At 36.5% G+C, this 61,335-nt stretch overlaps 8 protein-coding genes across 11 annotated transcripts in view; all 8 read right to left on the reverse strand.

Annotated features, from left to right (window-relative positions):
* LOC129414284 (rano class II histocompatibility antigen, A beta chain) overlaps positions 1-1,817 on the reverse strand; it is a 4,931-nt gene extending 3,114 nt beyond the window's left edge. Inside the window, exons 1-3 of the mRNA XM_073867719.1 lie at positions 1,298-1,817; positions 884-1,153; positions 497-778 (exon numbers count right to left, since the gene is read on the reverse strand). Coding sequence (XP_073723820.1) covers positions 497-778; positions 884-1,153; positions 1,298-1,355 — 610 coding nt within the window. The 5' untranslated portion in view covers positions 1,356-1,817. The remainder of the gene's footprint in view (positions 1-496; positions 779-883; positions 1,154-1,297) is intronic.
* A 1,019-nt stretch (positions 1,818-2,836) lies between these two features.
* Positions 2,837-4,287, reverse strand: LOC129414285 (H-2 class II histocompatibility antigen, A-K alpha chain). The gene is made up of 4 exons (XM_073867720.1): positions 4,098-4,287; positions 3,489-3,740; positions 3,095-3,382; positions 2,837-3,015 (listed from the first exon to the last, which is right to left on the reverse strand). Exons 1-4 carry the CDS (start codon positions 4,150-4,152, stop codon positions 2,894-2,896), a joined length of 717 nt encoding a protein of 238 aa, XP_073723821.1. The 5' UTR covers positions 4,153-4,287; the 3' UTR covers positions 2,837-2,893.
* Positions 4,288-16,880: 12,593 nt separating this feature from the next.
* Positions 16,881-25,407, reverse strand: LOC129414283 (E3 SUMO-protein ligase ZBED1-like). 3 transcript variants are annotated; one of them, XM_073867716.1, is made up of 8 exons: positions 23,920-25,407; positions 22,875-23,489; positions 22,562-22,757; positions 20,777-20,933; positions 19,183-19,255; positions 18,246-18,444; positions 17,812-17,889; positions 16,881-17,637 (listed from the first exon to the last, which is right to left on the reverse strand). In XM_073867716.1, the coding sequence occupies exons 1-3, from the start codon at positions 24,065-24,067 to the stop codon at positions 22,738-22,740; spliced, it is 783 nt and encodes a 260-aa protein (XP_073723817.1). In that variant the 5' UTR covers positions 24,068-25,407; the 3' UTR covers positions 16,881-17,637; positions 17,812-17,889; positions 18,246-18,444; positions 19,183-19,255; positions 20,777-20,933; positions 22,562-22,737. The 3 variants fall into 3 exon arrangements, 2 of the variants coding, with proteins under 2 accessions (XP_073723817.1, XP_073723818.1); XM_073867717.1 differs by having other exon boundaries at positions 21,043-22,757; XR_012369651.1 differs by lacking the exons at positions 20,777-20,933; positions 22,562-22,757; positions 22,875-23,489; positions 23,920-25,407 and adding an exon at positions 19,465-20,735.
* An 8,804-nt stretch (positions 25,408-34,211) lies between these two features.
* LOC129414281 (DLA class II histocompatibility antigen, DR-1 beta chain-like) lies at positions 34,212-36,946 on the reverse strand. The gene is made up of 5 exons (XM_055168281.2): positions 36,706-36,946; positions 36,257-36,526; positions 35,577-35,858; positions 34,822-34,935; positions 34,212-34,541 (listed from the first exon to the last, which is right to left on the reverse strand). Exons 1-5 carry the CDS (start codon positions 36,761-36,763, stop codon positions 34,462-34,464), a joined length of 804 nt encoding a protein of 267 aa, XP_055024256.2. The 5' UTR covers positions 36,764-36,946; the 3' UTR covers positions 34,212-34,461.
* A 180-nt stretch (positions 36,947-37,126) lies between these two features.
* LOC129414280 (H-2 class II histocompatibility antigen, A-U alpha chain) lies at positions 37,127-39,075 on the reverse strand. The gene is made up of 4 exons (XM_055168280.2): positions 38,789-39,075; positions 38,384-38,635; positions 38,026-38,307; positions 37,127-37,942 (listed from the first exon to the last, which is right to left on the reverse strand). Exons 1-4 carry the CDS (start codon positions 38,847-38,849, stop codon positions 37,815-37,817), a joined length of 723 nt encoding a protein of 240 aa, XP_055024255.2. The 5' UTR covers positions 38,850-39,075; the 3' UTR covers positions 37,127-37,814.
* Positions 39,076-41,820: 2,745 nt separating this feature from the next.
* Positions 41,821-45,330, reverse strand: LOC129414279 (DLA class I histocompatibility antigen, A9/A9 alpha chain). 2 transcript variants are annotated; one of them, XM_055168279.2, is made up of 7 exons: positions 45,094-45,330; positions 44,385-44,642; positions 43,519-43,797; positions 43,054-43,335; positions 42,731-42,859; positions 42,572-42,616; positions 41,821-42,455 (listed from the first exon to the last, which is right to left on the reverse strand). In XM_055168279.2, exons 1-7 carry the CDS (start codon positions 45,140-45,142, stop codon positions 42,430-42,432), a joined length of 1,068 nt encoding a protein of 355 aa, XP_055024254.2. In that variant the 5' UTR covers positions 45,143-45,330; the 3' UTR covers positions 41,821-42,429. The 2 variants fall into 2 exon arrangements, with proteins under 2 accessions (XP_055024254.2, XP_073723822.1); XM_073867721.1 differs by lacking the exon at positions 44,385-44,642.
* A 3,836-nt stretch (positions 45,331-49,166) lies between these two features.
* Positions 49,167-51,346, reverse strand: LOC129414805 (uncharacterized). The gene is made up of 4 exons (XM_055168916.2): positions 51,035-51,346; positions 50,333-50,560; positions 50,103-50,198; positions 49,167-49,700 (listed from the first exon to the last, which is right to left on the reverse strand). Exons 1-4 carry the CDS (start codon positions 51,162-51,164, stop codon positions 49,408-49,410), a joined length of 747 nt encoding a protein of 248 aa, XP_055024891.2. The 5' UTR covers positions 51,165-51,346; the 3' UTR covers positions 49,167-49,407.
* A 2,090-nt stretch (positions 51,347-53,436) lies between these two features.
* Positions 53,437-60,327, reverse strand: LOC129414804 (uncharacterized). The gene is made up of 3 exons (XM_055168915.2): positions 59,971-60,327; positions 59,685-59,857; positions 53,437-54,569 (listed from the first exon to the last, which is right to left on the reverse strand). The coding sequence occupies exons 1-3, from the start codon at positions 60,206-60,208 to the stop codon at positions 53,475-53,477; spliced, it is 1,506 nt and encodes a 501-aa protein (XP_055024890.2). The 5' UTR covers positions 60,209-60,327; the 3' UTR covers positions 53,437-53,474.
* Between the last annotated feature and the right edge of the window lie 1,008 nt (positions 60,328-61,335).

The raw sequence follows: 61,335 nt of genomic DNA on the forward strand, positions 1-61,335 counted from the left end.
AGTCCTACAAAATATACATGAAATGTACATAAATGAATAGTCTTATTCTGTGTAATTACAAAGTTTTGTCAGTGAGCCTTCATTAAAAAACATCCATTAAGATGAGCCTTGTGTACAAAGGTGGGATAGTTTAATAATGTTAGGCAAGACAAACATATGTGTCAGGGAAAGCAATGTCTGGCCATATGCCAATGTCCACAGACTACTGGTTGTTTGGCAAGTTGTTAGGGTAACTATTAAGGCCAACTAATTTCAATTTAAGCTGATAATAGTCAGTTTACTGGTGCATTTCGCAGCAGCCGCTATGAAAACCAGCCATTTTGTTGAATCATTTGCCACTAGACAGACTATTAGATATTTGTATTCATGCAGAAAACAGGAGCACCACTGACTTTCACAGTACAAGAAAAAAATACTATGGAAGCCAATGGTGCTCAAACAGTTTGGTTGCAAACGTTGCTTAAAATATCTTAATGTATCAGATCCATGTTCTTACACCATGGGTAGATGATGGGTTTACTGGAGCTGGCGTGCTCCACTACACAGCTGATCTTCTCTCCAGGTTTTGGGAAATATTCCAGGCGGGAGTGGATCTGATAATACCAGTCTCCATCAGCCAGCTCTTCAGTCGAGGTCACATCTGATTTTATCACCTCACCGTCCCTCAACCAGGACATTTTAATCAGTTTTGGGTAAAACTCATAAGCGCTGCATATCAACATGGCTGGTTGTTTACCACTGGCCTGCCTTACTGATCGGATAGTGACTTCTGGTTTTACTATAGGCATGAAAAGATAAAATGTATGCATTTTATATCATGTTTGTCCCATTTTTGTGGTTTGTGGCTGATATCATAACAAAGCTCTGAAGTAGCCTATCTCACCTGTTTTATCTATCAAAGGGTGATACTGCGCTCCATAGTTCTTGCAGTTTGCCACAGTTTTTTCTCCCTCCTTTCTTAGCCACTCAGGTTTTGCATTCAAATCATCTGCCCATTTAATTCCATACTCAGTGTAACCAACAACCTTATTCTCGGTGCTGTTGAATCTTATCAGTTCAGCCTTGTTGTAGTATGCTGACAAGATAAACTCAACATTTTCCAGTGAGCCAAGTTCACGACAGAGAAATACAAAATATCCATAATGTCCATGAACTACAAAAAGCAATGATAAAGGCATTATGCAGTACAGGAACACGGCATAGCATTTCCTCTAACTTTAAAACCATCTTTTAAAATTTGAATATCCTGTTCCACTGTCTTTCTATTACTTAAAAATATAAAGGCACTTTGTCTTACCTGTTTCAAACAAAGCAGGCAAAACCATGGCAAAGTGTAGTACACGATTATACTGCATTTTTCATGAGCGATGTTGTCCTGGCATACAGAATAATGAGCACGAGTTCAGTTAAAACAAAAACCTGCCATCCCAGTGATGTCAGCCAAGTTTCACATTGCGACATATCAAACAGGAAAATCAGACTTACAACAAACCCACACAAACGTCACATGATTGAGTATTCGCACAACAGTTAAATAATGAAGTGAAAATTTTGTGGGTTTTTGCTGATATTTTTGGATATATGTCATTGTTAAAAATGAATTGTTCATTTATATTAGTAGTTTTGAGGTTTTCCCCCGTAATGTCCAATGAGTAAAATGCAAAATATTTCTGTTTTTGCCAAGAACTTCCCCACCACTGTCAGGATTATATTTAGTTTTCAAAGTTTCTTTCAGTTTTTTTGTTTATTGTTAAAGTCATTATCAGTTCTTGTTTAGTTTAATTAGTCTCTCGTCTGTTTCCTTAGTAACCCATTATGTTCACTTGTGTCTTGTGTAGTTCAGTTTCTTTTGAGTTCCTGTATTATTTAATAAAGCATTTAAAGACGTTTTCCTGTTTGTGGTTGTTGTTTATACTTGTGTTGTGACAGCCTCCAAACCCTAATTGTCTAATCTGATAGAGTTTTTTTAATGAGTTTTTATTAAATTCTGTGCAGGATTTATATAGTTTATTAAAAGTACACATACAAAAAATAACAAACAATTTACAAAAACAAGGGATAAAGAAACAGACTTTTTACAGCAATTATTTAAAGCTATACTTTATCATAATTCAAAACAGATTTTTAATTTTAAATTTAACTTTTGAGCTTATTGCATTTATTGCCATTTAAATGCATTGGCAATTTTAAGAGAAGTGATTTATTAGGATACATTCATCGGTTACACTGTAAAAAGTTGGAACAACTTAAAATATTACTTCAGTTGGTAACACCTAAAACGTTTTATGAAGTAAATTGTCCATAATGCACTATAAATGTCCATGTCTCCAATGTCCATAATAAACTGTAAAAAGTAAATGTTGTATAAACGTAAAAAAATACTTCAATTTTCAACATTTTCAACTTAAAGTTTTCACCTAAAGTGAGAGAAACGTCAAATTTTAGGCGATACCAGTTGAAGTAATTTTTTACATTTATCCAACTTTTACTTTTTAAAGTGTATTATGGACATTGGACATACTGACATATTTTATGTGGCAAGTTGAACGGCCTTGTATTGTCCCTACAAGTTGGTATGGTATTTCGCATTTCTATTTAAAGTCTAATCTGGACAGGGATTAGACTAGTCCTAGACTTAAACACTTTTAAGAGCTCTCCAAACTGAAAACAACTTGCACTTACATATCTTAAAATACATCAGGGCCCTTTGTTTTACCTCAAAATGCACACAGGTAAAGTTTTTAGTAAGGCATGTTAAAACTAGTTATATTTCCTAATTAAACTTAGGCCTAGTCCTGGATTAAGCTAATCCTGGTCTGGGAAAAATAAGCATGAATAAAAAATGTCATCTTTTATATAAGAATCAAACACCAGATGTCAGTTGTAGTTGTTGTCAGTATGAGTTGCAGTTGCTTCCTTTGACAATAAAGAAAATTCTAACAGCCAATCCTATCAGTCCAAGACCCAGTCCAACTCCACAGAACACTGATGGACCATAACTGGACTCCTTTATCTCTACTTCTGTAAAAGATCAACACACAGTTTGTGATATCGCGAAATCATAGTCAACATGTAATTTACTTTAAAGACACACCTACTTCCCATATTCTAGTTTGAGGTTCCTCGAGAGCTTTGTGCTCCACGGTGCAGCTGTATACGTCTCCTTCCACTGGAATAAAACTCAATCTAGAAAACACATTCATGGTCCCATCTTTGTTTGGATAATACCGGCTGAGAGCTGTACTGTCTGTCACATTCAAATTGTTTTTAGTCCATGTAATTGTGACGGGTGGAGGAAAAAACGCAGTAACGTGGCAGATCAGTGTGTTTTCAACGTTTAACACTGCATCTCGTTTGGTATAAACTGAACTCCATGGAGGTTCTGCAGAAGATAAGACAACCATCTTTTCCATGCAATTGTATTATTTACTATTTTAGTCCACAAATACAACTTTATTGTAATGTAAAGCGAGTGTGAAATTACTTACCGATTTGCTCTGATGAATTGACATACACCCCTTTTAACACTTCACCTTCTTCTTTGCAAATAGCTAAAGTTCTTAAGGCATCCTGATACAGTGAGGGATACTGAACAGGGCCAATGAAATCAGGTACTGTGTAAACATCCTTCTTTTTCTCCATGTCCACGTGTGCCACCAGTTCATCATCAAGTGTGACGAGAAAATCCTCTATATTTATATTGTCTGCACATGTTACAATCACTCCAAATTCATGATAACCTAAAGTTTATTATTTAGAGGGTGATTACAGCTTCAAGAAAAAATGGCTTGTTGTTAAATACTGAAAATACTGTAAATTATTTAGTCATTTTAAATGATATTAAATAATGACACGAAAGATGAAGCATTTAATAAATGCATTCATTATGTAGATGACTAATGTATATATAAAACAATCCCTACACCTTAGTTATATTTATGAATGCAACATGTAATGTGCAGCTAATTCTGACCTAAATTTTTTATTTGATTTACTGGCATCATAATAGATTGATTAAGTCATTTCACGTTTATCTACACCACCATATAAATGTAACCAAAGAATACATGATGAAACATGAATATGATTTGACTTACTTTGGGCCTCAATGTGGACACAGGTGATGATGAGTGTTATTATAAGTCCTTCCATTTTAAACTAGATCACCAAACACACCGGACATGGCTGGCTCCCAAACAGTATGTTAAAAGTTTTCATGAGAAGCTAAACCCTTCCGTACAGAAAGGTTGTTTTCCTTTTAAGCAGTCAACCAATAGGCTGTGCTGTAATCCTGTGACATGATAGTTTCTAGGTAAAGTACACAGATTTTTATATAAGTTTTAACTTAACTCAATTGTGGCTATTTGTTCCACATAAAAAAATGTTTTGTTAAGATAATTAAATTAACTCACCTACTATGTGTAATATAACCTTAAACTGAGAATTACAAAATATTAATAACATGGTTGAATTTGTAGTATTATTTACCCCCAGCGTGTTTTACAATAATAATATAACCTTTACATAATATAAAATGTCATGAACGTAGGCATTTTTCATTGAATTTGGAGTTTATAACAATTGTTAGCATACAGTATGTTATTTGTTAGCATAAAATAGCACAATGTTTCGAAGTTTGATGTATTTTTCCCTATTTTCAACCTATTCACAAGATCTACAAACACCTTTTACTTCTGATTAAATTGTTTGCATTAAATTTTTCAGATTTATATATAAGGTATATGGATTCAATTATTTTTTGTGAACTGTTTTAGTACAATATATTTACCACTAGATGGTACTGCTGGATAAACCAGGACAAGAAGTCTGCAAGCTATAATTAAAATTAGCCATTATAAGACTAACCTCTGTGGTGCTGATACACAGGCAAATCATGTTTAAAGGAGGTAGCAAGGGGATTGTATCTCAATTTCTAAATCAAAACCATAAAGACTAGTTGTGTGAGTTTAAAGCTTGTCACTAGGGATGCTCCGATCAGGATTTTTGCAGCAGATACCGGTTACTGATTGTTGTCTTCTTGATCAGCCGATATCGATTCTTCAAGCTGATATGCAAGCTCATTGTAACATTAAAGTAATACCACAGATGTTGCCTTTGTTATGTTGCTTACAGTAATTAGGTTTATTATTGTTTTAATAGAGAATCAAATAAATTAGCACAACAAATATTTTTTCTGCAAAGAGATATTTAATATGCTTTATTATTTAATAAGGTTGTTGATGTGGTCAAAAAAACCATGCAAATTGACTTACCATGGATGAGAATCAAGGGCATGGGAAAGATAGAATGGCTCCATGTGAAGTTTCTCTATGAACACGTTTATCATCCCGTTTGCATGAGAACTTTGAGGAAATACCTGGAAAAAGAAAAGAACACTGTGATTCGGCAAGGTAAGTGAGTCAGCTCATGTTACTTCAGTTTAAATAGATATCTTACACAAAAACTTCTGTTTCGTTTTTATTCCACGGTTAGTCAACTCTGGTCCTGGATGGCTGCTGTTCTGCAGATTTTAGTTACAAACAAATACATTTGTTTGCAATTTTTAAAGGTGCATTGTGTAACTTTTAGAAGGATCTCTTGACAGAAATGCAATATACTATGCATAACTATATTATCAGTGGTTTATAAAGACCTTACATAATGAACTGTATTGTTTTTATGACCTTTGAATGAGCTATTTTTATCTACATACAACTTACATGGAAGTTGCCATTTCATGTCCACCATGTTTCTAAAGAAGCCCTAACTGACAAATTGCTCGACAAAGAGCGCGCTTGGTCACTATGTTGTCTTAGACCAGGGCAGGGCCGGAGTGGGACTCATTTTTAGCCCTGGAGTTTGATGCCTTAGACCAGCCCACTTTAGTTCATGACGGACTATATTAAAGTAATATATTTAAATCCTCAGTAGTATATACTGTAGGTGTTATGAACGACACAACTCAAGGATCCCAATGCAGAGGGTTTTTAATGAAATGAATCAGTGGGTATGTATAATAAAATAATCAATGTCTTCATGTATAATTGTGTGTGTGTATGTGAAAAATGCAAAAGTCACAAAGTGGGAAACACTGTAGGACATCCGCTTAAAACTTGCTGAAATCCTCACAGGGCACAGAGAGGGAATCCTGGTGGGAGAGAGAGAGAGGCGGTCAATACATCAGCAGAATCCGTGCTGGACAGCGCACTGCAGAGGTCCGAAAGATGCGCAGAATTACGCGCCCGAAAGCGCACTGCGACTGGACAGCGCACGGTGTGAAGCAGCGCTCGAAGAGACCACAGACAGAGAGTTCTCAGCTGGATAATAGAGACACACCAATCGGGAGAGACTGACGGCAGGACGGGGAAATCTGGAGACAAGGCAGCAGAGAGCTCGGTGAATAAATCGAACGAGAAACAGATAACAGACTACACAGGACTAGAACTAGACAAGCTAGCGGGCAGGTACATACAAAGACGAACTTGCAATGAACAAAGGAAACGAGGGGAATTTAAATCAAACCGGATTGGACAATAATGAGAATCAGGTGCGGGTCGCAGGTGAGAGAAGTCAGAGGTAATGAGATCACCAGGTGGAAGACGCGCACGTGTGGAGCTGTCAAAACAAAAACACAACACATAGTGAAACAAAGACAAAGCAGCCAATAAGACCGAAATCATAACAGTAGGTATGCAACAGTGCACTGTTCTCTGAAGCCTTGCAATTCATTGTATTTTTCAAATATATAATTTACAATTCAGTGCAAAAAAATCAGTACAGTAGCCTTAACATGTTTGCCATGCATCCCGGACCCTACCAAAAGGTATTTTAATAATATTCAATTAAACTTATTCAAAAACTACTGAAAGGGAACAAATGTATTTGTGTTTTCTCCTAGATTTCTATTTTCTTAAAAAATTGTGGGTCTTGAGATTAACTGTTGGTTGAAAAAGCTTGGAAACCACTGATATACAACACACAAGCAAGATTTATCAAGTATGCAGGGAAAGAAGATAGAAAAATAAGATCTTTATCTTCATTTTTTAGTACTTAGATCACGTGAAACAATCGTGGATCGCGATTTCTGTGATCGTGGCTTTTCATTCGTGGTCCTATGTCGTACAATGAGAGAGGTTCAAAGACGGCCGGTTTCCCGGTCTTGTGTCCAAAGATAGCCTATATGATAGTTTTCTGACAGTTTTCAGAAGTTCAGCATGATCACCGCAAAGTGTGTTTGCTGCTACGACCTGCGCGCTGGTATTTGTTTACCACTAGCGCATGCTGGTGACTTTGCGCTAACGTGCGACGCAGCCGAAGCTTCCGCGTCATCATCGTACAGTCTACATGCCTCTCGTACGCGAGTTTAAACGATTCATGTCGCACAGTGTGATAAGGTAATGATCTTATAGGAGGGCAAAAATCCTGCAGTGTATTCCGGCCTTTAGACGATAATGTGTTTGTCCTGTGGCAGCTACTGTAGCTTCACTATGCATTCCGAAAGGGAGGGGTGAGCTGTGGACTGAGCCATTGGTTGCAATATACAGTCTCACCACTACATGCCCCTAAGAATCTACATAGTAAACCTTAAGTAATCCCGAAGACTCAAGATGTGTTTGTCTAGGAATGGAGCTAAACTCTACAAAGTATCCCTGATTTGTACTGATCTATGAACTTTAGGTAGCATGCACACCAGAGCATTTATGCCAGCGGCCGACATATGTTTTCAATTGTTTCCAATGGAAGTGCAGTGCTTTTTAAAAAAGCCAACAGCTGGCTTTTTTCACGCTGAAAGCCAGTGTTCATCTGAAAAAAAGCAGGCAGTCGGTGTCCGCCTGGCGACCCGCCGAACACATACGCAGCCCCGGTAAGGATGTCGGTTAGTAGACAAGCCACTTACCGCTGATTGGCTACAAGTGTGTTTTATTCAACCCAGTCTCACGGCATTTTGTGATTTGGTCACGTAATTTAATCTATTTATTCGTGGCAGGAAGTTCCAGGAACACGTTTATTTTGTTATTTTTGTAATTCCAGCACGTTTTTTTAAACTTATGTATTTCAATTGGATGCATCTTTCGATATAGCACGATTTTTTCTGCCAGTCGGGCTGCAGTAGGGAAGCTCAACATATTCACAAGATCTTATCAAGACTGCAATACATAAGAATAAATAGGAATCGGCAACAATTAACGATCTATGCCAGCGCAAGTCAATATTTATCTGGTCATTTTCAACTGGTTTTTAATGTTAAAAGTCCCTCGCAGTCAACAGCTGTTTCCGGTGAGTTCAACTGCAGGATCAATAGCATTCAGCGGTGAGTTTAACAACGCTCAAATGTGGGTAAAATAACATTCAGAGAGGAGTTTTATTAAAACAGCGTTCAACTGCATGTAAGACAACATTCAGAGGTGAGTTTAACAACGCTCCACGGCGCGTGAGATTAAGTATTTTAAGCGTTTTCTGATCATGTAGTGCTTTATTAGACGTGATTGCATGCTGGGTGTTAAATAATTTTTATCAAATGATCGTTGATGTTAATTAATATAGATCTAAATATACATTTTACTTGTGTTCGATTAATTAATAAGTTGTTTAAGTATTAATTTGTTTATTTAAAGTCCTGTAATAACTGTGACGTCATCGAATGAGACGAAGGTCCATGGCTATTTCAACTCGGAAGTTGAGATGAAGGTAATTCTTACATTTACACAGCAAAAAAAATGTTTAATCGTAACAATAAGTTGTGTTTGGAACATTATAATGTATACGGTAGCAATCTTAGGATGGTAAATAAAAGAAGTCATTAAAAATAACTTTGTTGCACCACATATGCAGTAGGCTAATAGCAAAATTAGCTTTAATTCATTCTGTCGCAAATAAGGTAACAAATCATGCAAGATTCAGGGAAATGCAAGATTTCAGTAGTGATATGTTACCTATATTACACTAGCTCGCAACTATTAAGCCAATTTTAGCCAACATGATCAGACGAAGAACAGTGTTGCCAGATTGGTTTGTTTTCCAGCCCAGTAATTATTTAAAATCCACACAAAATTATACAATAAACGGTCAGATATGATCTATAATAAAACAATACAACTTAATTCATAACAGCACCATTATTGGGAATCATGTTTTAATATGAAATTATGAATAATTTAATTGCTCTTTCAGAGATTACATAGGAGCCTACAATTTACATTGCAACTGTAAAATTATTTTCCATTTCTGTCCTTTCCCTAATATTTTAAAAATTCCACCTGCCCAAACCCTTTTTATTGCACATAGTAGCCTACAACCCAAAACCAACCAAATGGGTGCAAAACTTCCCGTTTTACAAGACTGATGAAGAATACTGGTGAAAATATAATATGTATTAATCTGAAATGTTTTTTTTCTCTCTCATCAGGTCCTTCAAATTTGCTTGCTCTTTATCTTCTACAATACACACACACGCGCACACACACACGCGCACACACACACACACACACACACACACACACACACACACACACACACACACACACACACACACACACACACACACACACACACACACACACACACACACACACACACACACACACACACACACACACACACACAATAAAGACACTTTTAAGAGCCATGTCTGTCTTTTTAACCTGTCTGTGCTCTAGTGTAGTGTACTTTTTGGTCTCTCTGTAGCTCCCTGTCTAATTCTCTTTTAGTATGTTTACCTTTGTATTTGTTTTGTCTGGTCATCTTTGTCTATCTGTTTGTATTTGTGCATATTTTTGTGCATATTTAGTCATGACAAGGCCCATATCTGGTAAGCAGGAAAACTTTCCATGTCTGCTTTGCAAGCTTGTCCACCAAAAAAAGTCAGGTCACTGGATAGCCAGTGGGGGAAATCTGTCCTTAAAAGCAGAAATGCTGGGCGTATAATTAATTCTGCCTGTATTGCAGTAAGTGAAAGTGTTCATATTTTAAATGAAGTGCGCATGTTTTTCACATAATATAAGACTAGCACTAGGGATGCACCGATACCACTTTTTAGGAATATGAGTACGAGTATTTGCATTTCAGTACTTGCTGATACCGATACCGAGTACTTAATAAAAAAAAACATGATTTAAATTTACAGGTAACAGCTGTAGTCATGTACTTTAACAAAAAAAACAAGGGACTAGTTTTACAGTTTGTTGTAAACTCTGCCTCTTTGGACAACACAAGAGGCATTAACCCCTTACACGCTGCTCAAACATAGACATTTCTCAGACCGTGGTATCGATCCATGGTATCGGGGGACTTTTAACGAGTACTTTAGAAAATGTGGTATCGAGGCCAATACCAGTATTGGTATCGGTGCATCCCTAACCAATATGGTCTGGCTTTTACAAACATAGGTTATTTCATACATGGAAGAATCCATATTTACCTAAATTGTGTTGAAGAGTATCAATAAGTTGTGTTGCCTGTCAAGTATTAAGAAAGTTATGATGTCAATGGTAGAATGAGTCTGGAATTAACCATTGATTGTATCCACCTTATTTTCGCGTCGGTTTAGGGTTAGATTACGCAAAATTAAACAGTGTACGCGAAATTAAACAGTTGTCACCTGGCGTTGGGGTTAGAGTTAGGTTTGGGTAGGGATGTCATTATGTAAATCTAACCCTAAACCGACGCGAAAATGGTAAGAAAATAGGAAAGAGAATGCAACGGACGTAATAGTATTGAAGTCCCCAGTTCGTCAAAAAATGACGCGAAAGGTATACCCTCCCCGTCACATATTGACGAATGGTCAAGTGTCGTCAAATATTGACGACATGGGGTGAGGATGGGTTGTACAAACACAGTAAATCTCTACAAAACATATTATGTTGTATGTGGCACACGTGCACTCATGATCTTTATCCACACATCCATCCAGTAAAACCTTTCATAGTGCTAGTGAACAATAAACACAATAATTGTTCAAAAACAACTTCGAAAATAAGGTTACAGTTCAAAAGTCATATGTTTTATAAAATAATCTTTTATGGTTACAGCTCATTTACTTTTTCATTTCAGGTGCGAAAACTTGAGGCTGTCGGATACAAGTCAATAGTATTTACTGGGAAATGGGATAAAAAGGACCTGCCAGAGAGCCTCGCCGTGGAGCTGCTGGAGAGCATCGTCATGGAGCGGCCGGAGAATCTCAACAAGGAGTCTGAGGCTGTATTTGCATTAAATCTTGTTCCTCTGTCCTCTTATGGCATATTTAAGAGTTAGAATGAAATTTGGTATTTTATTGTGATTACTTTTTAAAATGCTTTTTTAACAGCTTTCAGTGCATGTCAGAAATCTCTGTTCAACATTATTTAGTAAACAAAAAAAGTTGTCCTAACAATTTTTCTCTTTAATAAACTAATCAGACTTTGCTTTACAGCCATTTGAAATGTGCATTATTTTTTGCATTTCCATGGGCTGTTACTGGGCCCCTGGGAAAGGGAGGACAGTAACCCTACACAGATGTACCCTCTTCATCATGGATAACAATCTGTGCTGAGTAACATTTTTATCTGAACAATACTTTTATTTCCCACATTTTCCAAATTCATATCTTGATCAGAATACAGAAATACAGAAACAAAGTCAACAGATAAGTCAGGCAAGTCATAAAAATCATGCAATGCAAACAATCACAATATAAAAGACAATACTACTGCATTATTATCACAAATGTCATTAACATAGGAATTGTTGTAACATCATGTGACAAAGATACATTTAATAAATAACACAGAAATCAAATTTAATTCTAATTTTGAAAATAATGAGTCCATATCATAATGATTTTCAGGATTCAATTTTATACAGCACACTACAGTTCAACCCAAACAACCCAAACACACAACCCAAAAAAACTCTTTTATAAATATTTGTTTATAAAAAAATAAATGTTTGAACATGACTTTGCATGCAGATGACTTAAATTATCAGCAAATTAGTCAATTCCTTTATTTCTCCCAATCAAATAGTTTCTTCCGAGGCATTTTGTTTATATCAATATTTTATAAGCTTTCGCATGTGAAGTTTTTCCCAATCTTAATGGCAGTGGAATATTAATAGAAAGTCGGATGAGAAGAAATCTCTAATGTAATACAGTGGTTGAGAGTTGGGGACATCCAAACACTTTTGGCTTTATCATTTAAAAGACATTAAAAGTTAGATGAATCATTTCTTTGCACATTTAACACACACATCTCACGTTACCCCATAGGTGGGGTTTATTTGATCAAACAGAGGGTTTGATGTAACACCTGCTAAAAATAGTTGAAACAAATAATAAAATACAATTCTGTCTATATACTAAAGGTGGATGTTGTTTATATATATGCCTATAATAGATGAATGTGTGGATATCTATCCATCCACGATCCTTCATCTAACCATAATTGTATTATGCATCAATGCAAATAGATTTTTTAAAAGGGCCGCACAATTAAGACAAAAAATTATAATTGTGAGTTATTTCCCCTGATATTGTATTAACAGTTATCACTTTGATTAATAGTATTTACATTGTTTTCATTTCATTATCATTGTATACCTGACTTTGTTACAACTAACCCCGCTGTGTAAAAATGTTTTCAATCCCAGCTATCAGTTACTAGGAGTTGCTGAAATGTTTTAGTGATTCAAATAATATAAGGTTGGATTTGGTGACTTACACACCCAACTCAGAAATTGAAAAACCATAAAACATTTACTTCCATGCCTCCAAAACACTCTTTGTTCAATATATTAAAGAAATTCATCTTCTGTTAGAAAAAAGACCAGAAGCACAGATTGTTTGGCCCTGTATAAAAATATGTAACTGTGTTACAATCAATCCCATGTTTGTTTGTGCCCCGCTCACTTTAATTATTGCACTTAATTTCCACCACTGACTAGTTGTAGAAGCATATTGTACATGTATACAGTACATGTCTATTATGTGAATAAAGAGGCTACATAAGGTTATGAAAAGTAGATTTTATTAATTGCTTTATATCGACAGTTAGAAATCTTTGTCCAGAATAATGGAAGGTATCACAGTCTTGTGGATTACAGACCGTCACCAGAAATGTCAAAGTCACTGTCGTACTCATCAGCTGAAGCACTATACAAGAAGTTGATGTTCTCGGCTCCCGACAAAACTTGTAGGTAACAGTCTCTTGCTTGGCGAATCTTAAAAGAGGAACACAATAACTTTAATCAGAAACTTAATAAACAGACATCATTGTTGTGTACAGTATATTTATTAGGGCTGCCCCTATAAGGCCACAAAATGTTTGCTGGTCAGAAGAGTCATTGTTTGTCATCAATTAGACAATCACAGATAGCAAGAAACAAAAACCTTTAATGCACAGCTTTAAACACTGCTAACACACAATTTAAAACATCTAAAACAAACTCTCCTGACGTCATTACCTTCTGATATCGGCGAGTATTTGAGATGGCTAAATTGTTAAACGTTTGCTGATGTCAGTGCATGGCCATGAGAGTCAGCATGTCTGCGCGTCCTGCAAACAGAAAATATGATGTCAACATATTTATTATATAACTAGTGGAGTATTACACCTGCTAGTGCAGTTGTTTTACCTGCTTTTGAAATGTGTTTTGTGGTCACTGGAATCCTAAAGAGGAAGGCATTGCACTGTTCCACCTCCTCTCCTAGTGTTAATCCAGTACCATCCTGATATGCCATACTCCATTTCACCTGGTTAAAATAAATAAAAAGATCCAGATGTTTGCCGATGTTCAATTAATTTTCTATTGCATAGCAACTTTTTCTTACCTCACATTTAAAATCATGGGCTTTGGCATGAAATACTTTATGTTAAAGGAATGGCTTTATGTTAAAGGAACTTGGGTGGAGTGATTGCTCGCAGCACCTGAGAAGCCCCATGGTAAGGAGCAGAGAGTTCGCTCACCATACATTCACACGAGACAGAAGCGTTAACGCTTGACGAAAAGCTTGTCTGAAACGTGGCCAAAAGACAATCACCGTGGCCGCAACACATGCTCCGGTCTACCATAAACTTAATTGGCTGGCTCTGCCTAGGATATTTGCATAAGACAATCTGATTGGCTGATGCACACTTTGCCACTTGAAAAGTTGAGAAATGTTCAACTTCTACAGCGAGCAACGCATGACGTCACCCATTAAAAGTGAATGGGAAGCGTTAACGCTTACGCCCTGTGTGAATGTAAAGTCAGATTGAGCTAATCACTCTGCCCAAGTAGCAGTGCTTCGTCTTCTGAGAATATAGTTCCCAGTATAAATATGGTTAAAAGAACGCTGTGTCTCATATGACCTTGTTATTTGTACACGCTGTAACTATACAAATCACAACATATAAATAGGAAAACGTTGGCGTTATTTTGTCACTTATTGGGAGCAGTATGCTAGCTGGAGCCATTTCCTTCCAGTCTTTGTGTTAAGCTAAGCTAGCGGTGGGTGCGTCAGACAGAGTTACAGCATGCACAGAAATGAAAAGGGTATGTACGGACTTATCTAACTCTTTGGGATACAGTGAATAAGCTAAAATCCCAAAAAGTCTGTGTGTTCCTTTCAAAAAGTGCTGGAGCTCTGAACAGTTTTTTGCAACTCTTTGAAGGTAGGGCCAATATTTGCAGGTTACATCCATAAAAAAGTAATATGTCTTCTGGCAATCTTTTCTTGCAGGTATAGGGGATGGGCAAAAATCTCCACACTGTACATATTTAAAGCACAGAGCAGCACTCCGTGCCGACATACCACAACTCCAATCCCTCCTCGTCTATCTTGCTGGCAGTTTTTGGGAGGTCTCTCTGGCTGCTGACCACTCCCCTCCACAAACACCTCTTCCACTGACCTACAATATGGAAAATGGTGAAAATAAGACTTTCCTACACAAACTATTCAAAAAGAGGATATTGTAGTCCTATAGTGTAATTATCATCTACAATTTTACAAGTTTGGTAATATCCTCATCCTTAGCTATGAAGAAGCCTTCAAAGATGTCCAGTTCCTCAGATCTAAAAAAAAGGGGCAAAACTATTTATGATAACTTATTGTCTAGGTTTACTTGATGCACATTAAAAAGCTAAGTAAGGTAACTATATACAGTAAGATTGTATTTGTAGTTAATGCATTAGCTAACATGAACTAACAATGAACAATCCTTCTACAGCATTTATTAATCTTTGTTCATGTTAATATCTGCATTTACAATACATTTATAAAATTAAAGGTTGTAACTGTTAAGTAAGGAATAATTGACGACGGGCCATTGAATTATAAGAAAATAATGCACACCAAGGTGGTAATTCGGCACGACGCGAAGCGGAGTGCCGTTACACCGCAGGTGTGCATTATTTTCAAATAATTCAAAGGACCGGAGTCAATTATTCCGCTTACACCACGGTTACCACAAACATTGCTCTGGTGCCTATTTTTAAGACATTTGAAAAGATAGGTTTGCGGTTTACAGAAAAATAATCAACACCCATAGAACATTTCTCAGCCAATCAGAATGCAGCATTCAACAGACCCGTGGTATAACATGAATTAATGCACCATGAACAAACATTAATAACTGTACTGACATTAACTAACATTAACAATAATTTTATTAACAATTAATACATGATGAAAAACGATATTGTTAATTGTTTGTTCATGTTAGTTAATGCATTTACAAATGTTTACTAATACAACATTATTGTAAAGTGTTACTATTTACTTCTTAATACAAACACTGTGTTACAAAGTTTGGAGTACCTAACAGCATTCTTTAAACGATATTACTTGTGGTTTCCATCTACTGAAACGACAACCATATCTGGAGTGCATGCAGATGAAGGCTCTTACTTGCATATATTGTCCACCTTGAATCGCACAGCCTCCCACTCAAAAAACGTTTCTGAAAACTGTCTCCTGAGATCTTGCCAGCCTATTAAAAATAAGGAAATCAACAGCTAATAATGTGCAATAAATACATTAGCACCAAGCAGCTTTTCAACCTACAATTTTAATATATTATCAATACTGTAGGATAAATACTCACACAACCAAAGCAGACAGTTCGCTGATCCAGCATTCTTAAAAATGCTTGACAGGACAGTCCTGGTGCCGCCATCTTCATTTCTTCAAATGAAAACAAGATGTCTATTGCATAAATTGTGGCAAAATGAAGGGTTGCCGGCCAGTAGCCAGTTCTGTTTAGGTATTTTTTACCATTTATACATTACTTTCTACTCTTCATACATTACTAAAATGTTGAAATCAATTATGAAAAGATTTTTAAGATTCTACTATAACAGAACAAAACAAAGTTCTTCACATTCTTACCATTAATTGTGACCACAGCAACTGTTTTTCCTGGACAGACCCTTAATGACTCTGGTGAACAACCACAGATTTTGTCAGACATTTCCACAGGTACAAGCCGCATTGAAAAACATTAGTGGAGGACAATTAAGATAATTTGTTTTGACTGAGTAATATAAGATTGTAATGGTGGTGTAGCAGATTGCTGAAAAAGTACATGAGATACGCTTAAAATGCTGACTGAAACGGAGTATCCACATAAATTCAACACCAAACAATGAGACAAAAAAATATAATTGAAATAGTAGCATTTTACTTTAGTTTAACTATTCTGAAAATGATATATGTTGTATATACATAATATGTGCATACACAAAACTTACCACAATGGGAAAGAGCCTTATCCACCACAACAGTTGTTGAAGGCAATGGCTGGAAGAATCCAGCAGTCATGGCATCTCTGCTATGGAGGACTAGCCTAGAAATCTAGACGCACCCTAGCGGCCGCAAAATATATTTGCTGCCAGGGTTTAGTCTAGGATCTCACAATACACTTAACCAAAATTTGGTCAGGCCAATCACATCGTGTGTAGCGTCTGTGGGGCGGGCTTAACATGATGACGACAGAGCTGCCTGCGACGGTTCCTACTTGAAAACAAAGAATGTCTGCTGCTGCTGGCGAACAGCTTTCTTTTGAAGCGGCTTTGGCCGCAACTCTGGAGGACTTAGACTTATGTTTTTCTTTGAGAGAAGAGCAAATAACCCTACTGAAGTCATTTTTAAGCAAGAAAGATGTGTTTGGAGTTTTGCCGACTGGTTACGGTAAAAGTTTGATATACCAATTAGCTCCACTGGTGGGGAAACGCATGGGACTCAGCCACAATCCACTTGTGATTGTTGTTTGCTCTGATTGGTCATAGCGCTATCCTATTGCGTGCAGAGACATTTTGAGGGACAACCTTATATCCCGCCCCTTGCATTGAGCCGTTTGTGTGAAGAGTTGCCAGACCTTACATCTTGATGTAGGTCTGGCTAACCAGGCTAATGGAGGACATGATGATGTCACATTCAGCACAGAAGAAGGGACGAGGTCGTCAGTCACAACACTGGATAACAGCTGGGCTTCTCCCACACTCTGGCAGATGTGCTGCCACATTTTCTTGTGCCACAGCCGTGTTCAGCAGACAGGGTCTCTCTGCCCTCCACCTCTCTGAAAAGAGAATTTGTGTGTGCTCCAGTTTGAGGAAGCCTGAAGAGGATCTCTTGGGGTTCCAGGAGGTGATGCGTCGTTACTTGAGAAATCGTTCAGTGAATACACTCTGTTAAAATAGTATAGAGTATACAAAAACAATACTTTTATATTTCCCTTTATGTACATATATTTACAGCATTTAATTGTACTTCATGGAATGGCTTTGAGTGTAAAAGGTCCAGCATTCTATCAAAATAACCCACTGTCATATTCTGTAATTTAAACACATTGAAGTACACACCAACAGTCTCTGGAGCAAAGGCCACCTCACAATGAGTGTCAGGAGCATTGGGAGGATCAGTGTTCCGAATGTGATCAGCTTTAGAGGATAAAAACGTCACAAAGCAACATTTATCTATAATATACAATAAAGTATACATACATACAAAATTCCAACTTGTCCCAAGGCTAGCGGCACAGTCTAGTTACCAGTCTGAAATGGTGCAAGCTCTTTGTTTAAATGTCTCGTTTTTACTGTGATTTGAAGCTTTGATTGTGTTTACAGTGTGCAATATAACATTCAGTGTGTTTACGTTTCACATGTAAATAACATATTTTTTCATACGATCTACTTATCTATATACCGCTGTCTGATGTCTGCCTTGTTCTATGAAGTCCTGTAAGTAAACAATGTACATTCTAAAAATATATATTTAAAAAATAAACAATGCTTACCTTTCTTTTGTTGATTCCTGCTTGACCTTGCATAGACAATATTTCCATCAATCTCCAATGCACCCTCGGCTCAGGTGTCTTCATTGGTGCTACTGCCTTTCTTGCAGTTCACCAAGAAAGTCATCAAGACTTTGGAGCTCATCCTTTAGTTCTTGACCATCAACCAACTTATCCAAGATCAAGAGATGTTCTTGGAGTTCTGAATGGATGGACATGGTGATGAGTAGAAACACAAACCTACAGAAACACTCAAGACAGAGAGCACTACAGAAAGACTGACAAGTACAGTTTAACAAGACAGACACTGACGTAAAATGTAAGTGTGTGCGTGTGTGTGTGTGTGCGCGCACATACATTTTACATCAGTATTCTTTTCATCTGTGTGGGAAAATTGGAAAATAAAGCTCAAATCTATGTGACATTGATTTTAAACAGTTAAACTTGTATAATGTATACTGATCGTGTTGGCTAAAATTGGCTTTAATTATTTCATATTAAAACATGATGAGCCACAATAGGTGCTGTTATGAATTAAGTTGTATTGTTTTATTATAGATCATATCTGACCGTTTATTGTATAATTTTGTGTGGATTTTAAATAATTACTGGGCTGGTAAACAAACCAGTCTGGCAACACTGTTCTTCGTCTGATCATGTTGGCTGAAATTGGCTTAATAGTTGCGAGCTAGTGTAATATAGGTAACATATCACTACTGAAATCTTGCATTTCCCTGAATCTTGCATGATTAGTTACCTTATTTGCGACAGAATGAATTATAGCTAATTTTGCTATTAGCCTACTGCATATGTGGTGCAACAAAGTTATTTTTAATGACTTCTATTATTTACCATCCTAAGATTGCTACAGATTATAATGTTCCAAACACAACTTATTGTTACGATTAAATTTTTTTTGCTGTGTAAATGTAAGAATTACCTTCATCTCAACTTCCGAGTTGAAATAGCCATGGACCTTCGTCTCATTCGATGACGTCACAGTTATTACAGGACTTTAAATAAACAAATTAATAATTAAACAACTTATTAATTAATCGAACACAAGTAAAATGTATATTTAGATCTATATTTATTAACATCAATGATCATTTGATAAAAATTATTTAACACCCAACATGCATCACGTCTAATAAAGCACTACATGATCAGAAAACGCTTAAAATACTTAATCTCACGCGCCGTGGAGCGTTGTTAAACTCACCTCTGAGTGTTGTCTTACATGCAGTTGAACGCTGTTTTAATAAAACTCCTCTCTGAATGTTATTTTACCCATATTTGAGCGTTGTTAAACTCACCGCTGAATGCTATTGATCCTGCAGTTGAACTCACCGGAAACAGCTGTTGACTGTGAGGGACTTTTAACATTAAAAACCAGTTGAAAATGACCAGATAAATATTGACTTGCGCTGGCATAGATCGTTAATTGTTGCCGATTCCTATTTATTCTTATGTATTGCAGTCTTGATAAGATCTTGTGAATAAATGTTGAGCTTCCCTACTGCAGCTCGACTGGCAGAAAAAATCGTGCTATATGCACGAAAGATGCATCCAATTGAAATACATTAGTTTAAAAAAACGTGCTGGAATTACGAAAATAACGAAATAAACGTGTTCCTGCCACGAATAAATTACGTGACCAAATCACGAAATGCCGTGAGACTGGGTTGAATATACAGTACTGTTATGAAAATACCAGACATAGCGTTAAAAAATACAGATAAATATTATATAATATTAATCGTGTTTATTGTCTCCATGGTTTTAAAACATCAAAACATCTTTATTTGCCTGTTATTATAAAAACAGCGATCGATCGTTGCACGTCACTGTTCAAGTACACGTCTGACTGACAGCTGATCTCTGACATCTTATGAGAGTCCCATATTGACACTTTCTAACTCTAGCGCCCTCCGGCTTCATGTTTGAATGAAACAAACTGAGTGTGAATGACATTACCGCCCCTGCAGAAATTTGAAGTAAACACATAAAATTAAACTAATATTTCTCCAAATATGAATTAAAAGCCCCGATGGATGTTGTTTTATCGAGTGCTTTTATGACGATCACGGAGGAGTATTTTTATCAATGAGTGCGGCTGAGGTCATATTTCAAATTAAAGGCATGCACCGTTTTTTATTTTCATATCTCCTGACAAAAATGAAGAAATTACTGTCACTATAGGATTTTCAGAATAAAATAAAGGTCAAAAACTAAATCTTTAGTCTTATCACTTTTTAATGATGTATAGTTGTTTTATGTAAGTATATACTAACAGTAATTTAAATTATGTAAATAAAGAGCTCTTCAGTGCGCTGGCATCCTAGTGCAGGCTAACAGGATGAATTGCTTGTTATATTGCTAATATGTGCCTTAAACATAAGGCACTTCAAATAAGAGCATTTGCCAAATTAATAAAAATAAATGTGTTTCTCTGTCACAAACACATTTTACTTTATCACAATGTTAAATTACAATGAAGCCTTAGAAAGTCTGAAGTGTTGCTTTATATTTACCTCCAAGTAGGAAGAGTTTCTTCTGGAGGCCTTACAGTAAAACATATATCTGGACTGGCTTGAATCAATTCTTGGAAGACGTCCTCCTCCACATTGGTGTCAGTGTCGTCAAAGACTTGAAGAGATGTAGTTCTTGTAAATCCAAATTTGTTTTTAACTTAAAAATACAATAACAATTATTTTAATTTATTTTCATATTTAAGTCAAACATTTAAGGCAAATAGCACATATCAAAGTGTGAGTTTGCAAAAGCCACTGTTACCTACCTTGGTAAGATTGTGGGTCAAGGTCAGGTGCGGCCGGTTCGTGGGAAAGTAGACGTCATTGATAATTATCCTACTCCAACTACCAAAAAGGAATTAATGCGTTTTTTGGGCATGGTGGGATTTTACCGTTGTTTCTATCGGAATTTCTCTGTGGTGGCTGCGCCTTAAACAAATTTATTACGTGGGACCGTAAAGTTCCGTTGGAATCATATTTGCCAGGAGGCTTTTGAGAAGATTAAAATGTTGCTTACAGAAGCTCCTGTATTGGCGGCTCCGAAATTTGACCAGCCTTTTCAATTTCAAGTAGATGCAAGCAACATAGGCACGGGTGCAGTCTTGATCCAGAAATCCGAGGAAGGTATTGACCTTCCAGTGGCTTTCTTTTCCCGGAAATTTAACTCATACCAGTTAAATTATTCTTTAATTGAGAAAGAAGCACTGGCTTTAATATGGGCATTGCAACACTTTGATGTGTACGTTGGGGCGACGGAGGGTCCTTTGGTCGTCTATACTGACCATAACCCATTAACTTTTTTGCGCTCCTTACAAAGCCCAAACCAACGGCTTATGAGATGGTGCCTATTTCTCCAGGCTTATTCATTAGAAATTCGCCACATTAAAGGCTCGGAAAACCTAATTGCTGATGCCCTGTCACGTATTTATACGGTATGAATGTTCTGCTGGTGCACCTGTATTCTTGTCTCTCTTTTATTTTTTATTTATTGTTGGTGGTCTTTTTTTAGGAGGGGTGTGTGACGGGTCTCTGGCTTCCCCGCTGCGGCCGGCCAGTGGGTGGAGCTACCGATACATCATCTGCACCTGTTGCTCGTTATCTTTCATTATTTAAGTTTGGGGTTGATTGTGTTTGGGAGAGATTTCCGTTTGGGTTTTTCGTTTGGTTATTTTGGGTTTTGTTACTTCACTATTTTGTAAGTATTGGTTTGCTAATTTTGTGGTTTCAAATACATTTGTTCTTTTAAATTGTCAAAAGCCTTAGCAACTTCAGTTTAATTATTATTTCCCTTAAATAAAAGATTAATTGTTATTTTGGGTTTCACTGCGTCCTCCTTTTTGTCATGACTTGAGCCGGTTGTGAAAAAACCAATTAATTAGTTTGTTTAGCAAGAAAACCAGAGAAACACACAGCTCTGTGAAAACTACATTTCATAAGTCACACTCATTTTGTACATATTATACACACAAATTTACATCTGTACAAAACCCACTGGCCTTAGGTTGAAAAGCTTTAATTTAACTTCTTTTGCCTTAATGCCAAAACTATTTATAAACCATTCACTTTTCTTTGTAATGAGAACAGTCATTTAAAAAATGAAAATGCTAGATGGGGCAGTGGCCCAAAAGCGAAAAGGGCACTATGGGGGGTGGTACTATTATTATGGTTTTAATGAAGTATTATAAATATGATGTGTTATATTTCTAGCATCAACTTAGACAAGTGATTATAATGGGAAATATAATAACAAGAATTAAAGTCTGCTAAACATTCAATATGATTTACCTGTTGGCTTGATGGAGCTTTGAATCCATGTTTGCAATGTTGAACTGCCTGAGGGAGAGCTGGTGGCCTGCATGCACAAGTATTTTCTTGCCATGTTGCTGAGCCGGGGAAAGTTGACTTTGTGAGTTAATCTCCACCACAGAAGGGGGTCCTCGTCGTTGTCAATTTAATTAGTTTTATATATGAATGATCATTACTGTATGAACAACACAATTCAGCTAAATTTAATCTTAAATTTTTACTAAAATGTAAGATAATGCATTTAAATGGAAGGAACTCTTCTCATTTACTCCATTCTAACCATTATTTTTACCTTGTGTTCCATCATCTTCATCTCTGACACCAGTCTGGCTTTGATGTACGTCGTTGAACCTGATGTATTGTGTCTTGTATCTTGGATCTAAGAAGGATGCCACATCCAAGAGCTTTTGTGTAACTCTCTCTTCATACTTGCTGTTCAAGTACTCCAAAATTTTCTTTTTTAAGGACTTGGTGATGTCTGTATCACCCTCCACTGGTGCCAAGATGGTTGTGTTAAACAGGCTGAGTACTGGTTTGATGTGTGAAACACTAACGTAATCCTCCCCTGACAGAGCATCCATGAATTCAAGCAGTGGTCCCAGTGCCTTGCTGACTAACTCCAGCACATCCAGATCTTGATATCCAAGAATTAGGTGCAGGGTGTTTCTGTCCTCTGAGAGGACCTCGTGGAGTGCTTTCTGCTGCTCCAGAATCCTGTTAATCATGAGCACCCTAGACCCCCATCTAGTTTGACACTCAGTGATGAGTTCGTGGACTGGAAGGTTGAGGCGCTTCTGGGCTTGCTCAAGTGCCACTCTCTTTTTCCAGCTATGTGAGAAGTGGCACACCAACTTTTTGCAGACACCTGTTGCACGGCTGATCCGGCTGTCACCTTTCACTGCGTTTTCTTGGAAAAATAGATGTACAAAAATAATTGATTAAATATGATTATATTACAATAGCTTAATAACCACATAATAATGCAGATTGTTTTCTCTCTCTCTTTCTCTCTTTCAAGACTTGTGAAGTCCAGAATTTTGATTGATTTCCATTACTATAAATTAATGCATGATCTTTCACTGTTTGAATCAATTTGGTGCATTAATGGGACTCTCTGTGAGATTGTTGTAGAAGAGTTGCATTTTTCTTTTTGTTAGGTTGATTTTTTTTCCCTCTCTCCCTTTTCTGGAATAGGTGATGTGTTGTAGTCTGTTCCATTTTATGTAATAAATGTTTTTTGGGAAAAAAAATCTCTCTCTCTCTCTCTCACTCACTCACACAGACAGACCTCTCTCTCTCTCTCTGTCTCAAAGTTATTAAAAATAAACATAACGTACCTATTGCCAGTTGTAGCCTGTGTCCGAAGCACTGAAGGCGCGTCCAGCCATTCACCTCCATAGCCTTTATCATATTCGACGCATTATCTGTCGTCACGCAAACTTGTTGGTCCTCCTTCAAGTTCCAGTCTGCTAACGCACCTCTCATCTCCTCTGCTATATTATCCACGGTATGCTCCGCGGGGAAGAATGATGTCTGCAGACAGTGGGTCTTGAGTTCGAAGTTGTATACCTTGAATGCGCTAAGTAAGTGGCAACTTTAAACATGTCATACTTTGAGGAGGTTTTGGCTCAGGCTGCAGGGCGTAGTTCTTAATGTTGTATGCCGAAATGTATCCCTCACAATCGGCTGAGAAAATAAATCTGTCATCCTGCAATGAAGCCATCTTAATAATCTCCTGCTTCAAGTGGGACTTAAACAAAAAGCAACGTTTATTAGGACTCATCGTTTTGGCTTATTTTGGGACGACTGAGAAGTCCCCGGTGTTTCTCTCATTTTCATGCACTCTTCATGCAGCACGCGATGGTGTTGTTTCAGGTGGTGAAACATGTTTGTTGTGCTACCTTGCTTAGTCGCAATTTTTGTTAAGCACGACCTGCACAACACGTTACTCTGGTTTAAATCGTCTTTTCTGAATCCAAAATACCTCCAAAAAATGGAAGATGGTTTATGTTTTGGCACCAAGTCAGATGCACTACCACCGGCCGCATTATCTCCCGCACTTTTTTTCTTTCTTTTTAATTTCTCTGCTGTCTCTGTAGTGTGTGCGCGCTGTCTTTAGCGGTGCATTCAAGCCAGGGCACTCGTAAAAATGATGCTCGTTGTGTGACTGCCAGAGTTGTATGCAGGGCGGGGCGAGCGCGGAGAGGGGAAATCTATATCGTCTATATCGTGGCTTTTTCGATAGTAATATCTTGAAAGTTCATATCTAGATATAGATACGATAACAATATTTCGTTCAGCCCTACACTGCATTTGTAGTTTTCCACTTCTAGCACAATTGTGATCATCTGTTAATAAAAATAAAAATGTTTCAGGATCATTTCTTCCTGTGTTGCTTGTCAACTCCCTTTCCTTTGATTTACACACAGGGTTCAGACTTTTCTGCATATTTTAAAAAATAAAATTGAACTTTAAGTATTTATGTTCTTTATTTATGCTTTTCGTCAGTCTTCAGGGGGAACGGCTGCACCAATGACGATGGGTTTTGTAGGTCCCAAATGTCCTGACCAAATGTACCTGTGAAGTTCAGACTGTTTAGACCACTCCTGCAACATTAGTATTTGCTCAGATCATAATGAATCCATTTAAATATAAGTCTTCACTAGGAGATTGTCCTTCAAGTTTGTTATTCCTTAAAGCCCCATATGTTTTCTTGTATAGGTCAGGGGCAACACACATACTGATTAAATGTATACCTTGAATGCGCTAAGTAAGTGGCAACTTAAACATGTCATACTTTCAGGAGGTTGTGGCTCAGGCTGCAGGGCGTAATTATTGATGTTATAAGCCGAAATGTATCCCTCACAATCGGCGAAGAATATTAAACTGTCATCCTGCAATGAAGCCATCTTCATAATCTCCTGCTTCAAGTGGGACTTAAACAAAAAGCAACGTTTATTAGGACTCATTGTTTTGGCTTATTTTGGGATGACTGAGAAGTCCCCGGTGTTTCTCTCATTTTCATGCACTCTTCATGCAGCACGCGATGGTGTTATTTCCGGGTGAAGATAAGTTGTTTAGGTCCCAAATGTCTGTTTGCCCAAATGTACCTGTGAAGTTCAGACTGTTTAGACCACTCCTGCAACATTAGTATTTGCTCAGATGTCAAATTATGCATTTTCCCATATTCGATGATCATTTAAATTAACGATCAATCAATCGAATAATCGTTAACAGTAATAGTGCAATAAGCCATTACAGCAGTGGCAAATAGCCAATGACATAAAAGTGTGCAGAAAAACGCCAGCTTCCTCACGCGAATTAAAAGATTTTATTTTGTCTAAATAATATGCTAGTGGGATTGTAAAATGAGTCAATGTATTTGGTGTTTTGATAAAAAATCATCAATTTAATCTCGTAACGAAATATAATGACTAATAGACACAGTAAACTCCGCCTCATAACGGGCACTCCGCACAGTCGCATGCATCCATGACAAAATAAAAGTTTCATTATCATCAAGTGTTATTTTTCTAGTTGTTCACCTCGCTTTCTGAGTCGTCGATACACCGCTTGTTGTAATTATATCCAAGAAGCACACGAAAGGGCACTTTTCCCGTCGTTACCTCAGCTTTAGACCTGCGGCGTACTTTCAGCAAAGATGCTTATGTTATGAAGACTTCAACCTTCCATTAGAAAACCCGCAACAGAGTTTAGCGTGTAGCGCCTCAGCCAGTCATGATGATGATCAATGATATATGTTGCGGGAGTTCAGAGTGTAACGACAGTCAGTTACAGTTTACATTTAACAGTTTCTTGCCAGAATTTAAGTTTTTCATTTTAATCTGTTTATTAAAAACGGCTTCTGACTGGACGCCTTCCCTGTGTAAAGCAGCGTTATCAGCGCTGTTATGCTAATCTTGCAGGCTTCCCTGAAGAGGGTCTTTGCTTTCAGTATCCTTTCCACACTATTCCTGAGGTAAATGCGGGTGACGCCATCTTGAGCTCAGATGGGTAAAACTTCCGGTGAGCCACTACAGCTAATAGTCTTGCGAGGGATACGAGTCTGCCGTTTTGACTGGCATTTTAATGCTTATTATGAAATCCAGGAAGATCGGCATAATTTGTGCAGTTAGGGGTTAACATAATAGATGATACAAACGCAGTAAACCTTTACAAAAAGGTTGTTTTTACTATAATACACGCACAAGAACTGAATGTTTATGTGGCGCACGTGCATCTATTAACTGTATCCACATATCCATCCAGTAAAACCTTTCATAGAAACTGACAGTGAACAATAAATACAATAATTATTCAAAAACAACGTATTATGCAGATAAAAATATGCTGATTTATTTATTCTGCTACTATTATATTATTACAAAAATGAGATTACAGTACATAATATATAGCCTACGACATTAACTGCTTATTAGTTAATGTTTATAATAGTTCGTGATGTGTTACGCATACCGTTACTTTTGTTGTGTTTTAAATGAATTATTTAAGCAAATAATTTCATAAGCTCATGTCTTATTTTCTGTATAATATTTTCATAAAACGAAAACTGAAAACATGTAATAGGAGTTGAATATGTTTATTATGGTTTGTTTAAATAACTTACATTGTATTGAATGAGAAGCATAAGTTACTGCTGCTGTCGGATCGCGTGAAGCTTGATGTGTAGCCATAAAAACTCGATAAGTCGATTAAAAATTGCCGTTTAAAAAAAACTCACCCCAGGGACAGTTGTGACATTTTAAACCATCACCTGACACGTTTAAAAACAAGAAGTCTCTGTATATTCCATGTATTAAACACTCGACTGACTGTCCCAGTGTAGAGATACGGCATGTCTCTGTGCTTTTATTTGCACATTGAAGACCCGTCACCCCCGAGGAACAACATGAAACGATTGAATATATCTTGATGTATCAGGACACTTCTTAATTTCATCCTCACACTGGTTCATACATGAAATTATGACCGTAATCATCATGGAAATCACCGGCTCTGGTCCAGTGACAGTACGCGTCGGAAGTCGCACCCACAATTCGCGCAAAGCGTCATGGGGCGTAGGAATAGTGTGGTTAGATTTTCGGCATCGGACCCTCTCAGATCCTCTGCGGATCCAATTTTGTTACGTTAGCAGCCAGCCTCGTCTCGAATGAGACAAAAAGCCCAAGTGTGTGTTTTGCATTGAGCATCATTGGGATCATGGCTAGTTTAACTTCTTCGCGCTTGGTTAGTTTTTTCATCAGCTGTGTATGTGCTTTGCGCAGGCGCCGGACACACGTGCTTGCTTTTTCGACAATCGTTAAGTTTTATCGATTTAATTCTTATCGACAATTAATCGAAGATCGATTAATTGTTAACATCCAAATCCATTTAAATATAAGTCTTCACTAGGAGATTGTCCTTCAAGTTTGTTATTCCTTAAAGCCCCATATTAGTCCATATTAGTACAGTGGACGTAACTATCAACTACAAAAGTGCAGCAGTAAGTAAACATGATTTTTAATGGTATGGATCAATCTTTCTGGGTATGTAATGATTGAGCTAAAGTTTAGAGCTGCTGTGTGCATCATGCCATCCAGAACTGAAGCCCGGAAAATGCCCCTATAAATTATAATGTGGTTATAATGTAACGCTATAGCCTATAATGTAAGTGAGCATCTTATTTATGTTTTTTTTTTCAATTAAATTTTATTTATATAGCGCTTTTCACAATTTGGTACCTTTTAGACCTGTGCGTATGTGTTTAGTCATAGCAGTGATTAACAATCCCTACTGAAAAATTCAGCTAACACCAGCATAAGCTGGTAGCTGTTTTTTGCTGATTTAAGGTGGCAGTAGCTGGTTTAAGCTGGTCCTCCCAGCCTGGCAAAAAGTGACCTGGTGTTGGCTCATTACGCTGCTTGGCTGATCAGCCATTATTGGCATTAATCTCCCATCCAAAATATGGCACCCCCAAGGTTTTGGGTCCATAGGTTCACTTCCCCCTTTCCACTTCATAATTTGGTAAAAGACCTGAAGACTATGGAACTTTGCAGCTGCTGACATTAGTGGGAGAGATTGAGGTTCCACTGGAGATGACTATCTTTAATAAAGAATCGCCTGTATCTTAGCATGTCCAGTGATTCATCCTTTTGCCCCCATACAGTGATACTAGAGCTTTTTCACCTGCAATGATGATGCCTTTTCCCACATTTTCCTGTGACTGGCTAAACACCTTAGCTTTTTTGAGAAAGCTAGTGTCATTCTTTACTTTTTTCAGTGCCATCCCTTTCCTATGCCAAATAGACGAGATGTAGAATTACAGCCTCAAAATGATTAGGGTTGGATTGTTTGAAGAGCTCGATGTGTCATCTTGAATGGAAAAAGTCTGAAATCATTTAGTTGCTTTTAAATAAATATCTATAATACGGTAGTGTTTTCGTTCCCTGATTAAAATGTAAGTATGGAAAACAATCAATTACACATTCTTAATAAAAATGTCATTTAAATTCTGAAACATAAGAGGATTTTATATAAACTGTTTCAGCACTGACCCATAATAGTGTCCCAACAAAATAAATGGCCAATTGCACTGCATTGTAATTAATGTATTTTGCAATGCAATTTTTTTACCCATATCAATGCTGCAATGAAACCTCAGTTACATTTATGCTGTTATACTAGTGACCTATACTAGGGAAGAAAAAAGGTATCAGTCTTTCTTGGATTTTGTTAATGCATTTACTGTGTTGATGTATTTTCTAACTTAACATGCATTTAAATTGTACAGATTTTGCTAGTGCTGCAATTCAGATTGCTTTAGTGAGGCAATTTTATTAGATGAATATAACCCAGAGGGGAAGAACCAAGTAAAGAACAAACCAGGAAATGATATGGGGGTGCCCGAACCAAAAGCCACAGAGAAGGGGTTGAGGATCCAGGCTGGATAAAAAACATAAAAAAATGTAAAAACAAAAACACAAAAAAAACCACAACCCTCCCCTTCTGTTCAGGCTTGTGTTTCTCCGTGACCCTGAAGATTATACCGGCGGGGGTTATACAGCTGGCAGGAACTAACATGCCAGGCAGTTTTCAGGTTAGAGGCCAGTCTAAAAGCAGCAGGATGATTGGATGAACATTGGGATGATATATTTATCATACATATGAATGATGTTTCTGCCTATGCAAATTAGGACATATTAAATAAGTGTAAACCTCATGTGGATATTCAAATTCATTTCAAAAGAAATTGTAATACTAAAAAGTTACTTTATTTTTTTTGGCATATTCGATTAGTGTATATTGGGCGCCAATGCATTTGCTATTTAGGCTATGTCCACACGAAGCCGGTGCATTCCCTATCCGGTCATATTTTCCTTGCTCTAAAACAGTGTTTCCCGGCCCTGGTCCTCGGGCGCCCCCTCCCGGAGAGTTTTGGTTGGCTCCTGGTTTGAAGCACCTGATTTGACTCATCAGCCGCCTTCTAAAATTGTAAAAATGTGTCCCTAACAAGCTGGTGAGTTAAATCAGGTGTGTTAAATAAGGAGACATCTAAAACTTTCTGGGAGGGGGTGCCCGAGGACCAGGGTTGGGAAACACTGCTCTAAAAAAATAATCCGTAAACACGAAACCACTGAAACCGACTGAAAGCGTGTAGTATATATGCCGGACCAGTATGGGGCGCTGTAATTCTGCCACAGATATAGTTTAGAGACAGAGCGCAGTTATGCAAATTTGAAAACCACGCCCACCGGGGGGGGACGCAATCCAACCGTCTCCATTGACTTTGTATTGTGAGAAGCCGCCTCCTTGTCATTTCTGGCTTATAACAAAAAACTGAATAATGCCTTAAAGCTGCTGTGTGACAATATGTACAGCTAACAAGCCAAAGAACCCAGAAATAAGTTTTTATAAGCTGTCGAGCCGTAAAACCCAGCTTTTAAGGAGAATAAAGTGGACTACGTTTCCCCCTATTGGACGCAGTTTTACTAATAGGAGTACTATGAAAAGTTGCCTGTTTCCATTTCTGTGTCTTTAAACGCTTGTTTTTTTGAAGTTGAAAGCTTATAAAAACGTATTTGGTTTTTTTGGGTTGTTAGATGTACACCTTGTCACACAGCAGCTTTTAGGTATTAGTTTTTTAGTTTAATCTGTAAATACGTTTTTATAAGCTGTCGACCCCAAAAAACGAGCGTTCAAAGACACAGAAACGGACACAGGCAACTTTTCATAGTAATACCATTAGTAGAACTGCGTCCACTACGGGGAAACGTGGTCGGTGATCCACTTTGTTCTCCTTGAAGACTGGGTTTTGCGGCTCGACAGCTTGTAGAGACTTGTTTCTGGGTTCTTTGGCGTGTTGGCTGTGCATGTTGTCACACAGCAGCTTTTGGGCATTGTTCAGTTTTTTGTTATAAGCCAGAAATGACAAGGAGGCGGCTTCTCGCAATACAAAGTCAATGGAGACGGTTGGATCGCTCCCCCCCCCCCCGGTGGGCGTGGTTTTCAAATTTGCATAACTGCGCTCTGTCTCTATAGGACGCAGTTTTACTAATAGGAGTACTATGAAAAGTTGCCTGTTTCCATTTTTGTGTCTTTAAACGCTCGTTTTTTGGGGTCGACAGCTTATAAAAACTTATTTACAGATTAAACTTAAAAACAGAATAATACCTTAAAGCTGCTGTGTGACAAGACATCTAACAAGCAAAAAAAAAATACGTTTTTATAAGCTGTCGACTTCAAAAAACGAGCGTTTAAAGACACAGAAATGGAAACAGGCAACTTTTCATAGTAAAACTGCGTCCAATAGGGGGAAACGTAGTCGGCGATCCACTTTATTCTCCTTATAACTCACATTGTATTCAACTGAAGAAAGAAAGTCAAATACAGCTGGGGTGGTATGGGGGTGACTAATTCAGTGGAGGCAAGGATACAGAAATCGAAGGGGTGGTAAATGCCCCATTCCCAAATGGCAAATCGCACCCCAATCAAAATTGCTGTCAAAAGCAACACTATTTATTTACTATAGGTCAGTGTTTCAACTTAATAAAAATTCAGATGCAAACTTTTTTTGTATACATATAAAAAGTGAAAGATGTTGAAGAACATTTCCAGTTACTACACAGCAAAATCACCCCTATTAAATGTACACTCCTGGTGTATATATGGGTACCACCAGGTCTGGTGGTACCATATAAACACCAGCAGTGTAGATTTAACACTGGTGATTTTGCCGTGTATGTCTTATTGCCTTCGCTTAGTGAACTGAGGTTACATTAGGTAACCTGAGATGTTCCCTTTCGAGTAAGGTTCACTCATAATATGACGCTATGAGGGATTGTGCAAAACCAAGCTGTGTAAAGGTGGAAAAATTAGCTTAGCTGAGGCAGAGCTAGTGATGTGTGCAGAACAGTTGCATAATATAAACTGATAGACAAATTCCAAACATCGTTTTTCTACTTTTGCAGGGCACTTTGGGAAGGGGACACTGTATGGGTGTTCCAAGCGAAATTGAACACCTGAATGTCTACATGAAGTATATTTTTAAGTTTAAGAGCACATGTATAAGTGTTAGGGCAGGACAAATGAGGTTTAAAGGTTAAAAAATTAAAACTACACAATTATGTATGTTAGTTTTGGTTATGCAGTTACTTTACAAATTAATCAACTACATAATTTTTGTCATTGTTTTCCGTTTGATCTCTGAAAACATGTTTGGATAATGTTTGATGCATGAGACAGTCTGTAACTCCATTTACTGACCTTCAGAAAAATCACAGCAAAATCACAGCCATGTGAATCACAATATTGTACTGCATTTTGTTGCTGTTCTTACATACGTACAGTTAAAATAAAAACACGTGTGCAGTTAAAGTAAAAACTTTACAGGTGCAGCCCAGTTTCACATATCAAAACATCAAACTGGAAAATCAACCTTATGACAGACCCATAACTAATGTTTTTTTGCATTTACGTTCATCCATTATTATTCTTATTTTCCATTATTATTTTTTTAATCTTATATCGGGTCTGTATTGTCTTCACATACAGATAAGGTAAAGTATCAATCTCCAGGTTTTCAGAGAGCATTGTTGTAAAGCAGTACATTTTTATTTGAATGTATTTTCTACACATTAGTGAGGTGTCCGGATTTGTGTGTAAATGCAAGACATCCTTACATTATGCTGTTCAGTTTGTTAAGTTTTGTTGGGAAATGATATAGGAATGTGCAGATGTGAACGTGCTGTTTGTAAGGTTTAACTTACACTAGGATTTGTCATCGCTTGCACAAAAATAAAACACAGGACACTTTGATACAGCAAAGAATTTACACCCTAAAATACAGCCTGATTTTCACAAGATTTAACTGTTTTTGTTGTTTTAATTGCTGTGAAGTTTTTCTTCCGAAATGTATCAATAGTGACTTACAGCCACACACCTGCTAAATGTAATGATTTCACTTTGACACAAAATCTCAGCGTGAACAAACATGACTTCAGAAGATAAACAAATATGTTGTGATAGTTTTACACAACACATTATAAAAGCACAACATATAACGTTTGGTCATCCTGAGATGAGATCAATATCAACCATGCCCTCAGAACAAAAATAGAAGTGTCTTCTTGATATAGCGAAAACAATTACTTCATGTATTTGTCATTTGAGGGTTGACCAAAGCAGCCAGTGGGCTAGTATTATGACATAGCTCCATACAGCCTGATTTCCGAAAAGTATTTTCTGTTAGAAACAATACCTCCAGATATCATGGACTGCGTGCTACACAGCCTTACAAAATAAACAAAAGCAACATCTGAACTCAGTTCATACCGACAGAAGATGTGTTCAGCATGCAGATTATATCAGTAATCTATGATAGGTGTACCTTTGTTCATCTGTATTTTTTTACAGAAGCTTCCTCATTTCTGATCTCTGCTTATATTGTTTTTGAGAAGCAACATAACAACATTTTTCATGCATGTCATTCATCAATAATATATTCTGTTGAAGTTCCCCATACTTGTTATTTTATATTCAGCTTTTTTGAGATACATGCCACTCTCTTATCAACTGATTGTCATTTAACAAAAACATTTATCCATATGCCTTTTAAAAGTTTTTTTATTTTTGAGATAATCCAACATTTGAATTTTAATGCATTTAGCGTCAGTGCATCAGACAATATCCTGTCTAAACAAATGGTCAAAATATGTACCGCAATTGTCACTGCAAAGTACAGCTTTGCACATAAAGAGTTCATTTTAGTACCGCAGAGGTAGAAGCAAGCTTATTAAAACCTCAAAAATACATTGTACCAAATGTATACATAACTATACCTAATGGTACATATTATGACCAGTGACAGCTGTGGTACATATTTTGACAATTTTTTCCAAAAGGTGTAAAAGGATGACAAATAATAATATTCATTAATTTTTGTAAAACAAAACCAAAATATTTTCCTTTATACAATATATATAGGCTATACTATATATATATATATATATATATATATATATATATATATATATATATATATATATATATATATATATATATATATATATATATATATATATATATATATATATAATATAATTTTAACTATACAACAAGTCAAAGAGCTCTATTGTACAAGTCTCAAGCATTAATGTGAAAATCATTGGACAAGATCAGGAGGTTTGGAATTTTTGTGTAAGCATGTGTCAAGAATCACAAAAACACAGTTGTTTACACTTCTTTTATGTACAAAATAAACACTAGTTCCTTGTCATTATTGCTTTTTCTAAACAAGAATAATTGTGTTTAAAGATCTCTGGAGACCTTATTCATCATGTCTAATGTCTGTGGTGTAACATAGTCTGTAACTTAGTGTCCATCTACTGGTCATCATTGTCAACCAGTGTTTGTAGAGGTCGAGTGAATCTGGTGTCCTGACCTACAGCTGCTATAACATGTGCTATAAATGAAAGACCATCAACATATAGAGTCATTAAGATAGTAGTCATTTTAAATCAGGACAGATTTATATTAGCTTAGTTTTATAATGATTATGCTAAATTAAACTGCCAGAGGACTTTGCAATCCAATTTGCTTAAAAATCTTTAATCATGCTGTTTTTTTTTTGTTTTTTTTTTTTTTTTAAAGCAATCCATGTCCATACAGCTTAAACTTTAATGTTGCATTTCAAGTTTACATTTTCACTCCAAGCTTATCTTTAGACATGTGTGTACACTAACCTGTGCGTTTTCTTAAATAGTAGATGAGTCCTCCAACAGTCATAATTATTCCCAACACAAGACCTGCAGCCCCAGTAATGATCTCTTTTTTACTAGACTTAGGCAGAGAGGAATCTGTGAAACAAACCAAGATTTCTAGCTTAAAACATTGTTCCCCAACTCACTGAGATATTCTGGTCCCTAGATATTTATCATCTACCAGGCAATACTTTTCTGATCATTCACAAAAGTTGCTTGTCTGGATGGGAAACACGTGACTGCCCTAAATCACCTGTTGTCATTTAGATTCGGATTTGGGATATTCCCACCTCAAAACATCTGACATCGGAAATGACGTCTGAATTAAGTAATATTTAAAGTATTTAGTAACATTTAAACATTAATGTTAAATATTTAAAATGTTTAGGTGGTAAATATCATAAATCCTGTTGTCTGTAACATATGCAATGGCACTAAGAAAATGTTTTCAATCTTTATTTGTCCTTAAACAGAAAGCAAACTTCAGGAAAGGTTTATCTATAGAGTCTTTGTAGTGCTTTGTGACCTGAGCAAATCTCATAAAGACAATTGACAAGTTTAATTTAAATAGTATTTTTTGATCAGACTCAATAAAATATATTCTCCCCAAATAAATAGTTCTGAATGGTCTAAAGCTGGGATTAAGCGGATAGAGTTGGCATACACAAAAAATTCTATTATTTAGAAACTATAACTATTAAAGTACTACTGTATGTTAATAAGAGTAATGTTCTTACCCCATAGGTAGATGATGGGTTTATTAGAGCTGGCGTGATCCACTACACAGCTGATCTTCTCTCCAGGTTTTGGGAAATATTCCAGGTGGGAGTGGATCTGATTATACCAGTCTCCATCAGTCAGCTCTTCAGTCGAGGTCACATCTGAAGTTATCACCTCACCATCTCTTAACCAGGTAATTTTAATGTGTTTGGGGTAAAATCGATAAGCGCTGCATATCAGCATGGCTGGTTGTTTACCACTGGCATGCCTTACTGATTGGATAGTGACTTCTGGTTTTACTGTAGGCATGAAAGATGAAGTTTATGCCTTTTTTATTGACTATTGTCATATGTGGATTTATAATTTCTGTTGCAGTGGTCTCCAACAAGATTGCCCGCACGGAGTCTGTGATTTGCCCACCAAAGTAAATTCTATTAATAGCATCAATTTTACTATTTATTTATTACATATTTTTATATAAGCTTGGATTCTTTTATGTATGTTAACATTTTAAATAATGATAAAACAATTAACAAGTAAAATAAAGTAAAGCAAAAAAAATTTGTAGACTATATCAAAAAAGTATCCATTGTGGTAGCCCTTGTTCACAAAACTGTTTGGAGACCCATGTGAATCTGTTGTCTAGTTTCAACAGTGACTTATGATAAAGTAAAAAGGCTCAAATGTCAAATCTCACTTGTTTTTTCTGACAGATAGTGAAATATTGCTCCATAGCTCTTGCAGTTTGCCACATTTCTTTCTCCCTCCTCATGTAGCCACTCTTGTCGTTTATTAAAATTATCTGCCCATTTCATTGCATATTCAGTGTAACCAACAACCTTATTCTCCGTGCTGTTGAATCTTATCAGTTCAGCCTTGTTGTAGTTAACTGAGAAGATGAACTCAACGTTTTCTAGCGAGCCAAGTACACGGCAGCTAGCTTGAACATATGCAAAATGTCCATGAACTACAAACAGAAAACAATCATCAATGCATCACAATTAAATAACTAAATATAACAACTATTTCTAGACAGATTCTGATATATATAGACATAGTTTCACTTTTATAGCAATCTATTTAAATGATAATCACTAGGTACTAAAGATACAGTCATTGAAAATATAAAAACATACTGTATCTTACCTGCTTCAAGCAAAGCAAACAAAAACATGGCCATGCATGTCAAAATATTATGACGCATTTTTGCAAGTGCTGTTATACGGACATACAGAAAAAATTAGCACGGGCGAACTAAAAGTAAATAGCTTATCAGCCGAGACTGTGGTGCCAGCCTAGTTTCACATACTGGAAGTCAAACTGGAATATCAAGCTTATGGCAGACCCACAAAAAAGGTCACATGATTGAGCAATGTAATCTGGGCATTCACAAAAGAGTTAAATAAGGAAGTGAAAGATTTTTGAAGATTTTTTGATGAATAACCATTGTTAAAAATGAATTGATTCACTTGAATACTTTCCCTCTGATGTAATACGACCAAAATGCAGAATTTTTCTGTTCTTGCCAAAAACTTTGACTTTGCAAGGTTTTCTGATGGATAGTTTTTTTATATATATGAAATACACAATGCACATCAATGAGCATAAAACTTTAGACATAAAGAAACAAAAATATTGTTGAAATATTTTCATATCAGCTCTAATTGCAGCTACTATTAAAAACAAGACTCAATATTAAAGCTTTATTTCAAGTAAATTATATTACCATTAGGTCAACACATTTGAGTCTTTTTTTAAATCTTGGTCTTTAACTGCCATTCTTAAGAAAAGTACATACAGTATGTCAGATTACATCCTTCAATATCAAAACCATAACCTTATACAGACTTTTTACAGTTTTAAATAAGTAAGTTACATGAAGAGTATAGTTTTTGTTACAAAAACACTAAAGAGCTTAGTTGAGATTTATCTTTTTTGAATTTGTTGTGCCACTTTCTATGTTGTGATAATGTAGTGAAATACAGTATAATATTATAGCATGTCTTAATATGAAGACTGTACTTCTGGAAGATTCCAGCAGTAAGTATTAAACAAACATCCATGCACCCTGATGTTCTCTGTTATATATAACAAAACAGTGGCCATCCATATAGTATTATAATATAGTGCCCTAAGTTAAGGCTTAAAATGTGTTATACAGAACATATACAGAACATTAGCACCTCTGTATTTCACTTTCACATGAGAACCAAACCCCAGAACTCATACAGATAATTTTAAGGCTCCAGTTGTTGTCAGTATGAGTTGCAGTTGCTTCCTTTGATAATAAAGAAAATTCCAACAGCCAATCCTATCAGTCCAAAACACAGTCCAACTCCACAGAACACTAATGGACCATTACTGGACTCCTTTATCTCTACGTCTGTAGAAGATCAACACACAGTTTGCAATATTGCGAAATCATAATCAACATGTTATTTTATTTTCATTTAAAGACACACCTACCCCATATTCTAGTTTGAGGTTGCTCGAGAGCTTTGTGCTCCACGGTGCAGCTGTATACGTCTCCTTCCACTGGAATAAAACTCAATTTAGAAAACACATTCATGGTCCCATCTTGGTTTGGGTGATACTGGCTTAGGGTTGTGCTATTTGTCACATTTAAATTGTTTTTGGTCCATGTGATTGTAACGGGTGGAGGAAAAAATCCAGTAACATGGCAGATCAGTGTGTTTTCAACGTTTAACTCTGCATCACTTTTGGAGTAAATTGAACTCCAGGGAGGATCTGAACGAAATAGAAGACATTTATCACCGCATTTTATTGTTTTTAATGTCTACTAACATGTTTAAATATTACTAACCAAGTTGCTCTGATGAATTCGCATACAACCCATTCAACACTTTAACTATGTTTTGGCATTGAGTTGAGGCTTTTTCCGCATCCAAATATAGCCATGGAACCTGAACAGGTCCAGCAAAATCAGGTAACGTGAGAACTTCTTTCTTCTCTTTGAAGTCCACGTGTCCCACCAGATCAGCATTAAATGTGATGAGGAATTCATTTTGATCTGCTCCATCCCCACATGTTTCAATCAACCCATATTCATAATAGCCTGTAATTCAAAAGTCAGAATTAATAACATTAATTAATATATGCAGGCAAAATATCTTCTATTCAGATCACTTGAAATTTTTAAAACTTAGAAAACAATTAATTACATCTCTAAATAAGAAAGAGTAAAACATGAATGTATGATTTGACTTACTTTGGGCCTCCGTGTAAAGCACACAGGTAACAATGAGTGTAGTTATAAAAAATCCCTCCATTTTTAAAGTATATCAGCATGCAGTCAGGACATGTATGGCTCCCAAACAACACTGTGTGTCAGAAGGTTTCATGAGAAACTGCAAACCCTTCCGTACAACCAACGTCTTTTGTAGTCTCAAATCAACCAATAGGCTTTGATGTTATCCTGTGACATAATAGTCTCTAGGGAAACTAAACCATTTTTTTTTATGAATTCATAGGCATTTGTTCCACATAACTGAATTTAGTTTTATCAACCTAACTAAACTGCTATTTCTTTCAGATACTTTGTGTAGCAAAGTTAATGTGTTTAAATTAATGGAATTTTTTTAAAAGTGACTCTTGTACAAATGTCTTGTAGTTAAATACTATCTAGCAATAGCACACATTTTGTGCAAAAAGAAAACTTATTATACGTCAGAAAATATAATAAATAAAAGACATGTTTATTAATTGATTAATTCAGTTATTATTATTTTTTATGAGCTGAACTTAAATATTTTTTATGTAAAAGGCCTATTTCTTTCAAATATTGGCTGCGTCCAAAAACTTAGGTAGCTGACTTGTTGCCTCGCTGCGTTATGAGGCAATGACTTTGGAGGCATAAAGGCAGCTAGAGAAACGCTTTTGGACACTAGGCAGCATGTTTGAAATATAAACAGAGAGCGGCTTTGTGATAACTAATCACATATTTGAAAACTACAATACTAATTTCTCGCTAGAAATGCAATTAATGTTTTTTGTTTGTTTGTTTTTTATATATATATTGTGTTGTTCTTGTTTTGTTTTTTTTGCTTTCCCTTTTTTAATGTTGTACCACTTTAAGTTTTTTTTTTAAGTTAACTACTTTTATATTATTATTATTATATATATTTTTTTGTTATAAAAAGGCTCTCAGAATGTACAAGTGAATTGTATGTCAAATCCTATGCTTTAATAAAAAAGACGCTTTGAGTAGAAATGCAATTTAAATGTGTAAAAAGTGAAAATATACATTTATTTACTAAATTTGTCCAGCCGCTTTCTTGGCCGCCATTTAATTTTTCGAACTCGACCAGGCTCGACCAATCACATTCCCCATGCGCACACACACATAGAGTTGTGGGACGAGATCTCAGGAGTCAGGAAGTAAACCTAACATTGCATTCGGACCAGGGGCGCCGCTAGCAATTTTGGGCCCTATGAAAGAATAGGGGGTCAGGCCCCCACCATACCCATTTCGCACCAAACATACAATCCAACCTACTGTAGCTATTCAAAATCTTTTTCTGTAATTTAATAATACAGAACTATTTATTTTGCTATTGTTATGACCACAATTATCAGTATTTATAGACACCTACAATGTCTGCAGCTATGATAATTTATTGTGCAATGTAAATTTAATTGAAAAATACAGTACATTAATTGAATATTCAGAGAAAATGCAACGGTCTTAAAGTTTAAAGATAAATGTGACCATGCCTGTGAAAACCCAGCTGAAGTATTTCTTTGTGATTTACTGTTTCCCACATAAATTCATCCTACATAATGTAAAGAACATTTTGTGAAAATATAAACTTCATATCTTTAATATTGACTGAGTAATGTCATGTCAGCGATTGAAATCATAGTGAAATTAATGCTTGAAATTAAACTGTGATGCTTTTTATTTCACAATAAGATTTGAGACTTTAGTCTGATTTTCACAGGCAGTCTCAGTGACATACTGTATACTTGAGCTGTTACACACACCAAAAACATTGTAACATTTAAAAATGGCGAACAACAACAATGCATCTTTTCTATACAGTTACCTTATGGCTCAAATAAGACTGCGCCAAAAGTGCTTGACCAAAGCTTGTATTATAATTATTAGCGTTATTAATAAGGTAAAGAACAAGTTTCACACACCAGCAGCTTCAGTAAAGCAAAATAACGACAGATCATTGAAACTGTGAACTTGAGAAAACAGCTATTTCTTCAGACTGTTTTTTAATCAACGGGACTCTAAAATGAAATGAATGACAACTATAGCAGATTACAACATATATTTCCATTGATTTCTTAAACCTGTTGCAAGGTGAGAAGCTTTAATATACATAACTGGACTAGTTTAGCCTTAGTTGCATTTCAGTTTTATCACAATCAACTCGATTCACAACTGCATAAAAATCCTTCCTTGGCATATTGCGTTTAAAAACTTTGGAGTGTTTAACCGATCGCATTTCTAGTTTATGTTAATTAACTTATACGGGCTACGTTAATTAAAACAGCTTATAAGGGCTGACTTCGCGTTAGAATCATAACACAAAACAGGGAACGTAAATCAAGGCGATGATGAGTGTTTTTTTAAACTGTGGTGAAGAGAGCGAAGACTTTACAGTGGAAAGAAAACTGCATTGTATTGCTCCAGCTTCACATTGTGTAAACTGCATTTATAGTAAGGATGCGCATATATGCAGATATGATAGCAAATAGCAGTAAATACACACACCTTGCTCTCTTGTGAAGTTCACGCGCACTGTGAGACCGTGGATTGAAGACGTAAAGAGTAAAGACGGGGCGGAGCTAAGAGGGCTCAGCTTAAGGGGGTTGCGTTTGCGGCACAGTCCTTGGCTGGGGCCCTCAAAAGTGCATGGGCCCTTAGAATCGTCCTAACTCCCCCCCCCCCCCCCCCCCCTTACGGCGCCCCTGATTCGGACATGCCTTGTTGCCTTCCTGCCTTGGAATGCTGCTTTAGACAGATTTGTAAACAATATTTGAGAGAAATAGGCCTTATCTGTACATAGATATAGTAGCATTATATCTTGATTTGTTAAAAAGTAGCCTAATAATTGGTTTACTTTTGTATTTTTTTTGTATTTGACATGTTGAGCACATTGACATGCAAATCTTATGCTGATGTAGCGTTGAGCATTATTGAGAACTTATTCAACAAAGTGAAAATTATTATAAAAGGAATAATAAAATGTCCCAATCAAATTTTACAATGATGATAGTCAAACAAGATTTACATATTCTCTTGTTTATTAAACTTATATTTCTTTATAGTGGATTATACCACTGCAAGCTTCATTTTTTCTTTTGATTATATAAATTACAATGTACAGCAACGGAATAATCAACCTTTGATGATAATTGTGACATCACAGGTGTCTTTTTTTCCAACATTCTACATATCTACGGCAGATACAATACTCTGATGAACAAATGGTGCACATAACTTTTTTAAGTTGATGACAGGCATCTTTAAGCGACTATCTGGTGGAGTTACTTAGAGAACATAATGTAATCCAATATAACAATAAACTTCATTTAAACACAAGTAAAATGCCTTCAGACCAAAATGTTTCATGGACAAGATATACACATATGAAATATGCAACCATCACGAGAACATTGACACACGAGGAAAGTGTACATCTTGCAAATACTTCAAAAATCATTGTGTATGGAATAATATAAAAAATACAGCAAGCAAACTATGAATACTAAGGTGCAGATAGTGTTCTTAAATAATAATACTGTATGATTTCAGGCCATACATGGGTTTAGTGTTTTGTGTTGCATCTTGTGTACATTGAACATACTCCAACTTTGTTGCCACACACTTGACAGTTAATTTTCAGGTTCATTCAATAAAGCTGGAAAAATAAATTATTTTGAGAAAATTTTAAAATTAACTGTTGCTAGATATGTGGATATAGTGGGTTAATTAAGACATTTTATTATAAATATTTCAAAAACTTAACATACTTACTTGGAGTGAGAGCGTAAGTACTATGTAAGGTCCCAGCGCCTCGCCCTAGATAAGAATTACAGTTTAAACTATGATAAATAACCATGAAATCTGAATAACAAAGGTTGATTTTCTCCAAACACAATATAGAGGTTTGGTATACTTTAACAGAACATTTACCTTTAGCATGTCTCTTCCTCCACTTGATGATTGCATATATGATGAGAACAGCCACAACTATTAACACCAACACACTGACAACTATAAAGAGTTTGTATGATCCCAGGTCAATGACTTCTACATCTGTAACTGTTGTGAATAAAGTGTAATAATTATGAGAAATAAAATCAATAAGCTAAATAGATACTACATAGTGTCAAGTGACTTGCAGACCATATACAAATAATGTTTATATTTAATACATTTTTTAAATTAAACCTAATGTCCACTTTATTATCAATATTCAAAGAGTGGTTTGACTAACTGCTTATTAGTTTTTTTACCAAACGTGATGTCGAGTTTGTTGTCTAAGCTGAGATGCTTTGCTGTGCAGTTGTAGTCATGCAGTTCTACTGCACTGATCACTAAACTCTTCCTCATCTGATATGTCCCGTCTCCATTGGGCAGAAGGTCTCCTCCAGTGATCTGGACGTCATCCACAGCCTGACCATCCCTGGATAGGGTCAAGTTCATGTGACGGGGGTAAAATCCAGTTGCCAGGCAGGTGATCTGGACCCCATCAGTGTCTTTAAGGGTCTTCTTCAGAAGTCTGACCCTAGGTTTAACTGTGGATAAGAAGTGTAACTTTTAAAATTCCAAACCTTTTAAACCTATATTGTAATAATTATTTATAAAGCATTTAATTGCATTGTTTTTTCTGCTGTCTAGGTAATATTTGTGAAATGTCATTTTTGAGCTATTGTATCTTAATTACTGTTTATTGAGATTAATTCAACTGAATGTCTCACCCTTTTTCATCACAATGTTTTTCTCCATGTTCAGGTACCTCCGCAATGTTTTAAAACAAATGGGATGATAAATGTTTTCATACAGAAACTTAACATGTAGTCGATGTAGTTGATCCCATGTTATCATCCGTGGGATTTTCATTTGAATGTCATCTTTCTCCATGTTAAAGGTCAACTCCTCTACATTTTGTCCATTGAAAGCATCCCATCTCTGAATTTGTCCTGGTTTATCATTGGCTAATAGTTCACATCCAGCCAGTCTCTGATAAACATCTACACCTTCATATAAACAGAAAGAATTTTAATTAAGACAATTACTGCTCATTGAAACTTTATGTATTAAATAACCCCAGAAAAAAAGTTCACCCTTACATAGTCATAGTCATAGTCACTAACCATTTTGTCTAACTGTTTTAGATGTAGAAAATAAATCAATTGTACAGTTATAATTTACAGTCAGATCCTGAAGGGGCTTTCATTGCCTTGTACCACCTGACTGTATATTTTGACTATGTGCCAAAATACTAAATTTCATTTTTATTGTTTTATAGTTTACAACACCACTGTTTGACATAAGTGACCAGAATGCCTACCCTCATTCCCTACTTTGGTTGAAGTTAGAATCAGGTGTTGGGCGGGGTTAGGATTAGCAAATTAGGTGAGGGCGCATAATGTGGCAAGGGTTTTATCGGCACTACACTACAAAATCGAACCGGCAACCTTCAAGGTACAACCCTCTATCCATTAGGCCTTAACTGCCCCCATTAGACCATGACAGCCCTCATGCTGTTAATAAAAAATGTAAATGTATCAAAGTTACATTTATCCTAAAAGTTTTGTGTGGTTTTATTTAATAATAAGCTCACGATTTGTGTGATTCAGGTGTTGCGTCAGGTTTGATGCTCTCTTTTTTATGCTGTCATATATATGTCGAAAAATAACTTCAGCATCACTTTTCTCTTCGTCAAAGTACTTTGAATCAGTAAAACTGCGATAAAAAACACTCAATGCGTTTGAGTCATAATACGCTATTTGCACATCATCCAGCATCAGTACAACACTGAATTCAGGAAATGGGGTCTGCCCAACAGCATATGTTGCAAAAACCATCAGTGAGTGAGAACCTGTGGGTAAACAACAAGCAAACTAGATCATTTCTGAGTTAAAACAGATTTTTAACAGAGTTTTAACAGAGTAGACAATCAAAGTACACCAAAGTTAAGCAAATGTATTGAGAAACTTTTCTTATAAAACATTATCCTAACAGTAGGAAGGTGCTTTGAAGTTACACATTAACCAAATGTATGGTTGTTACGTGAGATTATAGCTCGTCTCACTGACGCTCTGTACACTAAACCCAAAAAACTAATTTTATCTAAGCATGTATTTCAGTTTTAAGGTTACAGTTTTGTCAAATGCTTACACACTGAAACACAGGCTATTTGGTTAAATCGGTGCAAGCTATTTAACAATTCACAAAAAACACTATAGCCATTTAAAATTAAGATCATACTGTATTTCTAGACATATTTGTGGCTTTGCACTTCTGACGGTCAAATTAGTGATCGTAATTACCTGCATTAATGACTGTTAAGCATGACGACAAATACAGCAAAAGGAGCATTTTTATCAGTGCTGCAGTCTTTCAAAGTTTAAAGTAGACAAATATTCCCAACACAGATGATTTACTCCTGTAAGCTTCCAAGGCAAGAAACACGCAATAAATGAACAATAGAACTGTATTAATCAAGTATTAATCAAATAGATTTCTTCTTAAGTCTGTTTGTTGTGTTTATCTGCGTCTCTACTCCGTACACTTTCATTTTCATTTTAAAGGCGCTCTATGCATTTTCCGTTTTTGTCAAACAGCGACCCCTAGAGTCGTAAACATTACAAAATGCCATGACAAAGTTAATTGTGTACGTTGCATTATTTCATAACATTGGCCTTTATAATTTCACTATACATGATTATTGCTATTTATCATAATAGTTTGCAAAGTGTGCATGTTTACACTATTTACAACCTCTAGGCTTATTTATGTCCTGATATGTGAGATATTGACAACTGTTGTCATGATAATCGCATGACATACTACAAGCAAGCGCAACAACATACATGAATATATATATATTAAAGAAAAATGGCAAGGAAATCTGGGATAAGGACATGAAAGGTAGACATTTGTATAAAATTAGGAAATAAAAGACTAACAAGAGCATAAGGGGAAGAAACAGGAAGGAAGAGGTTATGTTAACAAGATTAAGGCTTGGTCATTCAGGATTAAATGCAACATTAGCTTTAGTAGGAGTGCATGGGAGTGGTTTATGTGAATTTTGTAAGGAAAAAGCAAACTAGATCATTTAAAACGTTAAAATAGTATATTTTCAACAGTGCAGACAATCGAAGTATACCAAAGTTATGCAAGCGAGAAACTTTTCTTATAGAAGCATATCCTTACAAAAGGGAGATGCTTTAAAGTTTCACTATAATAAAATAAATGGTTGTTACGTGTGATTGTAGCTTTTCTTAGTAACCCTCTGTACACTACAGCCTAAATAACTAATTTTGTTTTATCCAAGCATGCATATCAGTATTTCAGTTTTTAGGTTAAAGTTTTGTCAAATGCTTACACACGGAAACACATGCTATATGGATTAAACATCTCAAACTGATACAATGTATTTAATAAATTAATTACTTTTTTAACAATTTACAAAAAAAAACACTATAAGAGAGTTAAGAATTAAGATCGTAATTACCTGCATTGATGACTGTTAAGCATAACGACAAATACACAAAGATTTTCATCAGTGCTGCAGTCTTTCAAAGTTTAAAGTAGACCAATATTTCCAATGATTTACTCCTGTAAGTTTCCAAGGCAAGAAACACACAATAAATTAACAATAAAAACAAATAGATTTCTTCTTAATTGTGTTTATCTCACATCTTTTCTCCATTTTTTTCACTTTCACTTTTCATTTGAACTTTTTATATAATAAATTCAATAGATGGCGCTGTAGCCGCAGTGTATTATTCAGTTGTTATCTTGACATGAATGAATTATAAAAAAAAATCAACGCAGCAAGTGTTGGACTGCAAACTACTACATCACTAAAAGGCAGCATGTATGGTTTGCCAAAAATGTGTTGCCTTTTTAAAGTCTTCCTACTTTGTTTTCTACACATTTTCATGATGGATAGGTAAATTATCTAGCAGATAATCTAGCAGATGATTTGATAATTGTAAAAATGGCTCACAATCACTGTAAAAAAATTGCAATTGCAGCTGGGTTGCCGGTAATTTACCGTAGATTTAAATTTATATTCTTTAGGCTACTGGCAACATTTTGTTCAAAGTTAAATGAACATTTAACATTTACAAGTCTTTGTCTTTACAGAATAAAACTAAAATAACAGCATCAAGCAAAACATTTTGGGAAACAAAATCTGAAGCAAAAAACAGAAAAAGGTTGATGATGATTTCTGGTTGTTATTGTATAGTTTTACTCTGTACAGATAAAGACTTGTTAATAACATAAATAACATAAATTACATAAATTGTTCTAGTCACCTCCAACAACATATTAATATTACTAATAGGTTAATGTTAATTTTATTAGCCAAACAGAAAGGTCTTTATGATTTAAAACATAAGCATTCAAGTAAACTTAACAGTAGTGTACTTGAAGCAAAAATAACATTGTATTACTAAGCCCTATTTGTATGGTAATGGTGAGGATGTAGATATTTTCATATTTTCGTGCATTTTAAACATAACTGAAATTATGAGAAGTATTGGAACAAAGTTTTATTTAAGAGTTAATAGTGACAATATACACAGTTATAGTGTATGATTTTTTTCTATGAATAAATTGATTAATTTGAGTAAAATTAGTTGGAATCCTGATAGACTCTTGCATCTTTCATCCAGTGCTGCACTGACGTTTCTGGATTCTGAGTCATGGGAAAGGGATATAAAAAGATATTCAAGGAATTGAGAATGCCAATTCAAGTAAGCAGGCGCGTGAAGGGAAATGTGCTGCAGGGTCGAGTCGCCAGAAGAAAGCCATTATTACGCAAATGCCACCAAATATTCCCCTTTCAATATGCCAAACAGCACAGAGACAAGCCTCAAACCTTTTGGCATGAAGTCATTTTGAGTGATAAGACCAAAACTGAACTTGACACAACCGTAAACACTACATTTGCAGAGGAGTCAACCTATGATGACAGGTACACCATTCCTACTGTGAAACACAGAGGTGGTTCGCTGCTGTTTTGGGGATGTGTGAGCTACAAAGGCACAGGAAATTAGGTCAAAATTGATGGCAAGATAAATGCAGTATATCATCAAAAATTACTGGAGGAATTTGCACTCATCAGCCTGGAAGCTATGCATAGGACATACTTAGACATTCCAACATGACAATGATCAAAAACACAAGGCCAAGTTGACCTTTCATTGGCTACAGCAGAATAAAGTGAAGGTTCTCCTAACCTCAATATCATTGAGCCACTCTGGGGAGATCTTAAAGGTGCAGTTCATGGAAGACAGTCCAAAAATGTACAGGAACTGGAGGCTTTTTGCCAAGAAGAATGGGCAGCTTTACCATCTCAAGGGCTCATAGTTGTGCGTATATCCTACGGCGTAACTGTGATGGCGTAGGCTACGTGTCGGTTTTCAGATATACATCGCCGTCCTCATCCACGTCAATGTGCAAACACACATGCGTAGAAAGGACACACTGTTAAAATTCTGCAGAGCCACGCACAGGCTACGGATAACCTACGGCGTAGACCTTGCACACGACTATAAATTGCAAATAAGAAAATAAAAGTTTTACTTTCTACTTAAAGTATTTTTCAAGTATTTGTATTTTATCAGTGTTTTTCTTTGGAAAACACATTCCAAAGCATATTATCATAATTTTTACTCTATTACGTTTCACAAGTTTTTGTTGAAATTTAATATTTAAGTACATTAAGATTCTTTTACTCAAATAAAAGTACACAATTTTTATGTAATTCGGTATTAAATACATTTTAAAATGCAATATTAAAGAATACACTGTATGATTATATGCTGTAGAATGTAGTGAAGTGAAAATTTCCCAATACAAACACCCAGACGCTTTGAACATGTAACTAATGTAACTTAGTATTGTCCACCTCTGCTATCAAGTCCAACTAAATTCAATTTAAGCTGATAATAGTCAGTTTTACTGACATTTTTGCAGCAGACGTTATGAAAACCAGCCATTTTGTTGAACGTTTGCCTCTCAATAGGGCGAGTTCCAGCGTGGTCACGTGGAAAAGTGACGCCAGTGCATACCCTCTATTTTTACAAAAACTGCTTCTACTGAGCCATAAAGTAAAATACCGGTACATTGTAATGGAGCCTTTTAGGCATTTTCGTGTTTCTTTAGAAATAATTAAATGGAGTCTTTAAATGCCTCAGATGTAAAGTTATTCAATGCCTATAATGAATGGTTGTGTCTTTACATTATAATAATGTTTCATTTAATCAAGATGTAGATATGGAATAAATAGCATTCAATACTGAATGTGTTATATATGTTGAAATCAAATTTGTATGTGATAAAACACTTGCTTTGTTGTGCATTACAACAACACCAGGCATTTAGTCATATTTAAAATGTATTTATTCAGGCCAACCATAAAATAATTGTATATAAACTTAAAATAACTACAATGATCACCTACAATAAAAATGAAATATTTACAAACTATTTACATACAGAGACAGAAACAAAAAGGACCTCGCTTGAAAGGTGGAACAGTCTCAGGGAACAAAATGAAGGAGAAGAGGAAGGAGGGCATTCTGCGTTTCATGCAGAGCCTGCTGCCTCATTTCTATTAAAAAAGCCTACTGTGGGGTGTGGGGGTCCAAATGTTCCAAATTAAGCACAATGGTGCTGTTCTCCATTGCCAATTTATACATTTGAAATTTGATTAGTTCCTTTCTATGAGGCGGCATGCTCTGCAGAAAAGGCAGAAGGCTGAGGAGGAAGTGTTCGTCAGCAGACACTGGTGTTGGTGGTGGTGGTAGTAGTGGTGGTGGTGGTGGGGCTGGAGGACGCCTCAGGAGCTCTATCAGCGTCTGCTCCACCTCCGAAGGACCATCACGGGGCCTCCGGGTGGCTCTCCTCCTCTTATGTCCTGTTAAATGAAAAATACAACGCACAGTGCAATGAGAAGACAGAAAGATAATAAATGAAACAACAAAATTGTCTAGTTAATGGGAGAATAATATATGTGCCTGTGTGAGAGACATATCCAGTGCTTATAAACAAGTGTGAAATTGTTTTGAACTTGCTTTAACCTGTTTTACATATTTAAAGTTATACTTCAGACATATAAACATCAGGAACATAAACATGCAAATGAGCAGTACTTAAAAACTATGTATGCAATAGAATTGAGTCTGCATTTAGAAACACAATGAATATTAGTAAAGGGACTAATTGTTTTGACTTTATGTGAATGTTAAAGCTATGAGAAGATCCTGTACTGATGTTTTCTGAATGTTAAAATATTGTTTGCAGTATTGTTTTCACACACCTGTGGGTGCGGCAGCAAGGGGTGAAGGACCAGGGAATGGGGAGACAGGAGAAGCGACAGGGGATCTTGGATCCGCCTCGTCGATATCTGTTGACTCTGTCAAGACAATATTAAGAGTTAATACAACACGTTGGTAACAATACTCATAGAGACTACATTATACTCTGCATCTGTAAACAATGACAGCACATACTGTATGCCTTGTAAGCTGGCTTAATTGGAAAACTCACCTGTTTCTGTATCCCTCTGGTCCCTGGGGTGGTTGTACTCTACGTTCTGGGCCTCAACCCCTCCCATGTTACTGGTGGTTTTCTGTGGGGTGACGAAGGGGTCGAGGAATCCCAGGATCTGTGAGTACCTCCAATTCTTCACTGACCCTGCTGCTGACCCACTCCTCTTCTCCATCTCCTTCAGGTACGTGTCCCTGAGACTTTTCCATTTTTTACGGCACACATCCTCTGAATAAATACATCTTGTTAGCGCAAAGTAGCTGTATAGGGTAAGGTGACCATATTTTTTAAATGACAAGTCCCCTTTCTTTTGTTGTTTTGTGGTAAAAGTAGTAACCATGTTTTTTTGGTGTATTGATTGCTATCAGCAAAACCATGGTTTTACTGAAGTAACCATGGTATAACTATGGGTTTTGGGTTTTAACTGTAGTAAAACCATGGCTAATTTTCGTAGGAGCATGTCCTAGTTCTATGGTTAAAATATCCTTGGAATCTAATTGGTTGTTATCTATGAATTTACAGTCGGGGACAAACCCTTTTTAATGTTTTCATGTTTTTATTGTTGTGGGTTTATGGAAAAAAGGGCCATCTGGTCACCTTAGTATAGGGGGAAATAATTTCAAAAACTGCGGGAAGGCCGCGGGTCGATAAACGTGTAAAGTCACGTGACTCAAAAGTGAAATGTGTATTAAAACAACATACCAGGTTGCCCAATCTCCTCACTGATACTCTTCCAAGCGAGGTCCTTTTTATTCCTGTCTCTGTAGAAATACGAAATTGTATCGTATAGCTCCGGATGACTGCACACGGACAATATTAAGCGTTCCTCCATGTTGAATGAGTGACTCCGGGCGGGGCTGCCGCCACAGCAGCAAGCAGGCTCCTGATTGGTTAACGCTGCGCGAAAATCCGCCAAAGTTCAAATTTTACGTATCGTGCGTCAGACGCAAATTCGCGTGAAACGCAAAATGCACAAAAGCACGATAGCCTACTATCCGCGCGTGCCGCGCTAAATAGTGATGGAAGAAACGAAGCTTTTCGAAGCTTCGAATCAATTGAACTAATTGCTAAACTGATTCAGTTTTTCAAAGCGTTCGAAACACCATACACGCTGGCGACACCTGCTGGTCAAAATAGTGTAAAAAAAACAGATCTGTCCAAACATTTTACACTTTTTACAAAGTAAAAGCAAGATTGTTCTAAAAACAGGCTTTTCAGGCTTTTATTTAGACAGTATGGCGTGTAGACAGGATAGTGTTGGGTGGACTCAGTGGAGATAGGGGAGCGGGATTGAATCGTCGGATTTTCGAAACGTTTTGAAACGGTTATTACGTAATGAAGCCTCGTTTGCTAAAATCACAACTTTGGTCAATTTGAAACAAGCTCCGAACCAATGATTCGAAACAAAAGATTAGTAAATGTTTCGAAGCCTCATGAAGCGTGCTTCGAAATCGCCCATCACTAGCGTTAAACGCCTCATCCGCGGCTGGTGTGAACACAGCATTTTACTTTCAAACTTTCAAAGCTTGAGGCATGAAAATGTATCTTTAAACATATAATTTTTAATAATCAACACATTTTATCAGCTCGTAAATCTGTTTTGAAGAGTCATATTTTTAGTGTTTAATCTCGGTTATTTTCATGTTTTTATTCGTGATAAATAAGTTCAGCAGGTCATGCACTCCCATCACATGGTAAAGGCTTCTATTTTCAAGTCCACCAGTGAATTTACCTCAGTCCTCCATACATGCTTGATTGGTGTTGCCCTCTTATAAAGTGGAAGCGACTGGCTGGTGCAGGGACATAAGGAGTCTCGCAGACAAGCCTGCATATTGGACATAAACAAGATCTCACTAAAATGTCTTTAGTTCTGAATGCTGAGACTGCCAGTATGACTTGTGGCAGGAGGATAGCTACACCATCACTTGCACAGTTAAATTGAACACATGTGCAGATGTTCATAAAGCAGGTGGCCAATCTGCTGCTATACTTAACAGGATACCACACTACTCTGAAGACCTCAAAGATACTGTGCAGTCTGCTAAAAAAAAAAATCTTCTTCACTGTTAAAGCAACACCAAAGAGTTTTTGCTCTTTGCTCCCCCTACAGGTTAGAAGCGTAATTGTCCATTACCCACTGTCATAAATACTTAGGGATAGCTGGCTCTGATTGGATTGTAGGTCTGCCGTAAAGCAAGTTTTTGTAGTTTTCACTGGAACTACAGGACTCCGACCCGATGGTTGGAAACTTTTTTAGTGTGGTTTTGTCCGATAGAGGGCTGCAAAGCGAATGTGAAAGTGCTGTTCACCCTGTTTCGAGTGGATGAACGACTGAAACTGTTTTGGAAGCGTTATTTTAAGGTAAAAAAAAAACTCTTTGGTGTTGCTTTAAGTCCTCTTTTACCTTAAAATGTATTAAAGAAAGTAATGTACATTGGGAATGGCATAAAGTCTGAGTTTTCATTTTTTGAATGTAAACTTAGCAGTGGTATCCTGGACAGGGATTAGTTTAAGCCAGGACAAGGCCTTAGTTTAATTAGGAAATATAACTAGTTTTAACAAACACGCCTTACTAAAAACATTACATGTATACATGTTGAGGCAAAACAAAGGGCACTGATGTATTTTAAGATATGTCAGTCCAAGTTGTTTTCAGTTTGGACAGCCCTTACATCTATTTTAGTCTAGGACTAGTTTCATTCCTGCCCAGAAAACCACCCCTAAAAGTTATTTTCCTCATTAATACATAACAGTGTTACAAAACATTACACCTGAGGCATAAGTTCGAAGTTATTTACATCTACTGATTACAACTGTAACCTTGTGACCAAAGCTGTTATTATTTGATTTTTTTTGTGCGTTAAATTGTATTTTAATGATTAACATGTATTTGTTTTTAATTAGTAAAAATGTACATATTTGCTCAATAAATCATTGTTTAAAAAAATGAATGATGTCATTTCAAACCGTACTATATTCAAATGATATATAAAACGTTGTTTGACAAACGTAGAAGCACGGGATCTAAAAGCATTTCAGATGACCATTTTAGAAATCTTTTAATTATAAACACTTTATTAATTATTGTAAAAACTGAACACAAATTCACAGGTCAGCAGAGTATGTTTAATGTTTCCAGTAATCATTGTACAACACTTGGACACATGTTTGTCAGAGCACAGCAAACTGTAACTATTTTGTCTAAAAATGTTACATCCTCAGCCTCACATGGCAGCACCATATTGATAGGAATAGTTGAAGAAAGGATTTTGTATTTGTTGCGAACAACACCGATGACTCTCTCCATGTGAAACCTGAGATGTGCAATGCTTGTCATGTCCTCCACATCCTTTACTTCCAGCTGATGTTGCCCCTTTGTAAATGCTGGTATTTTCACTTCAGCACACATAAATCCCACACTCTCTTTAATGTCAAACCCTTTATCTGCTAACACTATGTCTCCTGGCAGTAGTTTATCTAGAAAACCACAGTTCTCGGTTATTTGTTGGTCACTAGTGCGCCCACCAAACCCCTTAGAGATGAAAGAAATGACTCCTTGTGGAGTAATGCATATGAGGTACTTCAGTGTGAGACCATCTCTGATGAAGTTTGATGACGTTTGTGCCCTTGCTTGAAGATTTGATGGTCTTTCTATAGAAACTTCAAAGCAGTCCACAATGGCAGCAAAACGATTTCCAAATATCTCCACGAACTGATGCGGCATACTGACTTGCAGACTCTCTCTGTCAGGCCAGTGCACAACTGGAGACAAGCGGGAGTACAAAACACTCACCGTTTGCTTAAATGCAGTAGTAACAGTTGATCGTTCCACATTGAAAAGATGAGCGATGTGCGGGATGGGCAGATCCAATCTCAGACGCATGAATGTAAGAAGGAGCATCTGAAAACATGTCAACTTTCTTTTAAACTTTCCAGGCAAAAACTTTGTTACATCGGACAAAACAACCTGAAAAATGTCATAGCTTGGAAGTCCAGTGTAATATTTTACTTTAACATCATCATACTTAAAAAACTCCTCAGTTATTTTGGATTTATCAAGTTTATGCTTCAGCTGCCTGTTTTCTTCTAGTAGACGGTTAATTTCATCTTGGCTGCACTTGCAGAGATCACATTCTTGTGTACGGTGGTTATCAGGATTTTGTGCAATGTCATCTTGTCGTGATTGCTCCTTCTCTACGTCCTGCTGCATCACCTTCTTAGTTTCCTCATTGTATACCTGTTAACAAAATGTTAACATGTCAGTAAGGCGTTCAAACCAGATCAGACACAAAATAACTACCGACTATAAGTTGGTCCGGAGTATAAGTTGCATTCATTCACACAAAATTTAAGCCCAAGAACAGACATTTAATCTGGAAAGGCACGTTATTCAACTAAACAATAGCACAGAACTGCAGGTTGAATAGGTGTCCATAAAGTAACATTAACAGTTATTTACCCAATACACAATAAGCATACAGAAAATACCTGGGAGGCTGGATAGGCTAAATTAACACCATAACTTAAGCCAAATCAAGTTCACAAACCTTCAGAAGCCATTCCACATCACTGAATCCATTGAATTACATAAATACAGGAGCAGCATATAGCAGACTCTCGCAGCTGAAGACCCACCTGACTATAAGTCGCAAGACCAGCCAAACTATGAAAAAATTATCACTTACAGTCTGGAAAATACAGTAGTAATATTTTATAAATATACCCACAAGACCCTCAACCAACAAGTAAACTAAGCACCAGAGTTGTAAAAACTACCCCAAACTGCTTTTCGTTTCGTTTTAGATTTTAATCTGCAGAGTTACAAATACTGCCATACCTGTTCATACATCTTTTACTCTTTACTTTAACCTTGACCTTCCTCCAATGCTAAACGGTATATGTGCACGTGTGTGTTGTGGGTATTATGTTTGGTTAGTCAATAAAATCTGTTTTGTATCATACATGATGTTGTTGTATAGTTTATGATCATCATTTGGAGTCACTAATCATTAAAGTTATTGCTACCTGCTCGTAAAGCTGTTGGATAAATTTTAGGATATTTATCTCCTTAGCAAGGAGAGCTTTATTCTAATATAGTCTATGGTGTTTTACTGAACATAAGGTGGACAAGAGTTGTCCAGCCACCTAGAGATTTGAGATTCAAGATTTCCTCAAATCGTTTATTTAATCCACGTATTAAAGGCGGAGTCCATGATGTTTGAAAGCCAATGTTGATATTTGAAATCACCTAAACAAACACGCCCCTACCCCAATAGAATCTGGACCTTCTGTTGATAGACCCGCATCACACATACACAACACAACCCGGCATTTGATTTGATTTGATTGGCTATAAGTGTGTTTTGGTAGTCGGCCCGTCTAATTTTCCAAAGCGTTTTTCAAACATCGTGGACTCCGCCTTTAATAACTGATTAAAATCAAGTGTAAAAACTTAACTTTTGAGCTTATGTTTGAAGCAATATTGTTCTAACCCACTTTAATTTTTCTACATGTTACAAAGTCCGGGAAACAATATTATTGTGCATCACATTTTGAGAAGGTTTTGCAATATTGTATGTAGGGCTGTCACGGTTATGAAATTTGACTGACAATTAATTGACAAATAAATTGCGGCGATTGTGACGATTAATTGTCTGTTTTATTGCTTTGACATTTAATTATATTTTTTTGTTTGTTCATGAAATAATTTTCACATTATTTAAATTAAATATTTTGCAAGGTTTAACTGGCAGTATTAATACATACAGTACATATTTAAAAAGTAATTATTCAATGAATACATTTTAAAAACTAAAAAAGTCTTCATAAGAAATAAACACAATAAAGTGTCTGAAAAATAACTGAAAATAAAAATGTCATTAAAATAAACTGACTATACCAGAACAGACCTTAAATAGTAGCAAATCCTACTAAGGTCATATTAGTACTGGACCACATGTCTGTAGTGGCTGCAAAAAAATCAATTCCTTACAGATCCTAAAGAAGTTTTTTCTACTATACTGAATTGCTTTGTAATGTATTGCGTTACACTGTCATTTAAGGAGCACCATCTGATACGGTCTCATTTATACAGGCTCTGCAGCTCCCCCTTGTGTTTTTTAAAGAGATGTGCAATCATTGCGGTGATCTGAAATCCTCGCGATGAGGTCAAAAAATTGCAATAAGATTTGTACAGCAATTAAAATAAACAGATTAAACAAAGATGACTTCTCACAAAAAAAGCTAAATAAAAAAATCAAACGGTACAATACTTAGAAAATTGATGCTATATCAGTGAGTAGTAGGGCTGTGACGATAACCGCGTCACCGCATCACCGCAGTAATGAGATGACTACCGCGGTGCTGAGGTCATAATCGTCATCACCGCACTTTTTTATATTTTCATTATTTATTTATTTTGCTGGTGAAAGTTACAGAAGTCATATTCTGTATGATATGAACTATACACAAAAGTCATTGTTAATCATAATTTACTGTCTTCCATCCTGTGTTCAGGGCTTCTAGAGAAAAAAACAGCTTTCCGCGCAAGGGGGAGGGATTAAACATATATAGGGGTTTATTATGTGCGCGTGTCTGATTATTGTTATTTAATCACTTAGTTTCAGTACTTGCTGTCTACAGAAAATGTTCAATTAAATACACACAAATAGCCTACTGTCATGGGTGCAACCTTCTTAAACATGAAGCCATTAATTTAAGCGCCCAGGTGCTCTGATATTTCTAGCATGCCATGGAACGGTCCTTCCAACTCACTCACTGCGCGAATAACTAAATGATATCTCAAGTGCATCTCACAGCCACGCGCATTACATTGTTCAGGTGCAAGAAGGTGTCCGGGCAGAATGAAATGCGCGTTGGTGATGATAATAACAGCATAATTATTTAAAACTATAATGGGCAAACATGCCAACTATCGTTATGAAGGCTATAGCGCAATCGGCTGTAGACATGTCTGACTATGGTAGCGAGGAAATGCTACTATCTAAAATCAAATCTTTTGATGATTTACTATCATGTGGCGTTTGTCGGACTTGGGAGCACCAAACATACCTTTAGTAAAGCATAAAACTTCAGCCCAGCAACGACAGTTGGAAATCTCCAAGACTTTTGCGAGATGAGCGAAGTACCAAAGGGACAGCACTGCAGTCAGGCAGGTGAGCGCTGACAGCGTGACTCGCTAATGGTTTAAACTAATTTCTCCAGCTCAGGATCAAAAACTCTTATTACGTTCTTGATTATGTAAATGGGCAGCAGAAATTTAAAGCATTGATTGGAGTATCTATAAGTTTTGCGCAGTTATTTACGCGATGATGCAATAGGCTATTTCGTTTCGTATCTGCTTTGAAAAATTCTAATGAAACATATTAACTATAGTAACATGAAATAGTATTTATTTTCGATATCTTTTGAGTTTAATATGAATTATGGAACAGTTTTTGTCATTGGTTGTAACCCATTTTATTCTACAATAAATGATTCAACTTCAATCAGTTGCGTTTGGAGGAGTGCGTTATATGCACGGAGTGTTACCCGAAAAACACTCTAAAAATGTCTAAAGAAATTGGAATCAAGGTTTTGCTTACAAGAAACAATGTAAAGCTCGACATGTTCTGTCTAGTTTTTTTCTGGTTGCTATTTTATGATATGTATTGTACAAAATGGGTTTTAAACAATGACAAAAAATTATATAATTCCTATTACGTTCAAAACAAGTATATAAAAAGCTATGGAAATACATATTATTTCATGTTTTTAATAATAAATAAGAATACTGTTCCCCGATGCTTTGCCGGGGGGTGCGGGGGGGGGGTCTGGTTTGGGGTCGCTTGGGCTTTGGGGGGTTACTGTTGTGCGGTTAACAGCATAACCGCGTGATTTGTTGATCCTTCACCGTGGTAAGAAAAAAAATCCTAACCGTCACAGCCCTATCAGTGAGATTGATCCATAAGAAAACACAACAATAGAGACAGAGCGCAGTTATGCTAATTTGAAAACCACACCCACTGGGGGGGATAACAATCCAACCGTCTCCATTGACTTTGTATTGCAAGAGGCCGCCTCCTTGTCATTTCTGGCTTTTAACAAAAAACTGAATAATGCCTAAAAGCTGCTCTGTGACAAGATGTACAGCCAACAAGACAAAAAACCCAGAAATACGTCCCCACAAGCTGTCGAGCCGTAAAACTCAGCCTTTATGGAGAAAAAAAAGCGGATCGCAGACTACGTTTCCCCCTAGTGGGCGCAGTTCTATTAATAGTAGTACTATGAAAAGTTGCCTGTTTCCACTTTTGTGTCTTTAAACACTTGTTTTTTGGGGTCGACAGCTTATAAAATCTCATCTCTGGGTTTTTTGGCCTGCCAGCTGCACATACCGTCACACAGCAGCTTTAAGGCATTATTCTGTTTTTTTTGTTATAAGCCAGAAATGACAAGGCGGCAGCCCCTCGCAACACAACGTCAATGGAGACGGATGTATTGGTTTTCCCCCCGGTGGGCATGGTCTTCATCTCTATTGGTCTGTTGATCTGTGCGAGCTTCCACTAAAATACATTTACAGATGTATTTTTATATCTTGTGTGTGGTGTCAGTGCACTAACATTTGAACAGTTTAAAAAATATAAATCTCCCAAGGCGCACCGGCAGTTTATGGACAGATGGGTGCAGGATCTTATCAGAATCAACAACCAGAAAACATGACACTGACATTTTTCCACTTGCACCTGTTTTTTTCCTTACTATACAATAATTTAAAGCCCCCCTAACCTAAAAAATTAACTTTTAAACATGTTTATAGCATAAAATAAGTCGCCATTGTGGGTGCAGAAATATCCTGTTATTATACAATTCCATATATTCTTTTCTGTTTAATCTCCTTTAAACCACAACAGTCATACAAAACAGGCTGTTGGGGATTCCCTATCAATGTGATGTCACATTGATTACTCCCTCCCATGACCGCTCACAGACACTGCCTTATGAGCACGTAGTTCAACCTTCTGCCAGAGACACATGTTTTGCTGTAGTCCAAAGCACATGTGTAAGCACTCTAACGTTACCCTATACTTTGCATACGGCGAGGGGAACAGAAGCTTTTTGTGAACCAAAGTACCACTGAATGTAACTTCCATTAAGTTTAAATTTTACTTTATTTACCTTGATATTTCTGTTTTTAATAACCGAATGCTACTGAATGAAATACCTTTACCTCTTTGAATAATACTGTAAAAAAGTACACATTTACCTCAAAATAAAGTGAAACACAACTTAAAATAGTTTTTATGGTAAAAGATGAAATGCAACGTAATAAAGCTTTAATCTTTTCAATACATACAGCTTGATCCAGTGGAGTAACGTTAGGTGCTCTGTTTTTCCCTGCAAGCGCGCGCTGTCTCCTACGACTCCGCTCAAACCGCCCACAGTTCGTTGCTTTAACTTCTGTGTGTCCGAGATGTAATGATGGTGCCCAGTCGGGATCACACTCTATCATTTCATAGGCTGGTTTCCCTTAAAATAAATGTCAGAATATCTTTGATTAATAGTTGTGATGCTAGGCATTCGGCTTATAAGTTAGCTGCATGTGTTTTCCCTGTAAACAAATGTTTTAGTTTATAACTTACCTTTGTGAAAATGCCGTGAACAAACAACCGCGTTTCGGGAAACGTTGTTGAAGGTGATGTTTTTCCGTCTTACTGCTGCAACCCATGCCATGCGACGTCGTTTTGTTATCTCGGAGACCTGAGTTCCAAAGTGCTTTTTCCAAGTTGGAAAGGTGAAAAATCGCACATCCTTTGAGATTCGGTTTCCATGCCGGTCATAAATGCGATTATAGCAGCCAAGTACACAGCAAACTTTCATCGTTATATTTTTAGCTGTACAGAGCAAACAATATCGTTACAAAACCGAAATATAGCCAGCTGTAACCCCGCATCGCCAACCGTTTCAGGCCGGTGTTGTGATGTTCTTCTTCTTTTGTGGGTTTACTGGCGGTTGGCAAACAACTTCTAGGCGCATTACCGCCACCTACTGGTTAGGAGTGTGGATCAGGTTCTATTTAACCTATATTCTTCTAAATAGTCCTGTGTCCCTTAAATACTTCACCAATAGTCTGACTATATCTATATCTTTTATTGCTACCTGTCCCAACTTTTTTTGGAATGTGTAGCTCTCATGAAATCCAAAATGAGGCAATATTTGGCATGGCATTTCAAAATGTCTCACTTTCTACATTTGATATGTTATCTATATTCTATTGTAAATAAAATATAAGTTTATGAGATTAGTAAATTATTCCATTCCTGGGTTGTATTAAAATTGTGCCACTGCCTCAACCCTTTACATTATAACCTATTGTACCAGAGTTGTTGAGTTTCGTGACGCATGCTATACACCTTTGAGTATGTATGTACGTACAAAATTCACTTTAATTCCTTGCATTTAATTGCAATTTACATTTTTGTAATGTAAAATGTTTAATTAGAAATATTATGGTGGTTTGACAGACCGGGGTTTGAATCCACTGTGACATACCATTGTCCCTCAGCAAGACAAATAACCCCTACTAGTTGCTCCACAGGCGTGCGACCTCTGACATATGTAGCAATTGTAAGTCGCTTGGATAAAAGCGTCAGCTAAATGAATAAATGTAAATTAACATCTGCGGTAATGACATTTATCATTTTTTCTTATGTGGCATGATGGGCTAACTCTGGCACTCAGGCCCTAGTTTGGACACGAATAGTAGATCCCTTAGGGATGGCATACATAACAATAGAAAATTCCTTGGTAATTATTGGATGTTTTTCAAACCAGTTGTTTAAAAACAAGTAAATACAAATCTCGATTGTTCCAAAAAGTATAGGTGAAGGAAAAGGTTGTGTTTAAAAATAAATTACCATGAAGTAATGCTCACTTATGAAATGTAGATATGGGACCACCTAATTTGGAGAAATAGTAATTAGGGATAAAGTTCCGTTCAGTGTCTG

The sequence above is a fragment of the Misgurnus anguillicaudatus genome, chromosome 5 (genome assembly GCF_027580225.2).
Source record: "Misgurnus anguillicaudatus chromosome 5, ASM2758022v2, whole genome shotgun sequence".
NCBI lineage: Eukaryota > Metazoa > Chordata > Actinopteri > Cypriniformes > Cobitidae > Misgurnus > Misgurnus anguillicaudatus.

What these genes read in the sequence shown, in the direction of transcription:
- LOC129414285 (XM_073867720.1), bottom strand. Translation starts at nt 4,152, where the DNA reads ATGGAAGGACTTATAATAACACTCATCATCACCTGTGTCCACATTGAG. An exon ending in TGTCCACATTGAGGCCCAAA is followed by an intron (nt 3,741 to 4,097) that starts GTAAGTCAAATC and finishes AATAAACTTTAG; the next exon opens with GTTATCATGAATTTGGAGTG. An exon ending in AACTAGAATATGGGAAGTAG is followed by an intron (nt 3,016 to 3,094) that starts GTGTGTCTTTAA and finishes TTACAGAAGTAG; the next exon opens with AGATAAAGGAGTCCAGTTAT.
- LOC129414805 (XM_055168916.2), bottom strand. Translation starts at nt 51,164, where the DNA reads ATGGAGGAACGCTTAATATTGTCCGTGTGCAGTCATCCGGAGCTATAC. An exon ending in CCAGAGGGATACAGAAACAG is followed by an intron (nt 50,199 to 50,332) that starts GTGAGTTTTCCA and finishes TTGTCTTGACAG; the next exon opens with AGTCAACAGATATCGACGAG. An exon ending in CCTTGCTGCCGCACCCACAG is followed by an intron (nt 49,701 to 50,102) that starts GTGTGTGAAAAC and finishes TTCATTTAACAG; the next exon opens with GACATAAGAGGAGGAGAGCC.
- LOC129414279 (XM_055168279.2), bottom strand. Translation starts at nt 45,142, where the DNA reads ATGCTCCTTTTGCTGTATTTGTCGTCATGCTTAACAGTCATTAATGCA. An exon ending in CTTAACAGTCATTAATGCAG is followed by an intron (nt 44,643 to 45,093) that starts GTAATTACGATC and finishes GTTTACCCACAG; the next exon opens with GTTCTCACTCACTGATGGTT. An exon ending in AAACATTGTGATGAAAAAGG is followed by an intron (nt 43,336 to 43,518) that starts GTGAGACATTCA and finishes TCTTATCCACAG; the next exon opens with TTAAACCTAGGGTCAGACTT.
- LOC129414283 (XM_073867716.1), bottom strand. Translation starts at nt 24,067, where the DNA reads ATGAGAGGTGCGTTAGCAGACTGGAACTTGAAGGAGGACCAACAAGTT. An exon ending in CAGGCTACAACTGGCAATAG is followed by an intron (nt 23,490 to 23,919) that starts GTACGTTATGTT and finishes TATTTTTCCAAG; the next exon opens with AAAACGCAGTGAAAGGTGAC. An exon ending in TGAAGATGATGGAACACAAG is followed by an intron (nt 22,758 to 22,874) that starts GTAAAAATAATG and finishes TTGTTCATACAG; the next exon opens with TAATGATCATTCATATATAA.
- LOC129414804 (XM_055168915.2), bottom strand. Translation starts at nt 60,208, where the DNA reads ATGAAAGTTTGCTGTGTACTTGGCTGCTATAATCGCATTTATGACCGG. An exon ending in TTCACGGCATTTTCACAAAG is followed by an intron (nt 59,858 to 59,970) that starts GTAAGTTATAAA and finishes ATTTATTTTAAG; the next exon opens with GGAAACCAGCCTATGAAATG. An exon ending in TTACTCCACTGGATCAAGCT is followed by an intron (nt 54,570 to 59,684) that starts GTATGTATTGAA and finishes TTTTGTTAACAG; the next exon opens with GTATACAATGAGGAAACTAA.
- LOC129414281 (XM_055168281.2), bottom strand. Translation starts at nt 36,763, where the DNA reads ATGCGTCATAATATTTTGACATGCATGGCCATGTTTTTGTTTGCTTTG. An exon ending in CTATCTGTCAGAAAAAACAA is followed by an intron (nt 35,859 to 36,256) that starts GTGAGATTTGAC and finishes TCATGCCTACAG; the next exon opens with TAAAACCAGAAGTCACTATC. An exon ending in CTATTTAAGAAAACGCACAG is followed by an intron (nt 34,542 to 34,821) that starts GTTAGTGTACAC and finishes TTTCATTTATAG; the next exon opens with CACATGTTATAGCAGCTGTA.
- LOC129414280 (XM_055168280.2), bottom strand. Translation starts at nt 38,849, where the DNA reads ATGGAGGGATTTTTTATAACTACACTCATTGTTACCTGTGTGCTTTAC. An exon ending in GCTTTACACGGAGGCCCAAA is followed by an intron (nt 38,636 to 38,788) that starts GTAAGTCAAATC and finishes TTTGAATTACAG; the next exon opens with GCTATTATGAATATGGGTTG. An exon ending in GAATTCATCAGAGCAACTTG is followed by an intron (nt 38,308 to 38,383) that starts GTTAGTAATATT and finishes TATTTCGTTCAG; the next exon opens with ATCCTCCCTGGAGTTCAATT.